At 37.9% G+C, this 67,866-nt stretch overlaps 3 non-coding genes across 3 annotated transcripts; all 3 read left to right on the top strand.

Moving 5' to 3' along the window:
- Positions 1 to 7,460: 7,460 nt before the first annotated feature.
- Positions 7,461 to 7,567, top strand: LOC112780557 (small nucleolar RNA R71). Its single transcript, XR_003191384.1, has one exon. It is a non-coding gene; the product is annotated as a small nucleolar RNA R71 (small nucleolar RNA).
- A 29,898-nt stretch (positions 7,568 to 37,465) lies between these two features.
- LOC112780847 (small nucleolar RNA R71) lies at positions 37,466 to 37,574 on the top strand. The gene has a single exon (XR_003191658.1). It is a non-coding gene; the product is annotated as a small nucleolar RNA R71 (small nucleolar RNA).
- Positions 37,575 to 66,484: 28,910 nt separating this feature from the next.
- Positions 66,485 to 66,592, top strand: LOC112780437 (small nucleolar RNA R71). Its single transcript, XR_003191274.1, has one exon. It is a non-coding gene; the product is annotated as a small nucleolar RNA R71 (small nucleolar RNA).
- Positions 66,593 to 67,866: the final 1,274 nt, after the last annotated feature.

Raw genomic sequence — 67,866 nt, 5'->3', positions numbered from 1 at the left:
TTTCTCTCTCTTTCCTCTTTTCTCTCTCTCTCCATTTTGTTTCTCTCTCTCTCTCTCTTCCTCTTTCTCTCTCTCTCTCTCTCCTTTTTTTCTTTTCTCTCTCCTATTTCTCTCCCCCCCTTTCCTTATTTCTCTCTCTCTTTCTCCTCTTTCTTTCCTTCCCTTCCTTTCTCTCTTTTCTCTTTCTCTCTCAACCTTCTCTCACTCTATATCCCTCTTCTCTCTCTCCCCCTCTTTTCTCCAAAATAAGAGAGAGAGAAGGTTGAGAGAGAAAGAAAAGAGGGGGAGAATAGAGAGAGAGAAGGAGAGAAAGAGAGAGAGAAGAGAGAAAGAGAGAGAGAGAGAGGGATATAGAGTGAGAGAAGGTTGAGAAAGAAAGAGAAAAGAGAGAAAGGAATGGAAGGAAAGAAAGAGGAGAAAGAGAGAGAGGAGGGCAAAGAAAGAGAGAGAAGAGGAGAGAGAAATAAGGGAAGGGGGAGAGAGAAATAGGAGAGAGAGAGAGAGAGAGAGAGAGAGAGAGAGAAAGAGGAAGAGAGAAGGGAGGGAGAGAGAGAAAGGAGGGAGAGGAGAGAGAAAGAAAATGGGAGAGGAAAAGAGGGAGAGAGAGAGAAACAAAATGGGAGAGAGAGAGAGAGAGAGAGAGAGAGAGAGAAGGGGGAAGGGAGGGAGAGCAAGGGAGAGGGGAGAAAAAGGAAAGACATGGAGAGAGAGCGAGAGGAAAAAGAGAGAGAGAGGAGGGTAAGAAAGAGGAGAAGGAGAGAGAGAGAGGAAGAAAGAGGGGGAGAGAGAGAGGAGGGAGAGGAGAGAGAGAGAGAGAGAGAGAAAAAATGGGAGAGAGCGAGAAAAATGAGGGAGGAAGGGAGAGAAAGAGAGAGAGAGAGAGAGAGAGAGAGAGAGAAGAAGAGAGAAGGGACGAGAGAGAGAGGAAAGAATTGGGAAAGAGTGGGAGAGGAGGGAAAGGAGAGAGAGAGAGAGAGAGAGAGAGAGAGAGAGAGAGAGACGAAGAGAGATGGGAGGGGGAGAGAGGGGAGGGAGAGGAGAGAGAGAAAGAAAGGGGAAGAGAGGGGGAGAGAGGAGAGGGAGAAAGAGGAGGAGAGAGAGAGAGGAAGAGAGACGGGAATAATTAAAAGATAAATAAACATAAAATAAAATAAAGTTACTTATGTAATTCATTGGTGAGAATTTCAGATAAGCGTTTGGAGATGCTTTGTTGCTTCTGAACCTCTGCTTTGCTATTGTCTTCTTCCAATCATGCATGCTCCCTTCCATGGCAAGCTATCGGATCTTCTCAGTGAAAATGGTCCTCTATGGTTTCTGCACGGCTAATCAACTATCGGATTTCTCGTCTCGGAGGAAAAATACCAGGCACAGCTACCGCATGGCTAATCATCTGTCGGTTCTTGCTAGCGTTGGAATAGGATTCATTGATCCTTTTACACACTGTCACTCCACCCAACATTCACAGGTTTGAAGCTCGTCACAGTCATTCCTTCCCAGATCCTACTCGGAATACCACAGACAAGGTTTAGACTTTTCGGATCTCAGGAATGGCTGCCAATGGTTCCAGCCTATACCACAAAGATACTAATCTCACGGACTTGGTCCGTGTATTAGATACCCAAGAGATACGCACTAAAGCTGTCGCCCAATGACTATGTTGAGCTCAGATAGAACGGGAGTGGTTGTCAGGCACGCATTCATAGAATTGAGAATAATGAAGAGTGTCACGGATCATATCATTCTCCAGATTGAAGTACGAGTGAGTATCTTAGAATAAAATCAAGCGTGATTGAATAGAAAAATAGTAGTAATTGCATTAATTCATGAAGAACAGCATAACTTCACACCTTAATCTATGGGTGTAGAAACTCCACCGTAGAAAATACATAAGTGAAAATAGTCTAGGCATGGCCGAATGGCCAGCCTCTCCAAACATGAAATATGGCATAAAGCTCCCTAAGTATAATAGTAAAAAGTGCAATTTATACTAAACTAGTAACATAGGTTTACAGAAAATGAGTAACTAAGTGCAGATAGTGCAGAAATCCACTTCCGGGGCCCACTTGGTGTGTGCTTGGGCTGAGCATTGAAGCTTTCACGTACATAGGCCATCCTTGGAGTTAAACGCCAGCTTGGGTGCCAATTTGGGCGTTCGACTCCAGTTTTGGTGCCAGTTATGGCGTTTTACTCCAGAAAGGGTTCTCAGGTGGGCGTTTGAATGCCAGTTTGGGCCATCAAATCTCGGACAAAGTATGGACTATTATATATATGCTGGAAATCCCAAGATGTCTACTTTCTAACGTAATTGAGAGCGCGCCAATTGGACTTCTGTAGCTCCAGTAAATCCATTTCGAGTGCAGGAGGGTCAGAATCCAACAGCATCTGCAGTCCTTTTCAGCCTCTGAATCAGATTTTTGTTCAGGTCCCTCAATTTCAGCCAGAAAACACCTGAAATTACAGAAAAACACACAAACTCATAGTAAAGTCCAGAAATGTGATTTTTGCATAAAAACTAATAAAAATATAATAAAAAATAACTAAAACATACTAAAACGTATGTAAAAATAATGCCAAAAAGGGTATAAATTATCCGCTCATCACAACACCAAACTTAAATTGTTGCTTGTCCCCAAGCAACTAAAGACAAAATAGGATAAAAAGAAGAAAAAATACAATAAATCTCAAAAATATCAATGAAGATTAGTTTTGATTAGATGAGCGAGACTTGTAGCCTTTTAGCTTCTGAACAGTTTTGGCATCTCATTTTATCCTTTGAAGTTCAGAATGGTTGGCATCCATAGGAACTTAGAATTCAGATAGTGTTATTGATTCTCCTAGTTCAGTATATTGATTCTTGAACACAGCTACTTTATGAGTCTTGGCCGTGACCCTAAGCATTTTGTTTCCAGTATTACAACCAGTATTACCAACGGATACATAAATGCCACAGACACATAATTGGGTGAACCTTTTCAAATTGTGACTCAACTTTGCTAGAGTCCCCAGTTAGAGGTGTCCATAGCTCTTAAGCACACTCTTTTTACTTTGGACCACGACTTTAACCGCTCAGTCTCAAGCTTTTCACTTGACACCTTCACGCCACAAGCACATTGTTAGGGACAGCTTGATTTAGCCGCTTAGGCCAGGATTTTATTCCTTTGGGCCCTCTTATCCATTAATGCTCAAAGCCTTGGATCCTCTTTACCCTTGCCTTTTGGTTTAAAGGGTTATTGGCTTTTTCTGCTTTCTTTTTCTTTTTCTTTTGTTCTTTACTTTTTGCCCCCTTTTTTTTCCGCAAGCTTTGCTTTTCACTGCTTTTTCTTGCTTCAAGAATCAATTTTATGATTTTTCAGATTATCAATAACATTTCTCCTTTTTCATTATTCTTTCAAGAGCCAACAATTTTAACATTCATGAACAACAAATTTAAAAATATGCATTGTTCAAGCATTCATTCAAAACATAAAAAGTATTACCACCACATTAAAATAATTAAACTAATTTCAAGATAAAATTCAAAATTCATGTACTTCTTGTACTTTTGCAAATAAAAGCATTTTTTATTTAAGAAAGGTGATGGATTCATAGGACATTCATAGCTTTAAGATATAGACACTTAAACACTAATGATCATGTAATAAAGACACAAACATAGACAAAATATAAATCATATAATTCAAAAAATAGAAAAATAAAAACAAGGAAATTAAAGAACGGGTCCACCTTAGTGATGGCGGCTAGTTCTTCCTCTTGAAGATCTTATTGAGTGCTTGAGCTCCTCTATGTCTCTTCCTTGCCTTTGTTTCTCATCTCTTATGGCCTTTTGGTCCTCTCTGATTTTATGTAGGATGATGGAGTGCTCTTGGTGCTCCATCCTTAGTTGCCCCATGTTGGAACTCAATTCTCCTAAGGAGGTGTCGATTTGCTCCCAATAGTTTTGTGAAGGAAAGTGCATCCCTGGAGGCATCTCAGGGATTTCTTGATGAGGAATTTCCTCATGCTCTTGTTGAGGTCCATGAGTGGGCTCTCTTGTTTGCTCCATCCTCTTCTTAGTGATGGGCTTGTCTCCTTCAATGATGATGTCTTCCTCTATGACAATTCCAACTGAATTGCATAGGTTACAGATGAGATGAGGGAAGGCTAACCTTGCCAAAGTAGAGGGCTTGTCTGCCACCTTATAGAGTTCTAGAGGTATGATCTCATGAACTTCTACTTTCTCTCCATTCATGATACTATGGATCATGATAGCCCGGTCTATTGTAACTTCAGACCGGTTGCTAGTAGGAATGAGAGAGCGTTGGATAAACTCCAACCATCCCCTAGCCACGGGTTTGAGGTCAAGCCTTCTTAGTTGAACCGGCTTGCCTCTTGAGTCTCTCTTCCATTGAGCTCCTTCCATACAGATGTCCATGAAGACTTGGTCCAACCTTTGATCAAAATTGACCCTTCTAGTGAAAGAATGAGGATCTCCTCTCATCATTGGTAAGTTAAATGCCAACTTCACATTTTCCGGACTGAAATCCAAGTAATTCTCCCGAACCATTGTGAGCCAATTCTTTGGGTTGGGGTTCATACTTTGATCATGGTTCTTAGTGATCCATGCATTGGCATAGAGCACTTGAACTATTAAGATTCTAACTTGTTGGATTGGGTTGGTGAGAGTTTTCCAACCTTTTCTTCGAATCTCACGTCGGATCTTCGGATATTCACTCTTTTTTAGCATGAAGGGGACCTCGGAGATCACCTTTTTCCTGGCCACAACTTCATAGAAGTGTTCTTGATGGACTTTTGAGATGAATCTCTCCATCTCTCATGACTCAAAGGTGGAAGCAATTGCCTTCCCTTTCCTCTTTCTAGAGGTTTCTCCGGTCTTAGGTGCCATTAATGGTTATGGAAAAACAAAAAAAACCAGAGCTTTTTCCACACCAAACTTAAAAGGTTTGCTCGTCCTCGAGCAAAAGAAGAAAGAAAGGAGTAGAAGAAGAAGAAATGGAGGAGATGGAGGGTAGTGTGGGTTTCGGCCAAGGGGGAAAGAATTGTTTGTGATGTGTGAAAGTGAAGGTAGTGAGGAGGGGTATTTATAGGGTAGGAGAGAGAGGGAATTCGATCATGAAGGGGTGGGTTTGGGAGGAAAATGGTTTGAATTTGAATGATGAGGTAGGTGGGGTTTATGATGGATGGATGTGAGTGATGAAGAGAATATGCGGAAGAGGGTAGGATATGATAGGTGAATGGTGTTTGGGAAAGAGGTATTGATGTGATTGGTCAAGAGTATTTGAGAAAGAGTGTTATGGAAAGGTGTGAAGAGGAGAGAAGAAGAGTTCGGGTAGGTGGGGATCCTGTGGAGTCCACAAATCCTGAGGTGTCAAGGAATTTTGCTCCCTACACCATTCTGGCGTTCAAACGCCCTCAGTGTGCCAATTCTGGCATTAAACGCCAGCTCTGCTACCTTTCCTGGCATTAAACGCCAGTCTGCTGCCCCTTTCTGGCATTTAACGCCAGCCAGACACCCTTTTCTGGCGTTAAACGCCTAGAGTGCTGCTCATTCTGGCATTTAACGCCCAGAATGCTGTCAGGCTGGGCGTTAAACGCCCATTCTGCTATCCTTACTGGCGTTTAAATGCCAGTAAGCCTGTCCTCCAGGGTGTGCTATTTTTGATTTTTTCTTTAGTTCTGCAGTTGTTTTTATGACTTCACATGATCATCAACCTAAAGAAAACATAAAATAGCAATGGAAAATAAATAAATATAATTAAATAACATTGGGTTGCCTCCCAATAAGCGCTTCTTTATTGTCAATAGCTTGACAGTGAGCTCTTAGAGAGCTTCACAGAGACTCAGAGCTTAATGGTGGACTTCCAACACCAAATATAGAAGTTGAGTGTGGGGGCTCTGTTTGACTCTGTATTGAGAGAAGCTTTTCATGCTTCCTCTCCATGGTTACAGAAGAAGATCCTTGAGCCTTAAACACAAGGTAGTCCTCATTCAGTTGCAGGACTAACTCTCCTCTGTCCACATAAATCACAGCTTTTGCTGTGGCTAGGAAGGGTCTTCCAAGGATAATGGATTCATCCTCTTCCTTCCCAGTGTCTAGGATTATGAAATCAGCAGGGATGTACAGGTCTTCAACCTTCACTAAGACATCCTCTACAACTCTATAAGCCTGTTTCCTTGATTTGTCTGCCAACTCTAATAAGAATTTAGCAGCTTGTACCTCAAAGATCCCTAGTTTCTCTATTACAGAGAGTGGCATGAGGTTTATACCTGACCCCAGGTCACGCAAAGCCTTCTTAATGGTCATGGTGCCTTTGGTACAAGGTATTAAGAACTTTCCGGGATCCGGTTTCTTTTGAGGTAATTTCTATTGAACCAAGGCATTCAGTTCATTGATGAGCAATGGAGGTTCATCCTCCCAAGTCTCATTACCAAATAACTTGGCATTAAGCTTCATGATTGCTCCTAGATATTGAGCAACTTGCTCTTCAATAATATCTTCATCCTCTTCAGAGGAAGAATACTCATCAGAGCTCATGAATGGCAACAGTAAGTTCAATGGAATCTCTATGGTCTCTATATGAGCCTCAGATTCCTTTGGTTCCTCATTAGGGAACTCCTTAGTGGTCAGTGGACATCCATGGAGGTCTTCCTCATTGGAAATCACTGCCTCTTCCTCCTCTACAGGTTCGGCCATGTTGGACATATTGATGACCTTGCACTCTCTTTTTGGATTCTCTTCTGTATTGCTTGGGAGAGCACTAGAAGGGATTTCAGTAACTCTTTTACTCAGCTGACCAACTTGTGCCTCCAAATTTCTGATGGAGGACCTTGTTTCAGTCATGAAACTGAGAGTGGTCTTAGATAGATCAGAGACTATGGTTGCTAAGTCAGAGAGGTTCTGATTAGAATTCTCTGTCTGTTGCTCAGAAGATGATGGAAAAGGCTTGCTATTGCCAAACCTATTTCTCCCACCATTATTATTATTGAAGCCTTGATTAGGATTTTACTGCTCTTTCCATGAGAAATTAGGATGATTCCTCCATGAAGGATTGTAAGTGTTTCCATATGATTCTCCTGTGTAATTCACCTCTTCCATTGCAGGATTCTCAGGGTCATAAGCTTCTTCTTCAGAGGAAGCTTCTTTAGTACTGCTGGATACAGCTTGCATTCCAGTCAGACTCTGAGAAATCATATTGACTTGCTGAGTCAATATTTTGTTCTGAGCCAATATGGCATTCAGAGTATCAATCTCAAGAATTTCTTTCTTCTGAGTCATCCCATTATTCACAGGATTTCTTTCAGAAGTATACATGAATTGGTTATTTCAACCATTTTCAATGAGTTCCTGGGCTTCTGCAGGCGTCTTCTTTAGATGAAGAGATCCACCAACAGAGTAATCCAATGACATCTTGGACAATTCAGACAGACCATCATAGAATATACATAGGATGCTCCATTCTGAAAGAATATCAAAAGGACACTTTCTGATCAATTGCTTGTATCTTTCCCAAGCTTCATAGAGGTATTCACCTTCCTTCTGTCTGAAGGTTTGGACTTCCACTCTAAGCTTGCTCAACTTTTGAGGTGGAAAGAATTTGGCCAAGAAAGTATTGACCAACTTTTCCCAAGAGTTCAGGCTTTCTTTAGGTTGTGAGTCCAACCATGTCCTAGCTCTGTCTCTTACAGCAAAGGGGAAAAGCATAAGTCTGTAGACCTCGGGATTAACCCCATTGGTCTTGACAGTGTCACAGATTTGCAAGAATTCAGCTAAGAACTGATGAGGATCTTCCAATGGAAGTCCATGAAAGTTGCAATTCTGCTGCATTAGAGAAACTAATTGAGGCTTAAGCTCAAAGTTGTTTGCCCTAATTGCAGGAATTGAGATGCTTCTTCCATAGAAGTCAGAAGTTGGTGCAGTAAAGTCACCAAGCACCTTCCTTGCATCTCTACCATTGTTATTGGGTTCGGCCATGTCTTCTTCTTTTTCGAAAATTTTTGGAAGGTCCTCTCCAGAGTGTTGTGTTTTAGCTTCTCTTAGCTTTCTCTTCAGAGTCCTTTCAGGTTCAGGATTAGCTTCAACAAGAATGTCCTTATCCCTATTTCTGCTCATAAAAAAAAGAAGAGAATAGAAAAGAAGAGAAATCCTCTATCTCACAGTATAGAGATTCCTTTATTTAAGCAGAAGAATGGAAGAATAGAAGAATGAGGTCGAGAGGGAATAAGAAGAAGTCAAACACAGAGAAAGGGAGAGGGTTCGAATTTAAAGAAGAGAGATGTTAGTGAATAAATAAAAGAAATAGAAAGAGATAAGAGAGAAGGAGAATTCGAAATTTAAAATAAAATAAAAATATTTTTGTTTTTATTTTAATTATTAGTTAGAATTCGAAATTATTAAAAGAAATAAAATAAAATTAAAATTTAAAACAATTAGTTAATTAAAAAGAATTTTGAAAAAGTGGTGAGGGGTTTTCGAAAATTAGAGAGAGAAAAGTAGATAGCTGGTTTTGAAAAAGATAAGAAATAGTAAACTTTTAAAATTAAAACAAACAAGTGAAAACAAACACTTGAAAAATCCCACTTGACTTGTTTGTTAATTGAAAAAGATTTGAAAATAAATTTTGAAAAGATGAGAGGTTAGAAAAAGATTTTGAAATTAAGTTTTGAAAAAGATATGATTGAAATTAATTTTGAAAAAGATTTGAAAAGGAAGTTAAAAAGATTTGATTTTTGAAATTAAAGTTGATTACTTGACTAACAAGAAACTAAAAGATATGATTCCAGAATTTAAAGATTGATCCTTTCTTAATAGGCAAGTAACAACTTGCAAATTTTTGACTCAAAACGTTAAATATTAGTAATAATTTCGAAAAATATGAAATACAAATAAGAGAAATATTTTGAAAATCAATTTTGGAGAATTTTCGAAAAACATGAAAGAAAAATGAAAAGGATTTGATTTTGAAAAAGATTTGAAAAGATAGAATTTTTAATTTGAAATTTTGACTTGACTAACAAGAAACAACTAAATTTAAAACTTTTGACTAAATCAACCCAAAATTTCGAAATTTATGAGTAAAATAAGGGAAAGATATTATTTTTTATTTTTAAATTTTTAATGAGGATAGAAAAAAATGACAAAATGACACAAAACATAAAAGTTTAAGATCAAAACAAAAAATGCATGCAAGAACACTTTGAATGTCAAGATGAACACCAAAAATACTTTGAAGATCATAATGAACATCAAGAACATATTTTTGAAAACTTTTCAAGAAAAGAAAGACATGCAAGACACCAAACTTAGAACTTTTTAATGTTTAGACACTAATAATTAAAAATTGCACAAGAAAAACAAGAAAAGACACAAAACAAGAAAAATTAAAGATCAAACAAGGAAAATCATCAAGAACAACTTGAAGATCAAAGAAGAACACAATGCATGAATTTTCGAATATTTAAGAAAATTAAAAAGATGCAATTGACACCAAACTTAAAATTTGACACTAGACTCAAACAAGAAACACAAAATTTTTGGTTTTTTGTGGTTTTATTAAGTTTTTTTTTTGTATATTTTCGAAATTATTTTGGCAAAAGAAAATAGAGATACAAAATTTTTAATAAGAATTCTGGGATTCATGCAATGTTAGTCTAAAGCTTCGGTCCAAAAGAATTAGACATGGCTAAATGGTCAGCCAAGCTTTAGCAGAGCATTACATACAACAGCCAAATTGATGGGAACCAAAAGGCTCCTGCAAAGATAAGTGAAAACCTCAGTCCAAAAGATTAGACATGGCTTAACAGCCAGCCAGGCTTCAACATATCTCATGAAATTCTAGAATTCATTCTTAAAAATTCTGAAGAACAATTTTTTTTTTGAATTTTTCGAAAACTGAAAAATTTTTTTGTATTTTTTTGAAAATAAAAAATAAAAAAATAAAAAGCTTAAACATAAAATAAAATTACCTAATCTAAGCAACAAGATGAACCGTTAGTTGTCCAAACTCGAACAATCCCCGGCAACGTCGCCAAAAACTTGGTGTGGGAAATTGTGATTCACACTTTTCACAACTCCGCACAACTAACCAGCAAGTGCACTGGGTCGTCCAAGTAATACTTTACGTGAGTAAGGGTCGATCCCACAGAGATTGTTGGCTTGAAGCAAGCTATGGTTATCTTGTAAACCTCAGTCAGGCGGATTCAAATGGTTATGAGTATTGATAATTAAAAGATAAATAAACATAAAATAAAATAAAGTTACTTATGTAATTCATTGGTGAGAATTTCAGATAAGCGTTTGGAGATGCTTTGTTGCTTCTGAACCTCTGCTTTCCTATTGTCTTCCAATTATGCATGCTCCCTTCCATGGCAAGTTGTAGGATCCTCTCAGTGAAAATGGTCCTCTACGGTTTCTGCACGGCTAATCAACTGTCGGATCCTGCTAGCATCGGAATAGGATCCATTGATCCTTTTGCACACTGTCACTTCACCCAACATTCACAGGTTTGAAGCTCGTCACAGTCATCCATTCCGAAATCCTACTCGGAATACCACAGACAAGGTTTAGACTTTTTGGATCTCAGGAATGACAGCCAATGGTTCTAGCCTATACCACAAAGATACTAATCTCACGGACTTGGTCCGTTTATTAGATACCCAAGAGATACGCACTCAAGCTGTCGCCCAATGACTATGTTAAGCTCAGATAGAACGGGAGTGGTTGTCAGGCACGCGTTCATAGAATTGAGAATAATGATGAGTGTCACGGATCATATCATTCTCCAGATTGAAGTACGAGTGAGTATCTTAGAATAGAATCAAGCGTGATTGAATAGAAAAACAGTAGTAATTGCATTAATTCATGAAGAACAGCAGAACTCCACACCTTAATCTATGGGGTGTAGAAACTCCACTGTAGAAAATACATAAGTGAAAATAGTCTAGGCATGGCCAAATGGCCAGCCACTCCAAATGTGAAATATGGCATAAAGCTCCCTAAGTATAATAGTAAAAAGTGCTATTTATACTAAACTAGTAACTTAGGTTTACAGAAAATGAATAACTAGGTGCAGATAGTGCAGAAATCCACTTCTGGGGCCCACTTGGTGTGTGCTTGGACTGAGCATTGAAGCTTTTATGTGCATAGGCCATCCTTGGAGTTAAACGCCAGCTTGGGTGCCAGTTTGGGCGTTTAACTCCAATTTTGGTGCCAGTTCTGGCGTTTTACTCCAGAAAATGGTCTCAAGTGGGCGTTTGAACGCCAGTTTGGGCCATCAAATCTCGGGCAAAGTATGGACTATTATATATTGCTGGAAAGCCCATGATGTCTACTTTCCAAAGCAATTAAGAGCACGCCAATTGGGTTTCTGTATCTCCAGAAAATCTATTTCGAGTGCAGGAGGGTCAGAATCCAACATCATCTTCAGTCCTTTTTCAGCCTCTGAATAAGATTTTTGCTCAGGTCTCTCAATTTCAGCCAAAAAATACCTAAAATTATAGAAAAGCACAAAAACTCATAGTAAAGTCCAAAAATGTGATTTTTGCATAAAAACTAATAAAAATATAATAAAAATTAACTAAAACATATTAAAAACTATGTAAAAACATTGCCAAAAAGGGTATAAATTATCCGCTCATCATGTACTGAGGATGGGTTTAGTGGATTGAGAAGAGCGAAAGATGTATGAATTGAGAAAGTGATGAACTAACGAGTTCGGAATGAAAATGTTGAATTGACAGTGGTTGAGATGAGTCGAGGACTCGGAAAGAGATGATGGATCCATGATATACTGAAAATGTTTTCTGAAAAACCACTGATGTATCATTTTATATTGAGATTGTTGACACGCGCGCCCGGCAGGGATGGTGGTTAATCCCGCCTGTCGAGGTAGCGGCGGCGGCATAAGGACGGTGGTTAATCCCGCTTACGTTGAGATGTGAGGTCTGTGGCAAGAGTATCCCGCTCGCATCCCTTCGGGTCAATAGAGTGTGCAGGCACAAAATCCTGGACGGTGATCCGAGCACCATATTTCGGGGGTTCCAATGATGACTCCGAAGGGCGACATCTCCATGGAGATGTGTTGGGTTGGCAGTTGAACTGACAATGTGATATTACAACCAATAGGACAGGCATTCATCATGTGCATCTTCTACCTGTTTGTTTGCTTTTCCGACTTGTAATTATATGCCTAAATTGTATAACATGTCTACTTGCTTACTTGAATTACCTGCCTTATATGCTTCTACTTGTGTTTTACTTGCATTGATTTTACTTGTGCTTTCTACTGGGATTGAGGAGGTTCGGAAGGCGGTGGCGATGGAATTGCATGGGGGATAGGTTGGTGAAGGCTGTGGGACAGCGGAGGACTGTTAGACTAGAAAATCCCTTAAGTTAGATTGCCCCTTAAGTATGTTAAGCTTTTAAGTTATGTTAAGGTTTTATATATGCTTTACTATTTCTAGTTATGTCTTAAGATTGAATCTTGTGATGGATATGAAGTCTAGGATTGCCTTTGGCATCCCAGGGCCTTATATCTTACATCACTGGGCATTGTTACCATACTGAGAACCTCCGGTTCTCATACCATATTTTTGTTGTATTTTTTAGATGCAGGTCGCAACCCACCTCGGTAAGTTGTTTGGATGGTGACAGAAGCGGAGGATCATGATACTTTTTGGAGTCTTTTTGATTATTTTGTTTACATTCTCTCACTTTTGTATCTCGCTTTTGCCTAGAGGCTTGTATTGAGAGAGAAAAACTTGTATAAGCTATTTTAAACTTCAGATTCTGTTTTGTCTTTACATATGGCTAGCCGGCTTAAACTCTACGAGCCGTGGCTAGATTTTTATGATATTATACTCTTATCTTTTGTTATATTATATTTATATCTTGTGCTTTAATTTAGTAGCTCCGTTAGTACGTTTTGCATTTTTCACATCCTGTTTTTGAGCTATGTCCTTCATCGGGCTTCTAGATTATATTAATTCCTTCTATATAGTATATGTATGAGCTTAGAACTATCGTAACCTTTGATTAACCTTTGCTTTACGGCGTGAATTAAGGCTTAGGCTAATTAGGGTGTTATATTTAGTGGTATCAGAGCAGTTCGTCCTCGTGAGCCCGAGGGATGGACCGATTGTACTTCATTGCATACTCTGTGTGTCTTTTCTTTGATGCTATTAGGTTATCTACTTGATATTGCGTAGCATGCTTGTTTGTGAGTGCCTGTTTGGGATAATTGAAGCACTAGGCTTTTGATATTGAGACTGATCACCTTGAGATCGATTGTTTGGTGTAGACAGGAACCCTAATGGCCACTCACGGACGAGGTCGTACACGTTCACGAGCCGAGAGTAGAAACACGCAACCGGCCGATAACCATGCCGAATTTATAGCGGCGATGGCGAATCTTGCAAACACCATGGAGGCTAATGCTGCTGCGACTCTGCAAGCTGTGCAGAGGTTAGGCCAACCGGCTGGGAATGGAAAGGGGAATGGCGAAGGAAACACGAATGATAATATTGAAGGGAACGGTGATAACATGGGAGGTGCTCCGATGACCTTGGCGACTTTCCTCAAGGTTTATCCGCCAAATTTCAGAGGATAGACTAACCCTACAGAAGTGGACAACTTGTTCCAAGCCATGGAGCGTGCTTTATAGGTGCAGCATGTTCCGAATAATCAATATGTGGAATTTGCTGCTTATTAGCTTCTGGGAGAAGCCCAACATTGGTGGCAAGCCGAGTGCCGCTTGCTACAGCTTCAAAATGCTGACGTTCCTTGGGATATATTCCAAACGGCCTTCTATAGAAAGTATTTTTCTGAGTCTGCAAGGGAAGCGAAGGAGATGAAACTTATGCAGCTGAAGCAAGGTTCCTTGTCTGTGGCAGATTATACTAGCAAATTTTAGGAGCTTTGTAGGTTTTCTAAGGTATGTTAGAGTTCCTTGTCTGTGGCAGATTATACTAGCAAATTTGAGATTGTTAGGTATTTGGAGTTTGAGACAAGTTTTGTAAGTAATTGAAAAAAGAGTTGAGTTAGTTTGGATTGATTTTTTCGAACAAAAAATAATAGCAGTAGAATTTGATTTCATAAACTTTGAAAGAAGATGTAGAAGAGTAGAAGAAAGTGTGAGAATAGAAGTGTATGTAAGTAGTATATATAGAGTAACAAAATATTAATTTATTAATAATAACGATAACATATTAAACGGCTAATTTTGCAACGGCTAGTTTTGTAATGTGGTTAGCATTTCAAATTTCATAAATAAAAATAAACAACTCACTAAAAATTTATTTTATAATGTGTAAAAAATTAAATTTTTTTATGTAAATAAATTTAATTAATTATAATTTAATATAATAATATAAATAATATTTAATATTTAATATAATTATTTATATTAATTATGATTTAAATTATTAATTAAAATAGAGATATAATTAATTATTATAATTATTAATAAATTAAATATGATTTAATTATTTTATATAATTATTATAATAATTATATAAAATAATTAAATCATATTTAATTTATTAATAATTAATTATATACATAAAGTATAATATATATAACGTTAATACATCTAACGGTCAGCTCATATATGTATATAAAGTATTAATTTTAATAACAAAATATTATTTATTTTTTTAATTTAATAAACCAATGTTTATAGCCAATGAATTATAGTTCAAATGGCATAGTCTCTCTATACTCATTTAAGAGGTTGAGGTTTGAATCTCCCTATCTTTAGTTAAAAAAAAAAACAAATGTCTATATATTATTGGTTAAATTAAAAAAAAGAGAGTCCCTTTAAAAGGGCTTCTATTGCTTTGAAACACGTGAAGAAACTTTCTTTCTGTTTATTTCAACGATAGGCCATCATCTTTTACTAACACATAGTGAATGAGGTTTCAAATTCTTTTACCATTGAAATTGCTCTAACGGTGCCAAACAGATAGCTCATCCTATTCCATCCGACCTATCCCGACTCGGTAAAGCCTGCTCAAAAAAGGATGGATCGACTCTCCTGCCGAAATAAAACAGACTGAAAATGCTAACCCGCCATACTTTATGACAAGTTGGCAAGTTAACTCTTTTTTAAAAATCAATTAAAATTAATTTAAAAATAATAATAATAATAAATCAAATAAAAAATACATTATAAAATATAAAATATCTCAAAAATGCATATGTTTATTTTTTTTTTGGTGACTAAAAATGCATATGTTTATAAATAATATATTAAGTTTATTTATTGAAAAAAAAGCCCAACAACATTAGCCTTATTATATATATAGAGTAATAGGATAAATAAATTTTAAGTATATAATTTTTTTAAATAAAACTAAATTATATTTTATATCTTTAATTAATTAACTTTTATATATAAAAAAGCATTAACTTTTTATGAATTGTAAATCTTAATTTTATTTTTATAATTATATATATTTATTTAATTATAACTAGATCAATATATATGTTAAACAAATAATCTACTGATTGAATTAGTGATCCAATGATTCAATATTTTAATTAGATTAATTATAGATTTAATTTTAATAAATAAAATTAAAATCCTATAACATACATTGAAAAGAAGGTTATTCCCATAGTGAAATTTCTACGTGTCATCTTCTAGGTTCATTCTCAATTTCTTGAAAAAAAGGTTATTCCCATAGTGAAATTTCTACGTGTCATCTTTCAGGTTCATTCTCAATTTCTAACATGTGTGTTTTCTGATATGTGTGTTTATCCATTAAAATTTCCATGCCTTCAGTCATTAATATCATGACTTTTATTACCATAATAACACCTGCATCAAACTATTTTCATTACACCATATTTTTTATGACTGCATCTGAGTTTTTTATCCTCCTTTTCCAGTTTGCTTTATAGTTTATATGTACATATAACCTGAAATTTTCAAATTTCAAAATTTGAATTCAAAATCAAAATTAAAAAAGTGATTCTCTCCATTCTTTTTTTTCAGTTTTATCTCTTCCTCCTCTTCTTTGGTTCTTCTCCTTCTTCACCTTCAGTTCCTCTTCCTTTTTTCTCCTACGTTCACTGATTCTATTTTTGTAAAATCTTCTTCTTTTTCTATCTTCCCTAATTTAAGTTGGAGGTGGAGATTATTGAGTTCATGTACGCACCAAGGCAAAGTTAAGGCAGTGGATGAGGTTGTGAAAGCTATGGTGGTGGATCATAATATGGCGGTGGTGTTGCAGTGAGTGCAGTGGAGTTTGTGGTGGTCATCGATGATGTGGTGATGGATACGAAGGAGGAAGCGGCGGAAGAGAGCAAATCGATAAAAAGTACTGAGTCACCCGGCCACAGAGAGCACAACAGCGATATGATATTTTTATATTTTTCTCTATCTTTCTATCCAAGTTATTTCTCGTATTCGTCTTCATTTTCAATACGTTCCTGATGTCTGTTCTTTTACATTTTTTCAAATTTTAATTCCAACTAAATCTGCATGTAATTTAAAATTAAAATTTGAATTTTAAATATGCACAACCTTATCAAGTATTCAATCTATCTCTCAGATAATTAATGAGCGGATAATTTATACGCTTTTTGGCATTATTTTTAGTATGTTTTTAGTAGAATCTAATTACTTTTAGGGGTGTTTTTAATAGATTTTATGTTAAATTCACATTTCTGGACTTTACTATGAGTTTGTGTGTTTTTCTGTGATTTCAGGTATTTTCTGGCTGAAATTGAGGGACTTGAGCAAAAATCAGATTCAGAGGTTGAAAAAGGACTGCTGATGCTGTTGGATTCTAACCTCCCTGCACTCAAAGTGGATTTTCTGGAGCTACAGAACTCGAAATGGCGCGCTTCCACTTGCGTTGGAAAGTAGACATCCAGGGCTTTCCAGCAATGTATGATAGTCCATACTTTGGCCAAGAATAGACGATGTAAACGGGGGTTCAACACCAGCTTTCTACCCAAATCTGGCGTCCAGCGCCAGAAAAGGAGCCAAAACCAGAGTTGAACGCCCAAACTGGCACAAAAGCTGGCGTTCAACTCCAAGGAGGACCTCTGCACGTGCAACACTTAAAGCCCAGCCTAAGCACACACCAAGTGGGCCCCAGAAGAGGATTTATGCATCAATTACTTACTTCTGTAAACCCTAGTGACTAGTTTATTATAAATAGGACCTCTTACTATTGTATTTGACATCTTTGGACGCCTGGTTCTTAGATCAGAGGGGCTGGCCATCTCGGCCATGCCTGGACCTTCACTTATGTATTTTCAAACGGTAGAGTTTCTACACTCCAGAGATTAAGGTGTGGAGCTCTGCTGTTCCTCAAAGATTAATGCAAAGTACTTCTGTTTTCTATTCAATTCATCTTATTTCGCTTCTAAGATATCCATTCGCACCCAAGAACGTGATGAAGGTGATGATTATGTGTGACGCTCATCATCCTTCTCCCTTATGAACGCGTGCCTGACAAACACTTCTGTTCTACATGAATTAAGCTAGAATGAATATCTCTTAGATCTCCTAACCAGAATCTTCGTGGCGTAAGCTAGAATGATGGCGGCATTCAAGAGAATCCGGAAAGTCTAAACCTTGTCTGTGGTATTCCGAGTAGGATTCAATGATTGAATGACTGTGACGAGCTTCAAACTCGCGATTGTTGGGCGTTAGTGACAGACGCAAAAGGAGGGTGAATCCTATTCCAGCATGATCGAGAACCGACAGATGAATAGCCGTGCCGTGACAGGGTGCGTGAGCATATTATTCATTGAGAGGAGGGGATGTAGCCACTGACAACGGTGATGCCCTTGCATAAAGCCAGCCATGGAAAGGAGTAAGACTGGTTGGATGAAGATAGCAGGAAAGCAGAGGTTCAGAGGAACGAAAGTATCTCCATTCGCTTATCTGAAATTCCTACCAATGATTTACATAAGTACCTCTATCCCTATCTTATTAATTATTATTCGAAAACACCATTATCCATTTATATCTGCCTGACTGAGATTTACAAGGTGACCATAGCTTGCTTCACACCAACAATCTCCGTGGGATTCGACCCTTACTCACGTAAGGTATTACTTGGACGACCCAGTGCACTTGCTGGTTAGTGGTACGAGTTGTGAAAAGTGTGATTCACAATTTGTGCACCAAGTTTTTGGCGCCGTTGCCGGGGATTGTTTGAGTTTGGACAACTGACGGTTCATCTTGTTGCTCAGATTAGGTAATTTTCTTTTTATTTTATTTTCAAAAATTTTTCAAAAATTTCTCATCTGTTTTCAAAAAAAAAAATGTGTTTTCAAAAATAAATTATTCTATGGCTTCAGAATTTTTAAGAATGAATTCTAGTGTTTCATGAAGCATGTTGAAGCCTGGCTGGCTGTAAAGCCATGTCTCAATTCTTATACTCAAGAGAAGAGCTTCTTTATCTTTCTTAGCCAATTGGCTGTTGAATGTAAGGAATGTCAGGCGTGTCATGTCTGAGTTACATACTAAAGCTTGGCTGGCTATTGAGCCAAGCCTGACCCTTTGATTGGAGCTTTAGAGCATAAGATTCCTGGAATTCATATTAAAAATTTTGAATCCTTATTTTTCTTTTTCTAAATAATTTTTCGAAAATATAAAATAAAAATCCAAAAAAATTTAGAAAATCACAAAAATCAAAAATATTTCATGTTTCTTGTTTTAGTCTTGAGTCATGTTATAAGTTTGGTGTCAATTGCATGTGCATCTTGCATTTTTCAAAAATTTCATGCATTCATAGTGTTCTTCATGATCTTCAAGTTGTTCTTTGTCAGTCTTCTTGTTTGATCTTGATGTTTTTCTTGTTTTGTGTCTTTTCTTGTTTTACATATACATTTTTTATTTATTAGAGTCTAAACATGAAAGATTTCTAAGTTTGGTGTCTTGCATGTTTTCTTTGCATATAAAATTTTTCAAAAATATGTTCTTGATGTTCATCATGATATTCACAGTGTTCTTGGTGTTCATCTTGACATTCATAGCATTCTTGCACACATTCATAGTTTTGATCTAAAATTGCCATGCATTGCATCATTTTTCTTGTTTCTCTGTTGCATAAAAAAAAAATCAAAAAAAATATATATATATATATCTTTCCCTTTTTCTCTCATCAAATTCAAAAATTTGATTGACCTTTTCAAAAATTTTTAAAATCAAATTGTTTCTTATGAGTCAAATCAAATTTTCAATTTGAAAATCTTATCTTTTTCAAAATCTTTTTCAAAAATCAAATCTTTTTCAAAATTCTTAGTTATTTTCGAAAATTCCAAAAAATATTTTTCAAAAACTTTTTTCTTATTTTTTTATCAAATTTTCGAAAATAACATAATCAATTAATGTTTTGATTCAAAAATTTGAAGTTTGTTACTTGCTTGTTAAGAAAGATCCAAATTTTAAGTTCTAGAATCATATCTTGTGATTTCTTGTGAATCAAGTTATTAATTGTGATTTTAAAAATTCAAATCTTTTTCAAAAACTAATTTCTATCATATCTTTTCAAAAATATCTTCTTATCTTCCCTTTTTCAAAATTTGATTTCAAAATATCTTCTCTAACTTCCCAACTTCTTATCTTTTCAAATTTGTTTCAACTAACTAACTAACTTTTTGTTTGTTTCTTAACTTTTTCAAAACTACCTAACTAACTCTCTCTCTCTCTAATTTTCGAAAATATCTTCCCTCTTTTTCAAAAATTTCTTTTTTATTAACTAATTATTTTTATTTTTGATTTTAAAAATTTTTCGAAAAAAAAATACTAACCTTTTTCAAAAACTATTTTCGAAAATCACTAACTCTTTTTCAAAAATTGTTTTCGAAAATTCACTTTCCCCTCTCATCTTATTCTATTTGTTTATTCATCCACTAACATCTCTCCCTCACTCAAAAAAAAAAAAAGAGGATCTCTATTATTATTTTTCTACGCCCTCTTCTTTGTCATATGAGCAGGAGCAAGGACAAGAATATTCTTGTTGAAGCAGATCCAGAACCTGAAAGGACTTTAAAGAGGAAACTAAGAGAAGCTGAATTACAACAAACTAGCAAGCACCTGTCAGAAATTATCAAACAAGAAAAGAAAATGGCAGCTGAAAATAATAATAATGCAAGGAGAATGCTTGGTGACTTTACTGCACCTAATTCCAATTTACATGGAAGAAGCATCTCCATTCCTGCCATTGGAGCAAACAACTTTGAGCTGAAACCTCAATTAGTTTCTCTGATGCAGCAGAACTGCAAGTTTTATGGACTTCCATCTGAAGACCCTTTTCAGTTCTTAACTGAATTCTTGCAGATATGTGATACTGTAAAGACTAATGGAGTAGATCCTAAAGTCTACAGGCTCATGTTTTTCCCTTTTGCTGTAAGAGACAGAGCTAGACTCTGGTTGGATTCTCAACCTAAGGATAGCCTGAACTCATGGGATAAGCTGAGTAAAAGGATCACTGAAATCCCTCATAGTACTCTCCCAAGCAATATAGAAGAGAATCCAAAAGGAGAGTGCAAGGCCATTGACATAAGCACCATGGCCGAACCTGTAAGGGAAGGAGAGGACGTGAATCCCAAGGAGGAAGACCTCCTGGGACGTCCAGTGATCATTAAGGAGCTTTCCTCTGAGGAACCAAAGGATTCTGAGGCTCATCTAGAGACCATAGAGATTCCATTGAACCTCCTTATGCCCTTCATGAGCTCTGATGAGTATCCCTCTTCTGAAGAGAATGAGGATGTTACTGAAGAGCAAGCTACCAAGTTCCTTGGTGCAATCATGAAGTTGAATGCCAAATTATTTGGTATTGAAACTTGGGAAGTTGAACCTCCCTTGTTCATCAATGAACTAAGTGATCTGGATCAACTGACATTGCCTCAGAAGAGACAGGATCCTGGAAAGTTCATAATACCCTGTACCATAGGCACCATGATCTTTAAGGCCCTGTGTGACCTTGGTTCAGGAATAAACCTCATGCCCCTCTCTGTAATAGAGAAACTGGGAATCTATGGGGTGCAAGCTGCTAAAATCTCATTAGAGATGGCAGACAGTTCAAGAAAACAGGCTTATGGACAAGTAGAGGACGTGTTAGTAAAGGTTGAAGGCCTTTACATCCCTACTGATTTCATAGTCCTGGATACTGGAAAGGAAGAGGATGAATCTATCATCCTAGGAAGACCTTTCCTGGCCACAGCAAGAGCTGTGATTGATGTTAACAGAGGAGAAATAGTCCTTCAATGGAATAAGGACTCCCTTGTGCTTAAAACTCAAGGATCTCCCTCTGCAACCATGGAGAGGAAGCATGAAAAGCTTCTCTCAAAGCAGAGTCAACCCAAGCCTCCACAGTCGAACTCTAAGTTTGGTGTTGGGAGGCCACAACCAAACTCTAAGTTTGGTGTTGAACTCCCATATCCAAACTCTAAGTTTGGTGTTGGAGAATCTCAACAAAGCTCTGCACATTTGTGAGGCTCCATGAGAGCCCACTGTCAAGCTATTGACATTAAAGAAGCGCTTGTTGGGAGGCAACCCAATGTTTATCTATCTAACTCTATTATTATTGTTTTTCATGTCTTCTTAGGTTAATGATCATGTGGAGTCACAAAATCAATAGAAAAATTGAAAACGGAATCAAAAACAGCAGAAGAAAAATCACACCCTGGAGGAGCATCTGCCTGGCGTTCAAACGCCAGAACAGAGCATGGTTCTGGCGCTGAACGCCCAAAATGGCAGCATCCTGGCGCTGAACGCCCAGAACAAGCATGGTTCTGGCGTTCAACGCCAGAAATGGCAGCAAATGGGCGTTGAACGCCCAAAATAGCCACCAACCTGGCGCTGAACGCCAGAGTTGTGTGCAAGGGCATTTTACATGCCTAAATTGGTGCAGGGATGTAAATACCTTGACACCTCAGGATCTGTGGACCCCACAGGATCCCCACCTACCTCATCATCTCTCTTTCCATTCATGATCATCCCTTCTGTTTTCCATTTACCACTCACATCCATACAACCACTACCTTCAAAATTCAACATCTCTCTCTCACCCAATCCCACCCATATGGCCGAATACACACCTCCATCCATCTCCTCCATATCCTCTTCTTCTTCTTCTATTCTTTCTTCTTTTGCTCGAGGGCGAGCAACATTCTAAGTTTGGTGTGGTAAAAGCATAGCTTTTTTGTTTTTTCCATAACCATTGATGGCACCTAAGGCCAGAGAAACCTCTAGAAAGAGGAAAGGGAAGACAAAAGCTTCCATCAAGGGTCTATAGCTCAGTGGTAGAACATTTGACTGCAAATCAAGAGATCCCTGAGACACCTCAGGGGATACATTTTCTTCCACACAATTATTGGAAGCAACTAAGGGTGGAACATCAAGAGCACTCCATCATCCTTCATGAAATCAGAGAAGATCTAAAAGCAATGAAGGAGGAGCAGCAAAGGCAAGGAAGAGGCATAGAAGAGCTCAATGACATCACTAAGGTGGACTCATTCCTTGTTCTTACTTTCTCTGTTTTTCGTTTTCTATGTTATGGTGCTTATCTATGTTTGTGTCTTCATTACATGATCATTAGTAGTTAGTAACTATGTCTTAAAGTTATGAATGTCCTATGAATCCATCACCTCTCTTAAAAGAAAAATGTTTTAATTCAAAAGAACAAGAAGTACATGAGTTTCGAATTCATCCTTGAACTTAGCTTAATTATATTGATGTGGTGACAATGCTTCTTGTTTTCTGAATGTATGCTTGAACAGTGCATATGTCTTTTGAAGTTGTTGTTTAAGAATGTTAAATATGTTGGCTCTTGAAAGAATGATGACTAGGAAACATGTTATTTGATAATCTGAAAAATCATAAAAATGAGTCTTGAAGAAAGAAAAAGCAGCAAAGAACAAAGCTTGCAGAAAAAAAAAAAAAAAAATAGGCGAAAAAAAATAGAAAGAAAAAGAAAAAGGCAAGAGCAAAAAGCCAATAACCCTTAAAACCAAAAGGCAAGGGCAAATAAAAAGGATCCCAAGGCTTTGAGCATCAGTGGATAGGAGGGCCTAAAGGAATAAAATCCTGGTCTAAGCGGCTAAACCAAGCTGTCCCTAACCATGTGCTTGTGGCGTGTAGGTGTCAAGTGAAAACTTGAGACTGAGCGGTTAAAGTCAAGGTCCAAAGCAAAGAAAAAGAGTGTGCTTAAGAACCCTGGACACCTCTAATTGGGGACTTTAGCAAAGCTGAGTCACAATCTGAAAAGGTTCACCCAATTATGTGTCTGTGGCATTTATGTATCCGGTGGTAATACTGGAAAACAAAGTGCTTAGGGCCACAGCCAAGACTCATAAAGAAGCTGTGTTCAAGAATCATCATACTGAACTAGGAGAGTCAATAACACTATTCGAAATCTGAAGTTCCTATAGATGCCAATCATTCTGAACCTCAATGGATAAAGTGAGATGCCAAAACTATTCAAAAGGCAAAAAGCTATAAGTCCCGCTCATGTGATTGGAGCTATGTTTCATTGATAGTTTGGAATTTATAGTATGTTCTATTCTTTTTATCCTATTTTGATTTTCAGTTGCTTGGGGACAAGCAACAATTTAAGTTTGGTGTTGTGATGAGCGGATAATTTATACGCTTTTTGGCATTGTTTTTAGTATGTTTTTAGTAGAATCTAGTTACTTTTAGGGATTTTTTTAATAGATTTTATGTTAAATTCACATTTCTGGACTTTACTATGAGTTTGTGTGTTTTTCTGTGATTTCAGGTATTTTCTGGCTGAAATTGAGGGACTTGAGTAAAAATCAGATTCAGAGGTTGAAAAAGGACTGCTGATGCTGTTGGATTCTGACCTCCCTGCACTCAAAGTGGATTTTCTGGAGCTACAGAACTCGAAATGGCGCGCTTCCAATTGCGTTGGAAAGTAGACATCCAGGGCTTTCCAGCAATGTATGATAGTCCATACTTTGGCCAAGAATAGACGACGTAAACGGGCGTTCAACGTCAGCTTTCTACCCAAATCTGGCATCCAGCGCCAGAAAAGGAGCCAAAACCAGAGTTGAACGCCCAAACTGGCACAAAAGCTGGCGTTCAACTCCAAGGAGGACCTCTGCACGTGCAACACTTAAAGCCCAGCCCAAGCACACACCAAGTGGGCCCCGGAAGAGGATTTATGCATCAATTACTTACTTCTGTAAACCCTAGTGACTAGTTTATTATAAATAGGACCTCTTACTATTGTATTTGACATCTTTGGACGCCTGGTTCTTAGATCAGAGGGGCTGGCCATCTCGGCCATGCCTGGACCTTCACTTATGTATTTTCAAACGGTAGAGTTTCTACACTCCATAGATTAAGGTGTGGAGCTCTGCTGTTCCTCAAAGATTAATGCAAAGTACTTCTGTTTTCTATTCAATTCATCTTATTTCGCTTCTAAGATATCCATTCGCACCCAAGAACGTGATGAAGGTGATGATTATGTGTGACGCTCATCATCCTTCTCCCTTATGAACGCGTGCCCGACAAACACTTCTGTTCTACATGAATTAAGCTAGAATGAATATCTCTTAGATCTCCTAACCAGAATCTTCGTGGCGTAAGCTAGAATGATGGCGGCATTCAAGAGTATCCGGAAAGTCTAAACCTTGTCTGTGGTATTCCGAGTAGGATTCAATGATTGAATGACTGTGACGAGCTTCAAACTCGCGATTGTTGGGCGTTAGTGACAGACGCAAAAGGAGGGTGAATCCTATTCCAGCATGATCGAGAACCGACAGATGAATAGCCGTGCCGTGACAGGGTGCGTGAGCATATTATTCACTGAGAGGAGGGGATGTAGCCACTGACAACGGTGATGCCCTTGCATAAAGCCAGCCATGGAAAGGAGTAAGACTGATTGGATGAAGATAGCAGGAAAGCAGAGGTTCAGAGGAACGAAAGTATCTCCATTCGCTTATCTGAAATTCCTACCAATGATTTACATAAGTACCTCTATCCCTATCTTATTAATTATTATTCGAAAACACCATTATCCATTTATATCTGCCTGACTGAGATTTACAAGGTGACCATAGCTTGCTTCACACCAACAATCTCCGTGGGATTCGACCCTTACTCACGTAAGGTATTACTTGGACGACCCAGTGCACTTGCTGGTTAGTGGTACGAGTTGTGAAAAGTGTGATTCACAATTTGTGCACCAATAATCAACTTTTGAAGATGGATAAGGTTGATTATCTGAGAGATAGATTGAATGCTTGATAAGGTTGTGCATATTTAAAATTCAAATTTTAATTTCAAATTACATGCAGATTTAGTTGGAATTAAAATTTGAAAAAAAAAATGTAAAAGAACAGACATCAGGAACGTATTGAAAATGAAAATGAATACGGAAAATAACCTGGATAGAAAGATAGAGAAAAATATAAAAATATCATATCGCTATTGTGCTCTCTGTGGCAGGGCGACTCAGTACTTTTCATCGATTCGCTCTCTTGCGCTACTGCCTCCTCTGTATCCATCACCACATCATCGATGACTACCACAAACTCCACTGCACCTACTGTAACACCACCGCCATATTATGATCCACCACCATAGCTGTCACAACCTTATCCACCGCCTTAACTTTGCTTTGGTGCGTACATGAACTCTATAATCTCCACTTCCAACTTAAATTAGGAAGAAGAAGAAGAAGATTATACAAAAATAGAATCAGTGAACGTAGGAGAGAAAAGGAAGAGGATATGAAGGTGAAAAAGGTGAATAAGGAGAAGAATCGAAGAAGAGGAAGAAGAGATAAAACTGAAAACAAAGAATGGAGAGAATCACTTTTTTAATTTTGAATTTGAATTCAAATTCTGAAATTTGAAAATTTCAGGTTATGTGTACATATAAACTATAAAGCAAACTGGAAAAGAAGGATAAAAAACTCAGATACAATCATAAAAAATGTGGTGTAATAAAAATAGTTTGATGCAAGTGTTATTATGGTAATAAAAGTCATGATATTGATGATCGAAGGTATGGAAATTTTAATGGATAAATACACATATCAGAAAATACACATATCAGAAATTGAGAATGAACCTGGAAGATGACATGTAGGAATTTCACTATGGGAATAACCTTCTTTTCAAGAAATTGAGAATGAACCTGGAAGATGACAGATAGGAATTTCACTATGGGAATAACCTTCTTTTCAATGTATGTTATAGGATTAAAGAAAATGATGAACAATTAATTCATATATAGTGTAATAGTTACCCTTTATGTACACATTGTTACAGAAATCACTATATAACAGAAAACTGTTGTAACTACTGTAACTTACCCCTACTCTTCTAACTCCTTATTCCTCTTTTCTACCTTGACTACTTCTCTGTTCTGTCCATTGTTGATTCTCACACGCACTGATTAACTTTGAATTAATTAATACTATTAGTTAATTTTTTAGATGAACTTAGATTTTAAGAATCTTACCTTACCTTACTATTAGTTAATTTTCTTATTTTCTTTTTCTTTTTGTTTCAATAGTTTTTATTATTTTTAACACATAGTTCAAGAAACTACATATATAGTCTCATTAAGAGCTTTACAAAAATAAAATAAAATAAAACTACATAAAACAATAACATAAAAGATAAAAAAGTGCCTCTAAAATTACATATATGCTCAACATATATATAAGCTCATGTTTGTATTAATTAATATTGGAGTAAAGGACAAATAGCTCCCTGACCTTTTTTTTCGCCGAAATTTTCGTCCTCAAGGAAAGGAAAATACATTTATGTCTCTGACCCCTTTAAAACATGGACATTTTAACCCTTCCGTTGAATTTAGGCCGTTGGACCGGACGAAAAACTCTGACCTGGCAAAGGTGGCGTTGACATGGCCGTTATGGAGTCCACATGGTAGTGAGCTTTTGGAAATAGGGCATATAAGTCCCCAGAGACAAAAACGATGCCGTTTCGTTATCTCTCCCAATCTTTCAAATTTTTCTGCCCTAATCCCTCGTCTACAAAGAACGGCGAAGTGGGTGTTGTGGGGAGTGAAGGAAGAAAGGAAATTCTTCATGCCATGGCATCTGAAGGAGTATCATCAAGCTAGAGAAGAAGTGAAGGTAGGGGTAGAGAAGCCCAATTCGGTGTGATCTCGCATCCTAACGGGAAGGATGGCAAAGATGGCGTCTTACCAAAGTGCTTCTGTGGAGAAAACACAATCCTTTTCATGTCGAAGACGCGAAGCAATCTGGACAGATTGTTTCTGGGCTGTCCTATTTACAAGTATGGTAACCAACTATGTGGAAGGTGTACTTGAAGTTGTGTTAGGAATACTAGATTTTTGTTTTTGACTTCTGTGGATTGATTTTCTGCAGGCAAGACAACCGTATTGTAAATTTTTTTTGTGGCTTGATGAGCATGTTGCTGGAGTTGGGTTGACAGAAACAAGGTATATGGGAGAGAAGGAATTTGTGGATGTTGAAGATTATCACGGAAAGCAGGACATAGAAATGAGGATCACATGCTTGGAGAAGAGGATAATAGCTCTAGAGATAAAAAAAAACCCAATAGGATGGTGTATTTGTGTTATTTTCATTGTCTTGAGTTTTGCTGTTCTAAGTTGTAAAAATTGATCAAGGAATGAAAAAGTGTGTTGTTTTGTTGCACCTAAAAAATATTTAATCTGTCATTTGTATAAATGATTCCATTACCCTGTATGTGTTTTGTAAGGTTTGTATGAAATTAAACTTAGTTAAGTAATAGATAATCTAGCATTGCATAACTGAGCAAAAAACTGTCATAGTTAACATCCATGTTCACCTGTTCCACAACCGGTGTTCAAAAAGCATGTAACAAAAAGGAAAATTGTATCTACTACTTGTCATAAACCATTACATCTTGAAAAAGTTATCAGAAAATCACATAATGACAGAAGTCTTCACTCTTTCGAGTCCCTTGATGTTGATGCAGTTGGCAAAGTTGGGGGTGGAGCCTCCTAATTCGGTGCTGCAGATAGTGTGCTAGATGGAGTTGGCTGTTGTGTGTTAGGTGGGATTGGGACGGTAGCAATTGGAGCTGGCGGCTAAAGATCTTCTGCTTTGGTCTGAACTTAAGACTGTTGTGGGCGAGTTGTGTCGTTGGCTTTCCCTGGAGTTTTAAATGGACGGCTTGAAGTCGGGGCCAGTGGCTTGGCTTGAGTAGCTGTTGGCCCTGGAGGTGAAATGACAAGTGTGGATCTTGTCACCCTTGTTGGAGCTGGTGGCATAGGTGGATTGCTTGGGGCAGGTGCATTCACAACAGTGGGGTTTAGAGTCAAGCTTGTAGAGCTGTCTAGTTAGCTACTGGATGCATCTTGGAAATATCCACGTAATATGTAAATAGTTTGATAATGGGACATAATAGCACCTGATGAATAGTTAACTAAGACATATATAACCCTGAAGTATTGTATACTAAGACAGAATAGTCCTTAACCATAATAGTACTTAGACGGAATAATCCCTGCATAACATATAAGTCACCTTGGTATAGTTGTAATGCACGTAACCTAAAAGACTATGATAATAGTAGGGATCTTACCTCTGGTGGGGGAGCGGATTGTGACAAAGGAAGCACAATCAGTGACTGGGAGGAGCTAGCCACTTTCTTCCTAGGGCGCCTTGTCTTCAGCTTCTAGTTTGGGTTGGATTGAGCTCCCTTACATGTTTTGTAGTTGTGGCCATTCTCACCACACTTTCTGTAGGATATAGTGAATGATTTCTTCAGTTTTCCCCCTTTCATGAGTGGCTCAACAGGATCTTTTTGCCTATTATGAACCTTTGGCCGTCCAATTGGCCTTTTGATAATGGGTGGGTCTGGCTTCGAGAACTCAGTTCTTGCCCAAAATTCTGGACTTGGAACAGGCTTAATGCAGTGTGCATATGTCCTCTTGATTGACTCCATGCACAGTCAAGGGTGAACATAGTCATGGGGTGTGCGCATGTCTCTTCCTAATGGTAGCAAGTGCATGTATGTAGGGCATGCCTGAGGTAATGCAGCAAAGGTGAGTAATGGTACCAAATAACAATAAAGGACATTCATTACAAAATAATAAAACAACTGACTCAAGTGAGAATAGTAGGTACCAGTCAATTGCCATCTGTTGCATGATCAACTATACCTAATGAGGTCCACATCCACCTTGGTTGCTTTGCGAGAAACCTCAAACCTCTTTCGTTCATTGTCACCAACCCATTCAGCCATCCACTTGGTGCTAAGATTTAATAACCTCTCCAGCCTTTTTTCCTGAACTGGTGCTAGTTTCCCAGAGTGATTGTCTAATACCTGCTTATGATTCACCATTCTCCTCATCAGGTAACACCTGATCTCTTCACACATGGTTAGGATAGGCTTGCAGTGGTAGTTTACTATTTTAACATTAAATACCTCGCACATGTTGTTTGTGAGGTTATCCACTTTTAGCCCATGGGAGAAGTAAGCCTTTACCCATGTCTCCAGATCAAATTTACTGAGGTACTCCAAAGAACCCTGGTTAACTTCCTTTAACTTCTCCGTACATTCCTTGAATTCAGCAACAGTCATGTATCTAGCACACTCCCACACAACCTCTCTAATGTACAAGTCCTTGTAGTGGTTTATGAAGTTTGACCACATGTTTATGACGCAATTGCGGAGCTTTGCATGTGGCATGACCTCCTTCAGCGCAGGCAGCAAACCCTGCAATTGAACAGTGGCAGGCAACATTTTCATGTGGCAATGAAAATAACCAAACAGATATCAATGAAAATAACCAAACAGTTAGCAATGAAATTAACCAAACAGATAGCAATGCAAATAACCATGAACTACTTTTATCTTCTGTTGGTCTTATATGAAGTTCCAGCCATGGTTTGCATGTTCTTCTATGTCCCATTGCAGATTGGTCACGAACCACTTCCAGGCATCCTTGGTCTTAGTCCTGATAACCCCATATGCAACAACATAAAACTGGTTGTTTGCATCTTGAGAAACTGCTGCTAGAAGCCAACCCCCGTAATATGTTTTCAGAAAGCAACCATCCAAATGCAACAAAGGACGGCATCCATCTTTGAAACCTTGTTTGTAGGCATCTAGGCAAATGTGCAGTTTATCAAAAACAAGGGGAGCCTCTGGAATTGGCATGAGCTCCAGCCTGGCTGATGAGCCTGGATTGCTACTCAGTATTTGCTCACAATAATCTCTCGTTCTCTTGCATTGTTCCCTTTCGTTTCCCATGATCTTGTCCCTGGCCTCCTTCACCTTTCTATAAACCATCTTAGGATGGGGACACAGGAAAAATTCCTCTTTAAGGAAATCGATTGCCTCCTTCGTATTCATGTGTGGTTGGGTTGACATCCGCTTCTCAATTTTCTTACTAAGCCAGTGCTAATCAGCTGCGTTATTGCCCAAATCCCTTGTACAAGTGTATTCTTGATGGTACGTCTTGACTTGATAAGACTGCAAAATTTTGTTCCATGACAAATAAACTAAGTAAGGACACTCCTGATCCCCACACCCTACTCTCACTCTCACTCTCTCCTTGTCATTTTTTATCCACTTCAATTCCCGTCCCTCAGCAATGAACGAATCTTTAACTACCTCCTTGAACCTATCTACAATGGCAAACCTAGTTCCTAACTCAAACCTGCCCTCACCATGAGCATAATCATCATCAAATTCTGGAAATTTATTACCTCTGCCTTCATCATCAGATGATATAGGAGTATGCAAGTCTTCAGACTCATACTCAAACATGATTTCCTCCACCTCTGTTGGAACTTCACTGACATAAAACCCACCCCCACTGTATTATCCAGCTGCACATCAAGCCCCTGATCCACAACTTCACCATGTCTTCCAGCATTCTCGTTCCCACTGCCTTCTCCTCTTTCATTAACCCTTCTGCCAAATTGTCTCTTCATCTTCCCTTGCTTCTTTGGAGTAACTACCTTCTTCTTTGGAGTAGCTACTGGTGTGGGAAATCATGATTCACACTTTTCACAACTCCGCACAACTAACCAGCAAGTGCACTGGGTCGTCTAAGTAATACCTTACGTGAGTAAGGGTCGATCCCACGGAGATTGTCGGCTTGAAGCAAGCTATGGTCATCTTGTAAATCTTAGTCAGGTGGATTCAAATGGTTATGAGGTTTTGATAATTAAAAGATAAATAAAACATAAAATAAGATAAAGATACTTATGTGATTCATTGGTGGGAATTTCAGATAAGCGTTTGGAGATGCTTTGTTGCTTCTGAACTCTACTTTCCTATTGCCTTCTTCCAATCATGCGTGCTCCCTTCCATGGCAAGCTGTAGGATCCTCTTAGTGAAAATGGTCCTCTACGGTTTCTGCACGGCTAATAAACTGTCTGATTTCTCGTCTTGGATGAAAAATACCAGGCACAGCTACCGCATGGCTAATCATCTGTCGGTTCCCGCTAGCGTCAGAATAGAATCCATTGATCTTTTTGCACACTGTCACTGCGCCCAACATTCGCAGGTTTGAAGGTCGTCACAGTCATCCCTTCTCAGATCCTACTCGGAATACCACAAACAAGGTTTAGACTTTCCGGATCCTAGGAATGTTGCCAATTGGTTCTAGCCTCTACCACGAAGATACTAATCTCACGGACTCGGTCCGTGTATTAGAGACCCAAGAGATACGCACTCAAGCTGTCGCCCAATGACTACGTTGAGCTCGGATAGAACGGAAGTGGTTGTCAGGCACACGTTCATAGAATTGAGAATAATGATGAGTGTCACGGATCATATCATTCTCTAGATTGAAGTACGAGTGAGTATCTTAGAATAGAATCTAGCGTGATTGAATAGAAAAATAGTAGTAATTACATTAATTCATGAAGAACAGCAGAGCTCCACACCTTAATCTATGGGGTGTAGAAACTCCACCGTAGAAAATACATAAGTGAAAATAGTCTAGGCATGGCCGAATGGCCAACCCCCAAAACGTGAGCAATGGTCTCAGCTCCAAAGTATGAGAACTGGATCCCAAAGATCCAAATACTAAACTAGTAACTTAGGTTTACAGAAAATGAGTAACTAAGTGCAGATAGTACAGAAATCCACTTTCGGGGCCCACTTGGTGTGTACTTGGGCTGAGCATTGAAGCTTTTTCGTGCATAGGCTGTTCTTGGAGTTAAACGCCAGCTTGGGTGCCAGTTTGGGCGTTTAACTCCAATTCTGGTGCCAGTTTGGGCGTTTTACGCCAGAAGGTTTTTGGCTGGCTTTGGACGCCAGTTTGGGCTATCAAATCTCAGGCAAAGTATGAACTATTATATATTGCTGAAAAGCCCAAGATGTCTAATTTTGAATGCAATTGAGAGCACGCCAATTGGGCTTTTGTGGCTCCAGAAAATCCACTTCGAGTGCAAGAGGGTCAGAATCCAACAGCATCTGCAGTCCTTTTTCAGCCTCTGGATCATATTTTTGCTCAGGTCCCTCAATTTCAGCCAGAAAATACCTGAAATCACAGAAAAACACACAAACTCATAGTAAAGTCTAGAAATGTGATTTTTGCATAAAAACTAATAAAAATATAATAAAAAGTAACTAAAACATACTAAAAACTATGTAAAAACAATGCCAAAAAAGGTATAAATTATCCGCTTATCACAACACCAAGCTTAAATTGTTGCTTGTGCCCAAACAACTAAAAACAACATAGGATTAAAATAAGAGAATATACAATGTATTCCAAACTTATCAATGAACTTAGTTAAAATTAGATGAGCGGGGCTAGTAGCCTTTTTGGTTCTAAACAGTTTTGGCATCACACTTTATCCTTTGAATTTCAGAATGATTGGCATCCATAGGAACTTAGAATTCAGATAGTGTTATTGATTTTCTTGGTTCAGTATGTTGATTCTTGAACATAGCTACTTTATGAGTCTTGGCTGTGACCCTAAGCATTTTGTTTTCCAGTATTACCACTGGATACATAAATGCTACAGACACATAACTAAGTGAACCTTTTCAGATTGTGACTCAGCTTTGCTAGAGTCCCCAGTTAGAGGTGCCCAGAGCTCTTAAGCACACTCTTTTTGCTTTGGACCAGACTTTAACTGCCCAGTCTCAAGTTTTTCACTTGACACCTTCATGCCATAAGCACATGGTTAGGGACAGCTTGGTTTAGCCGCTTAGGCCAGGATTTTATTCCTTTGGGCCCATCTATCCATTAATGCTCAAAGCCTTGGATCCTTTTTACCCTTGCCTTTTGGTTTAAAGGGCTATTGGCTTTTTCTACTTGCTTTTTATTTTTCTTTCTTTTTTTTCGCCATTTTTTTCTTTTCTTTTTTTTTCTGCAAGCATTTCACTATTTTTTCTTGCTTCAAGAATTAATTTTATGATTTTTCAGATTATCAATAACATTTCTCCTTTTTCATTTTTCTTTCAAGAGCCAATAATTTTAACATTCATAAACAACAAATTTAAAAATATGCACTGTTCAAGTATTCATTCAGAAAACAAAAAGTGTTGCCACCACATCAAAATAGTTAAACTAATTTCAAGATAGAATTCAAAATCATGCACTTCTTGTTCTTTTGCAATTAAAAACATTTTTCATTTAAGAAAGGTGAAGGATTCATAGGACATTCATAGCTTTAAGACATAGACACTAGACACTAATGATCATGTAATAAAGACATATAGTATAGAATTCGAAAAACAGGAAAATAAGATCAAGGAAATTAAAGAACGGGTCCACCTTAGTGATGGTGGCTAGTTCTTCCTCTTGAAGATCTTATGGAGTGCTTGAGCTCCTCTATGTCTCTTCCTTGCCTTTGTTGCTCCTCCCTCATGGCTCTTTGGTCATCTCTGATTTCATTGAGGATAATAGAGTGCTCTTGGTGCTCCATCCTTAGTTGCCCCATGTTGGAACTCAATTCTCCTAAGGAGGTGTTGATTTACTCCCAGTAGTTGTGTGGAGGAAAGTGCATCCCTTGAGGCATCTCAGGGATTTCTTGATGAGGAATTTCCTCATGCTTTTATTGTGGTCCATGAGTGGGCTCTCTTGTTTGCTCTATCCTTTTCTTAGTGATAGGCTTGTCTCCTTCAATGAGGATGTCTTCCTCTATAACAATTCCAGCTGAATTGCATAGGTTACAGATGAGATGAGGGAAGGCTAACCTTGCCAAAGTAGAGGGCTTGTCCGCCACCTTGTAGAGTTCTAGAGGTATGATCTCATGAACTTCTACTTCCTCTCCAATCATGATACTATGGATCATGATAGCCCGGTCTATTGTAACTTTAGACTGGTTGCTAGTAGGAATGATAGAGCGTTGGATGAACTCCAACCATCCCCTAGCCACAGGTTTGAGGTCAAGCCTTCTCAGTTGAACCGGCTTGCCTCTTGAGTCTCTCTTCCATTGAGCTCCTTCCACACAGATGTCCATGAGGACTTGGTCCAACCTTTGATCAAAATTGACCCTTCTAGTGAAAGGATGAAGATCTCCTCTCATTATTGGCAAGTTAATTGCCAACCTCACATTTTCCGGACTGAAATCCAAGTAATTCTCCCGAACCATTGTGAGCCAATTCTTTGGGTTCGGGTTCATACTTTGATCATGGTTCTTATTGATCCATGCATTGGCATAGAACTCTTGAACCATTAAGATTCTGACTTGTTGGATTGGGTTGGTGAGAGCTTCCCAACCTCTTCTTCGAATCTCACATCGGATCTCTGGATATTCACTCTTTTTTAGCATGAAGGGGACCTCGGAGATCACCTTTTTCTTGGCCACAACTTCATAGAAGTGGTCTTGATGGACCTTTGAGATGAATCTCTCCATCTCCCATGACTCGGAGGTGGAAGTAATTGCCTTCCCTTTCCTCTTTCTAGAGGTTTCTCCGGCCTTAGGTGCCTTTAGTGGTTATGGAAAAATAAAAAACAGAGCTTTTCCCACACCAAACTTAGAAGTTTTACTCGTCCTCGAGCAAAAGAAGAAAGAAAGGAGTAGAAGAAGAAGAAATGGAGGAGATGGAGGGGAGTAGTGGTTTTGGCCAAGAGGGGTTAAGTGTGTATGAAGTGTGAATTTGAAGGTTGTAAGGAGGGGTATTTATAGGATAAGAGAGAGAGAGGGGATTCGGTCATGAAGGGGTGGGTTTGGGAGGAAAATGTTTTGAATTTGAATGGTGAGGTAGGTGGGGTTTATGATGGATGGATGTGAGTGGTGAAGAGAATATGGGGAAGAGGATAGGATTTGATAGGTGAATGGTGTTTGGGGAAGAGGTATTGATGGGATTGGTCAAGGGTATTTGGGGAAGAGTGTTATGGAAAGGTGTAAAGAGGAGAGAAAAAGAGTGGGGTAGGTGGGGATCCTGTGGGGTCCACAGATCCTGAGGTGTCAAGGAATTCTGCTCCCTGCACCATTCTGGCATTCAAACGCCCTCAGTGTGCCAATTCTGGCATTAAACGCCAGCTCTGCTACCTTTCCTAGCGTTAAACGCCAGTCTGCTACCCCTTTCTGGCATTTAACGCTAGTCAAACACCCTTTTCTGGCGTTAAACGCCAGTCTGTCTGCCATTTCTGGCGTTTAACACCAGCCAGATACCAGACACCCTTTTCTGGCATTAAACGCCCAGAGTGCTGCCCATTCTGGCGTTTAACGCCCAGAATGCTGCCAGGCTGGGCGTTAAACGCCCATTCTGCTATCCTTACTGGCGTTTAAACTCCAGTAAGCCTGTCCTCCAAGGTGTGCTGTTTTTGATCCTGTTTTTTATTTTGCTTTAATTCTGTAGTTGTTTTTATGACTTCACATGATCATCAACCTAAAGAAAACCTAAAATGACAATGGAATATAAATAAATATAATTAAATAACATTGGGTTGCCTCCCAACAAGCGCTACTTTAATGTCAATAGCTTGACAGTGAGCTCTTAGAGAGCTTCACATAGACTCAGAGCTTAATGATGGCCTCCCAACACCAAACTTAGAAGTTGAGTGTGGGGGATCTGTTTGACAATGTACTAAGAGAAGTTTTTCATGCTTTTTTTCTATGGTTACAGAAGAAGATCCTTCAGCCTTAAACACAAGGTAGTCCGCATTCAATCAAAGGACTAACTCTCCTCTGTCCACATCAATCACAGCTCTTGCTGTGGCTAGGAAGGGTATTCCAAGGATGATGGATTCATCCTCTTCCTTTCCAGTGTCTAGGATTATAAAATCAGGAGGGATGTAAAAGCCTTCAACCTTCACTAAGACATCCTCTACAAGTTCATAAGCCTGTTTCCTTGAATTGTCTGCCATCTCTAGTGAGATTTTTGCAGCTTGTACCTTAAAGATCCCTAGTTTCTCCATTACAGAGAGTGGTATGAGGTTTATACTTGAACCAAGGTCACACAGAGCCTTCTTAAAGGTCATAGTGCCTATAATGCATGGTATTAAGAACTTTTCGGGATCCGGTTTCTTCTGAGGTAATTTCTATTGAACCAAGGCATTCAGTTTCATGATTGCTCCTAGATACTGAGCAACTTGATCTTCAATAATATCTTCATCCTCTTCAGAGGAAGAATACTCATCAGAGCTCATGAATGGCAACAGTAAGTTCAGTGGAATCTCTATGGTCTCTATATGAGCCTCAGATTCCTTTGGTTCCTCAATAGGGAACTCCTTAGTGGTCAGTGGATGTCCATTGAGGTCTTCCTAATTGGAAATCACTGCCTTCTGACTCTCTCCAGGTTCGGCCATGTTGGGTATATTGATGGCCTTGCACTCTCTTTTTGAATTCTCTTCTGTATTGCTTAGGAGAGTACAAGGTGGAGTTTCAGCCACTCTTTTACTCAGTTGACCCACCTGTGCCTCCAAATTTCTAATGGAGGACCTTGTTTCAGTTATGAAACTGAGAGTGGTATTAGATAGTTCAGAGACTTTGGTTGCTAAGTCAGAGAGGCTCTGCTTAGAATTCTCTGTCTGTTGCTCAGAAGAAGATGGAAAAGGCTTGCTATTGCTAAACCTATTTCTTCCACCATTATTATTATTGAAGCCTTGATTAGGCTTCTATTGATCCTTCTATGAGAAATTTGGATGATTTCTCTATGAAGGATTATAGGTGTTTCCATAGAATTCTCCCATGTAATTTACCTCTTCCATTGCAGGATTCTCAGGGTCATAAGCTTCTCCTTCAGACGAGGCTTCTTTAGCACTGCCGGATGCAGCTTGCATTCCAGTCAGATTCTGAGAAATCATATTGACTTACTGAGTCAATATTTTATTTTGAGCCAATATGGCATTCAGAGTATCAATCTCAAGAACTCCTTTCTTTTGAGTCACCCCATTATTCATAGGATTTATTTCAGAAGTATACATGAACTGGTTATTTGCAACCATTTCAATGAGTTCCTGGGCTTCTACAGGCGTCTTCTTCAGATGAAGAGATCCACCAGCAGAGTGGTCCAATAACATCTTGGACAATTCAGACAGACCATCATAGAATATACATAAGATGCTCCATTCTGAAAGCATGTTAGAAGGACACCTTCTGATCAATTGCTTGTATCTTTCCCAAGCTTCATAGAGGGATTCACCTTCCTTCTGTCTGAAGGTTTGGACTTCCACTCTAACCTTGCTCAACTTTTGAGGTGGAAAAAATTTGGCCAAGAAAGCATTGACCAAATTTTCCCAAGAGTTCAGGCTTTCTTTAGGTTGTGAGTGCAACCATATTCTAGCTCTGTCTCTTACAGCAAAGGGGAAAAGCATAAGTCTGTAGACCTCAAGATTATCCCCATTGGTCTTAACAGTGTCACAGATTTGCAAGAATTCAGCTAAGAACTGATGAGGATCTTCTAATGAAAGTCCATGAAACTTGCAATTCTGTTGCATTAGAGAAACTAATTGAGCCTTAAGCTCAAAGTTGTTTGCTCCAATTGCAGGAATTGAGATGCTTCTTCCATAGAAGTCAGAAGTTGGTGCAGTAAAGTCACCAAGCATCTTCCTTGCATCTCCACCATTGTTGTTATTTTCGGCTACCATGTCTTCTTCTTTTTCGAAAATTTCTGTTAGGTCCTGTTGATGAGTATTTTGGTGAAAAATAAATTTCCTCCAAAACACACAAATCTAACCGGCAAGTGTACCGGGTCGTATCAAGTAATAAAAACTCACGGGAGTGAGGTCGATCCCACAGGGATTGAAGGATTGAGCAATTTTAGCTTAGTGGTTAATTTAGTCAAGCGAATCAAGATTTGGTTGAGTGTTTTGTGATTTGCAGAAATTAAATTTCATGGAAGTAAAGAGAACAGGGAATTAAAATGCTGAATCTTAAAGAACACGAAATTAAATAGCAGAAACTTAGAATGCAAGAAATGTAAATAGCGGAATCTTAAAGTGCAAGAAATGTAAACGGCTGGAATTGAAAAGGGAATTGGGGATTGGATTTGCAGAATTTAAACAAGGAAAAGTAAATTGCATCAAGCAGAGAAGTAGAAGAAGGTTTGGGTTAGATTGGATCTTGAAGCAGAAAAGTAAATGAACATGAAAACAGTAAACAGAAAATGTAAAATTGGGAAATTAGATCTCAGGACCCAGAGACTAGAAAACCAAGTCTAGATCTCAATGCTTTCCTAGATCCAATAAGAAATTGTAATTGAAATTCAAAGAAAGTGGATGAAGAGCAATTAACAGAAATTGAAATCCAATCAAGCAGTAAATAAAGCAGTGAGATCCAATGTTGAGATTGAAACAGAATCTCTTCAATTCTCCAACCCAAAATCCAAGACAATTGTAATTGAAGTTGAAAGCAATAAAACTGAGAGGAAGAGAAGTGAATTCTCCTTCTCCAAGACAAAGAAATTAAAGATCACTCAATATCAAAAGCTCTCCGAAAACTATTATGAAAATTTCCCAAAAGAAAGCTTTCCGAAGAACTTAAACTCTATCCTATTTATACACTTTCTTCAAATGATCTTCAAGCTTTGAGTTGGGCCTTTGCTCTTGGTGGAATTGGGTTGAAAGAGGCCTTGGTTGATTGCTCTTGAAGTTTGGAGAAGAACCAAAGTGAACCAATTGAACCGGGTTGGAGTTTTGCAAAAGTTGGACCAAAAGTTTGAGCAAAAGTTAGGGGGCTAACTTTTGCCCAAACTTTTCATATCAGCAGCTATATCCATCTGATACCAACGTTGGTGCCAAAGTTAGGGGTCTAACTTTGGCCCTAACGTTGGCCTTACCTTGTGCACTTGTGGCGCCAACGTTAGCCACCAAGTTAGGGGCTAACGTTGGCGCAAACTTTTGCTCCTCCCCTTGTGATTTTCATGTGCCAACGTTAGCCACCAAGTTAGGGGGCTAACGTTGGCGCAAACTTTTGGTGCCCAGGGAGGTTTTCTTCATGCCAACGTTAGCCTCAAAGTTAGGGGGCTAACGTTGGCGCAAACTTTTGGTGCCCAGGGAGGTTTTCTTCATGCCAACGTTAGCCTCAAAGTTAGGGGGCTAACTTTTCAACCAAAAGTTTGTGCAAAAGTTTGATGCTAACTTTAGGTCCAGCTTTTTGCTTCCTGGTTCAATTTCACTTATTCCATTGTCTTCTCTTTACTCCTAGCTATTCCTTCTCGCTTCAACCTTTCTCTAAGCTTTCTTCACCTATCATTAATCAACCAAACACATCAAAGCTATGCTTAAAATCATGAGATATTCATTCTTTCATAATATGTGACAATTATAGTATAAAATCTCATGAAATAGCATGAATTCATACATGGTTGATTAAATCAAAGGAAACATGAAAATCTACCCAATTAGCTTGCTTATGGTTCAAGAAAGTGCATAATTCTAATGAAAACAAAAGAAAAAGACTAGTTAAAATAGGCTAAGATGACTTGTCATCACAACACCAAACTTAAAGCTTGCTTGTCCTCAAGCAAGAAATAAATTTATGCTCCAAGGTTCTTTCAATTAAGATGGATTGAAGAATAACTTGTAGAGTCCTGTGAGTGAAGTGATCAAGTGTCAGTGGGGTGAACTCTAAATCATGTGCTCATGCAAGGGCTTCAGTGCTCACTAGTCCTCACATATTGGGAGTCTTAGGTCTTAGGATTTTCATCCAAACGGTATCGTCGAGATCTTTTTATATGTAATCACTTTGAAGCAGCTTATAGTTTCTGTGCTTTGGCCTCGACTCTAAGTATCATGTCTCAAAGCGGCTCTTTAGATAAACTTTCAATCAATACTCCTAAACCAGTTGGTTTTAAGGTATTAGGTGTTAAAGCACCCCTAAGGATTTACTTGCTCAAGCCTCTTTCTTTGACACAACTCAACCACAAGCATTTACTAGGCTAACAACTCTTTGAGTTTTGTTTCTTTTTTTTCTTTTTCTGCCTAGTAATTGATGCTCAGAGCCTTGGGCCATATTCTTTTTGTTTTTGTATTTTCTTTCTTTTGTTTTGTTTGCTGCTTCTTGGATCAATAGATTTTTGAGAATCTCCACAATACTTCTTTGGACTTCATGTCCTGCCTATGAGCTCCCATGCAAGTTTTCACAAGCATGCAACCTCAATACAAAATCATACAACTAGAACCACCACTTCTCCTAATCTTTTGCTTGCCTCAAATTTGATTTATTCCTCAATCCTTCTTCTCAAAGAACTTTCATGTGATGTATTTCTTGAAAATTGAGTGCAAACAAGTTTTGAAGATAAGAATGTTGTGATTGATCAGACATCTTGCTTATTGAATTATAAGAAAAAAAACTATGCTATGCAGGCAGGCAGGGCAATTAAGGATACAATCCAACTTTCAATCACAGCAATATTTGATGTAGAATAATCACTTAACAATACAACCTGTTGGAGTTCAATTGCTTTCCTTTTTCTCATCATCATTGTTGCTGACCTTCATGTTCATCTTTCTCCTTTTTGATGATGTTCAAAACCTCCAAAAGCTTGTATGACATTCTGTAATGATATTGAAAGTTGCTTGTTCCCCAAGCACTTGGAAACAATGGTTAGTCTGGCTGATTTATTAATGGGCTTTTGAACTTACTTTGGTGTGAGAACACCAAACTTAGTACCTTGCCAATGGGTTTCATGCATCAAATTAACCATGTGTAATAACTTTTTTTCTTTTCTTCTTCTTTTTCAAAAGCAATAAAACTGAAAACTAGGAAACAGCAGAATAGTTAACTAGTTCATCCAACATGCTTGAAACCAGCATTATGCAGAGAGTGAGAATGTGTTTTATAATGGGATTTTGGTGAAACACCAAACTTAGAATCCTGCATTCTCCTTTAGATTGTTTTGGTGTGCAACACCAAACTTAGCTTCTTGCATTATAGATAGAACTAATTAACCTTTTATTGAAATAGATATGAAAAGATAGTTACCTCCGGTTGGGTTGCCTCCCAACAAGCGCTCTTTTATTGTCACTAGCTTGACATCCTTCACTCTGTGCTCATGGAAGTTGAGGCTTCTGTTGCCTTAGGTTTCCTCCTGCTGCTATGGGCTTCCTTCCCTCTGTTTCTCTTTCCATAGCCCTCTTACTTTCCTCCATGACTCCCTTCTCTTTCAACACAGCATCCTTTTCATGGCTTTTTGGGTTCAGAGTCCCCTCCTTCTCACTCAATTCAGCAAGGTTTTGAACCAGTTGTTCCATCTGCCTTTCAAGTCTTCTGAGTGAAGCCTCCTGGTTCTTGCTTATCATCTCTTGATGTTTCTTTATTTCTTCCCGCTCTATTACCATCATTTCTTGAATTTTTATGGACCTCTCCATCAGCATTTCTAGAATATAGATTCTTTGAAAGGTTGGAAGTGGTTGTGGCTGTGTCAATTGTGGTGGTTGACGAAGGTCATTTTGAACGAATGGTGAGGTAGGACGGGGTTGGAAGTGTATGTGATTGTTGTTGTGGGGGTGTGTTTTAAGTTGGTTTTTAAAGCTGGGATTGTTGCAGTTGAAGTCCCTTGGTTTTTGGTTTTGGTTCTCAACCCCCCTCCCATTAGAATGAGTTCTCCAAGGTGGATTGTACACATCATTCTGAGGCCTGTGTTGGAGCATGCTAGAGTGAGTGCTTGGAGATTGTAGTTGCTCATAACTCTGTTGCTCATGGTTAATGACCCCAAAACTGTGTTCAGCTTGATTACTCCCATATGAGCTTTGAGTCAGGTTGTATGTATGTATTACAGCATGTCTCAACTCAGTGATTTTCCTAGCCATCGTGTCCAGTTGTTGTAGAGTCTGCTGATGTATCTGCTTGTTTTGGCTTATTACTGCACTAGCACCTTCAATTTCTTTCTCTTGTGTGAATGGATGCACTTCTGCCTCTGACTTAACAATTCTTTGTGATGGGTTCAATTTGACTAGGAGCCCATTCACCAGTTCTTCCCATCCGATAATGCTTCCTTGTGGAAAAGCTTCAAACCATTGGGCAACATCATTCATGGCTATGGATAGTTGCTTCGAACTATGGGTTACATTATCATCCAAGGTGAGGATATTACTCTCATGAATGCTAGAATTTGTTGAGTTCCCCTCCATGATCTGCACAGTCACAAAAATTCAAGTGATGATTGAATATTTTCAAGCTCAGAATGTGATTCAGAAGGTTAGCTGGCACAAAGCATCAAACAGTTGATGGACTTGGGAGATTAGTGGCCAAAAATTGCTTCTCTTGTGTAAGCAGGAGCATTGCATAGAGCCAGAAATTTCCCGGAAAACTTCACTTGGTTGCTAAAGCGAAGTTTCAGTCATCTCAGGCAAAAATTCAAACAGTTAGTGGGTCAGTCGAAAATTAAAGAAAAAATGCTTGATTTAGATCACCACTTCACTTAATCATTGTCAATCTAATCAATCCCCGGCAACGGCGCCAAAAACTTGATGAGTATTTTGGTGAAAAATAAATTTCCTCCAAAACACACAAATCTAACCGGCAAGTGTACCGGGTCGTATCAAGTAATAAAAACTCACGGGAGTGAGGTCGATCCCACAGGGATTGAAGGATTGAGCAATTTTAGCTTAGTGGTTAATTTAGTCAAGCGAATCAAGATTTGGTTGAGTGTTTTGTGATTTGCAGAAATTAAATTTCATGGAAGTAAAGAGAACAGGGAATTAAAATGCTGAATCTTAAAGAACACGAAATTAAATAGCAGAAACTTAGAATGCAAGAAATGTAAATAGCGGAATCTTAAAGTGCAAGAAATGTAAACGGCTGGAATTGAAAAGGGAATTGGGGATTGGATTTGCAGAATTTAAACAAGGAAAAGTAAATTGCATCAAGCAGAGAAGTAGAAGAAGGTTTGGGTTAGATTGGATCTTGAAGCAGAAAAGTAAATGAACATGAAAACAGTAAACAGAAAATGTAAAATTGGGAAATTAGATCTCAGGACCCAGAGACTAGAAAACCAAGTCTAGATCTCAATGCCTTCCTAGATCCAACAAGAAATTGTAATTGAAATTCAAAGAAAGTGGATGAAGAGCAATTAACAGAAATTGAAATCCAATCAAGCAGTAAATAAAGCAGTGAGATCCAAGGTTGAGATTGAAACAGAATTTCTTCAATTCTCCAACCCAAAATCCAAGACAATTGTAATTGAAATTGAAAGCAATAAAACTGAGAGGAGGAGAAGTGAATTCTCCTTCCCCAAGACAAAGAAATTAAAGATCACTCAATATCCAAAGCTCTCCGAAAACTATTATGAAAATTCCAAAAGAAAGCTCCCTTTCTTCTTGTGCTTGTTGGTTTTTCATGTACAGAGAATGGTATTCCTCATGCCTTTCTTGGATTCTCGTGTACTGTTGTGACAATCTTCCTATTGCTTCTTGCAATTGAGTCATATCCATATTACCATGTGGGAAAAAGTGTGGCTGTTCCTCCTCCTCTTGTGGCTCTTCTTCTATGTGTGGCTCATCTTCTTCCATTGGTTCTTCTCTTTCCCTTCTTTCATGTGGTCTTCGGCCTTGATGTGCTTCAAGGGGCATCATCATTCATTCAATGGTTATGGGCATGCCTTGGCTTAACCACATTGGATTCTCCTCTTCCATTGGAACTTTAGCCTTTGCACATAACCTCCAAATGGTACTCGGATAGTACAACCAAGATCCGGCCGAATTCTTTTCAGCCAGCTTTTGAATGTCTTTTGCAAGGATTTCATGAACTCTTATCTCTCCTCCCACAATGATGCAATGCAGCATCACGGCTCTCTCCCTGTTAACTTCTGAGGTGTTCACTGTGCCCAGAATTGATCTTTTCATTAACTCATACCATCTTTTTGCTTCTGGGGTGAGGTTACATCTCTTCAGGTACTTATATCTGTTCTTGTTATCTCCTTCCCACTCTGAGTTCTCCATACAAATGTCTCTCGCAATCTCCTCATAATCCTGATCCTCATTCAATCTTTGTTGGTATCCCGGTTCACTAAAGCGGACTGACTTTAGTTTCAAGACTTTCTTGATTGCATCCGGGCTAAAGTCTACTTCCACCCCCGCACATAGCTCTTGTACGTTGGGGGCTCACGCATGTCAAGCCTTGGGACATTTGCATAGAACTCTCTTATGATATTGGCATTGATTCGGATGGCTGGTGATGCAAGTTCCTCCCACCTCCTCTTTCGAATTTTGTCCTTCATTTCTTGACATCCATCATCCGGCAACAAGAATGGAATTTTAGGATAGATTCTTTTCTCGTTCATCCATTGAATTTGCATTTGATGAAACCAAGACTTGAATCTCCGTTGGTCATATTCATGTGTGTCTTCCTCCACCATGGAATCTTTCCCTTTTCTTCGTTTGGTTCTTGAGGAGGAGGTCATGATCACTTGGTTGGTTGAGTCTTGTGAGGTTAGAAGGAGTGTGAAGAATGTTGGAGAGTTTGATGTGTGTTTGGAGCAAGAGGAAATTGAGACCGAACTTCCTATGACAAGAAATGATGAAGAGAAGTTTAAATGGTTGGAGTTTAAAGTAAGAGAAATGTTGCACAGAGCTTGTTATGTTGAGGAGTGATGAAGGGAGTGAAGTTTCCAAGGTTGGAGTGATTCGGTCATGTGCATGGCTTGAAGGTGGTATGCTTTTAAATGAGCAATGAAGGGCTGGGATGCAATTAGACTTATGGAGATCAAAGGTATGCATGTAAGGATAAATGAAGACAAAGTTTGCTCCTTCCCTTGCCTTTGCCGTGATCATTCTCAAGGAGTGGCAGATTTCTTTTTCGAGGCATGTGATGGGATTTTGTCCTCATGCTATGCTTTCCTTTGTCTTGTCTTTTTCTTTGAAGATTCTTTGACCTCCTAGTCACCACAACAAGACAACATACATTAGTTTTATCCAACCGTAGCAAGGGTGTTCTTTTTATTAATACTATGTGAACCATCAATTCTTATATCATTTAAACCGTGACACTCTCCTTTGAGGACACCAAACTTAATATTTGGTCATGTATAAAGAAAATGAGTATCTTCCTCCAATTAGTGAGATTCAAATGTTAAATGTTCATAAGAATTGTTTTCATCATACTTTCTTTTTCTCCCCTTTTTTTTTCATGAAGGATCAATTGTATCCCTAAATCGGTGCATCAAGGTTTGATGAACACCAAACTTGTTTCTTGTCAAAGGGTACATCACAATTAATGCCTTCATTACCGGAAAAGAATTTTTCCATTTATAAAATTTTGGAAAACAACAATTGTATGATTATTGATGCATGAGTTTCTACTTTTCATGAAGCTATGTGGACACCAAACTTAGTGTTTGGCCATATGCTTTGTCAAGATACTCCAAACATGCAAAATGGAATTATTTGTAACATTGGTTTAGTGTGCTTGAAGGCACACCAAACTTAGCATATGTTTCAAAATAGTGCATGCAGTCAATGGACATGTTCATGAAAAGAGAAAAGAATTCATGCTCAATTGCTCATAACTTATTGAATTTAAAATGACATGAATCTTAAAGCATGGGTTGCCTCCCATGGAGCGCTCTTTTATTGTCATTAGCTTGACATTGAGGCTTTCTTTTATGGTGGTTGGTGCTTGTAGGGCCTCAATTTGTCTCCTCTGACGTGATCCTCTTCTTTGTTCTCTGGTGTTCAATTTCAGCATGCTCTAATGAGAGTATGTTGCTGACAGTGTAGTAATCCTCAGTTTGTTGAGTTGCCCCCAGCTGTTGATATATCAGTTGCACTTTGTCACCTTTGGAAAGCCCCTCTGTTGGAGTCTTTCTATTCTTCCAACCCCTTTTTGCTTTGTTTCTGCGTTTCATCTTTCCTTTTGTTGATCTTTCTTTTCTGGCCGTAGGCTTTGCTTGGGGGCCTCTCTTTTCAGTGGCTAATACTCTAATATCCTCTTGGGTTTCTTCATCAGTCTGCACAATCCTTAGCATTGGGATGTTGCTGTGACCTTCCTGGTCATTTTTCATATAGTCTTTCTTCTCCTTGCTAAATTGTGCCTCTGGTAATACTTTTAGAGTGACACTCTGGTCATGCATCCTGAGAGTTAATTCTCCTTCCTCTACATCTATGATAGCTCTAGCAGTGGCCAAGAATGGCCTTCCCAGTATAACAGAGTCACCATCATCATCGTTTGATTCTAGAACCACAAAATCAGCAGGGTATATAAAACTGTCCACCTTGACCAAAAGATTTTCAATTACACTCCTGGGGTATACCATTGACTTGTCTACCAGCTCCAGAGACATTTGTACTGGTTTGACCTCCTCTATATGCAGCTTTTTCACCAAGGAGGATGGTATTAAGTTAATACTTGCTCCAAGATCGCACATTGCTTTAGTGATGGTCAATTCCCTAATGGTGCAAGGCAACAGGAAGCTCCCTGGGTCCTCAAGCTTGGGAGGAAGCCCCTTTTGAATCAAGGCCCTGCATTCCTCAGTAATCATTATGGTTTCTTTCTCATCCCAGCTTCTTTTCTTGTTGACAAGCTCCTTCAAGAATTTGGCATACAGGGGCATTTGCTCAAGTGCTTCAGCCAAGGGGATATTGATTTCCAGCTTCTTAAAAATCTCAAGGAATTTGTGAAAATGCTGGTCTTTAACCTCTTTGTTAAACCTCTGGGGATATGGCAGTGGAGGTGTGATGCTCTTTCCTATTTGCTGCTGTCCCTGGATTACTTTCTTTGAGCTATGTAGCTGGTTGTCCTTCTCTTTAAGTTTCTCAGTGCTTTTGTTTGGCATCACAACTTGCTCCTTAGCTTCATCGTCCTTTGCTTGCTTCTCATCCTCTGTTGGTTCTTTGACGCTCTCTGCTTGCTTCTGTGTAGTGTCATTGTTGCTTATCAATGTTCTCCCGCTCCTTAATTGTATTGCCTTGCATTCCTCCTTGGGATTTGGGATTGTGTCACTGGGCAGTGAGTTTGAAGATCTCTCAACAGATACTTGCTTGGAGAGTTGCCCAATCTGCCTCTCTAGGCTCTTTAATGATGCTTCATGGTTTTTGTTTGTTATTTCTTGGTGTTTCATCATTTTTTCTATCAAGGTCTCTAAGTTGGTGAGTCTTTGAGGTTCAGGTGGTGCTTGTGGTGGGTTGTGAGATGTGGGTGGTGGATGATAGGCATTTTGGTTGGTGGGTTGGTTATTGGATTGGTACTGGTTGAGATTAGGGTAGTTGTTTTGAGGTTTTCTGTATGTGTTTTGGTTAGTCTGCTGATGGTTGTAGTTTTGGTTATTTCTTGGGTTGTTTTGATTTGAATTCCTCTGCCATGGGTGTTGGTTTTAGTTGTGAGTGTCTTCCCATCTGAGGTTGGGGTGATTTTTCCATGAGGGGTTGTAGGTATCACCATAGAATTCATTTGGATTTGAATGCATGTACTGGACTTGTTCCTGCTGTTGCTCCTCTTGGATTTCTTCATTTTGCCCCCATGTGACTGATGGTTGGCTAGTGTTAACTGCTGCAACTTGGAGGCCATCAATCTTCTTGGTCATTTGCTCAAATTGTTGTTGAATTTGCTGCTGCATTAATTTGTTTTGAGCCAGGATTGAATCCACTCCTTCTAGTTCCATTACTCCTCTGCTTTGTGATGGTTGGCGGCTTCTTTGATGAGCAAAGAAATATTGGTTGTTGGCCACCATATCAATGAGTTCTTGAGCCTCCTCTGCAGTTTTCATGAGTTGCAAGGAACCTCCAGCTGAATGATCCAAAGCTTCCTGGGATTTCAGTGTTAAGCCTTCATAGAAGTTCTGCAGCTTCTCCCACTCATTAAACATGGCAGGGGGACATTTCCTGATTAGAGCCTTGTACCTCTCCCATGCCTCATAGATGGGTTCAGCCTCCATTTGTGTAAATGTTTGTACCTCAGCCTTCAACCTTATAATCCTCTGAGGTGGGTAAAACTTGGCGAGAAACTTGGTTAGCAAATCATCCCAGTTGTTGATGCTGTCCCTTGGAAAAGATTCCAACCATTGAGTGGCCTTGTCCCTGAGAGAAAATGGGAATAGCATCAGCTTGTAACTGTCAGGAGGCACACCATTAGTTTTGACAGTGTTGCATATCCTCAAGAAAGTGGATAAGTGTTGGTGTGGGTCTTCAAGTGGTCCTCCACCAAAAGAGCAATTGTTCTGAACCAAAGTGATGAGTTGTGGCTTGAGTTCAAAATTGTTAGCATTGACATTTGGAGCCAAGATGCTGCTCCCACAATGTCTAGGATTTGCAAAGGTATAGGACGCCAAAACTCTCCTCTGGGGTGGGTTGTCATTGTTGTTGCCTGCTCCACCTGGTGGATTGGTTGAATGTTCCTCCATCTCTTGGAATTCTTCGTTTGATTCCTCTTCTCCAACAATATTTTTCCCTCTTTCAGCTCTTCTTATCCTCCTGAGAGTTCTTTCGTCTTGTTCATGAAAATTGGGTATGGTTCTTCTTGTACCTGACATACAAGCAGAGCATGAGAAATGCACAAAACCAGTGACACTTCAATCTACTGCTAGATTGAAGTGTTAGTTAGTTTAAGCAAAAAATCAAATAGTTAGTGGGTTAATCAAAATTAAAGAGAAAGTTCTTGATCTAGATCACCACCTCACTTAATCATTGTCAATCTAATCAATTCCCCGGCAACGGCGCCAAAAACTTGATGAGTATTTTGGTGAAAAATAAATTTCCTCCAAAACACACAAATCTAACCGGCAAGTGTACCGGGTCGTATCAAGTAATAAAAACTCACGGGAGTGAGGTCGATCCCACAGGGATTGAAGGATTGAGCAATTTTAGCTTAGTGGTTAATTTAGTCAAGCGAATCAAGATTTGGTTGAGTGTTTTGTGATTTGCAGAAATTAAATTTCATGGAAGTAAAGAGAACAGGGAATTAAAATGCTGAATCTTAAAGAACACGAAATTAAATAGCAGAAACTTCGAATGCAAGAAATGTAAATAGCGGAATCTTAAAGTGCAAGAAATGTAAACGGCTGGAATTGAAAAGGGAATTGGGGATTGGATTTGCAGAATTTAACTTTGGCCCTAACGTTGGCCTTACCTTGTGCACTTGTGGCGCCAACGTTAGCCACCAAGTTAGGGGCTAACGTTGGCGCAAACTTTTGCTCCTCCCCTTGTGATTTTCATGTGCCAACGTTAGCCACCAAGTTAGGGGGCTAACGTTGGCGCAAACTTTTGGTGCCCAGGGAGGTTTTCTTCATGCCAACGTTAGCCTCAAAGTTAGGGGGCTAACGTTGGCGCAAACTTTTGGTGCCCAGGGAGGTTTTCTTCATGCCAATGTTAGCCTCAAAGTTAGGGGGCTAACGTTGGCGCAAACTTTTGGTGCCCAGGGAGGTTTTCTTCATGCCAACGTTAGCCTCAAAGTTAGGGGGCTAACGTTGGGGCTAACTTTTCAACCAAAAGTTTGTGCAAAAGTTTGATGCTAACTTTAGGTCCAGCTTTTTGCTTCCTGGTTCAATTTCACTTATTCCATTGTCTTCTCTTTACTCCTAGCTATTCCTTCTTGCTTCAACCTTTCTCTAAGCTTTCTTCACCTATCATTAATCAACCAAACACATCAAAGCTATGCTTAAAATCATGAGATATTCATTCTTTCATAATATGTGACAATTATAGTATAAAACCTCATGAAATAGCATGAATTCATACATGGTTGATTAAATCAAAGGAAACATGAAAATCTACCCAATTAGCTTGCTTATGGTTCAAGAAAGTGCATAATTCTAATGAAAACAAAAGAAAAAGACTAGTTAAAATAGGCTAAGATGACTTGTCATCACCTGTCTAGAGTGTTGTGCTTTAGCTTCTCTTAGCTTCCTCTTCAGAGTCCTTTCAGGTTCAGGATCAGCTTCAACAAGAATGTTCTTATCCTTGTTCCTGCTCATATGAAAAAGAAGAGAACAGAAAAGAAGAGGAATCCTCTATGTCACAGTATAGAGATTCCTTTATATGAGTAGAAGAAGAGAAGAATAAAATGAAGAAGGGAGAAGAATAAGAATTCGAACACAGAGAGAGGGGGAGGGTTCGAATTTTAAGAAGAATAGTGTTAGTAAATAAATAAAATAAATAGAAAGAGATGAGAGAGAGAGAGAGAGAGTATTCAAATTTTAATTTAAAAGAAAAGAAAAATATTTTTGTTTTTATTTTAATTATTAGTTAGAATTCAAATTTATTAAAAGAAATAAAATTAAATTAAAATTTAAAATAATTAGTTAATTAAAAAGAATTTTGAAAAAATAGTTAGTGATTTTCGAAAATTAGAGAGAGAAAAGTAGTTAGGTGGTTTTGAAAAAGATAAGAAATAGTAAACTTTTAAAATTAAAACAAAAAGTCAAGTAGTTAATTGAAAACGATTTGAAAATCAATTTCAAAAAGATAAGAAGTTAGAAAAAGATTTGAAATTAAGTTTTGAAAAAGATATGATTGAAATCTATTTTGGAAAAGATTTGAAAAGGAAATTAAAAAGTTTTGATTTTTGAAATTAAAGTTGATTACTTGACTAACAAGAAACTAAAAGATATGATTCTAGAATTTAAAGATTGATCCTTTCTTAATAGGCAAGTAACAACTTAAAAATTTTTTGAATGCAAACATTAATTGTTAGCATTAATTTCGAAAATTATAAAATAAAAATAAGAAAAAGATTTTGAAAAGTTATTTTGAAGAATTTTCGAAAAACAGGAAAGAAAAATGAAAAAGATTTGATTTTTGAAAAAGATTTGAAAAGATAGGATTTTTAAATTGAAATTTTGACTTGACTAACAAGAAACAATCAAATTTTGAAAATTTTTGACTAAGTCAATCCCAAAATTTCGAAATTTATTAGAAGAATAAGGGAAAGATATTTTTTTTCTTTTTGAATTTTTAATGAGGAGAGAGAAAAATAACAAAATGTAACAAGACATAAGAAATTAAGATCAAAACAAATAATGCATGCAAGAACACTTTGAATGTCAAGATGAACACCCAGAACATATTTTTGAAAATTTTTAAGAAAAGAAACACATGCAAGACACCAAGGAAAGACACAAAACAAGAAAAATCAAAGATCAAACAAGGAAAATCATCAAGAACAATTTGAAGATCAAAGAAGAACACATGATGAATTTTTGAAAATTAAATAAAAATTAAAAACATGCAATTGACACCAAACTTAAAATTTGACACTAGACTCAAACAAGAAACATAAAAATTTTTTGGTTTTTATGATTTATTAATTTTTTTTGTAATTTTTTGAAAGTTATTTGGAAAAAGAGAATAAAGAAATTCAAAATTTTTAATAAGAATTCCAGGATTCGTGCAATGCTAGTCTAAAGCTTCAGTCCAAAAGAATTAGACATGGCCAAATGGCCAGCCAAGCTTTAGCAGAGCATTACATATAACAGCCAAATTGATGGAAACCAAAAGGCTCTTGCAAAGATAAGTGGAAACATCGGTCCAACAGATTAGACATGACTTAACAGCCAGCCAGGATTCAACATATCTCATGAAACTCTAGAATTCGTTCTTAAAAACTCTGAAGAACATATTTATTTATTTTTTTTCGAAAATAAAAATAAAAAGGTTAAACATAAAATAAAATTACCTAATCTAAGAAACAAGATGAACCGTCAGTTGTCCAAACTCGAACAATCCCCGGCAACGGCACCAAAAACTTGGTGTGGGAAATCGTGATTCACACTTTTCACAACTCCGCACAACTAACCAGCAAGTGTACTGGGTCGTCCAAGTAATACCTTACGTGAGTAAGGGTCGATCCCACGGAGATTGTCGGCTTGAAGCAAGCTATGGTCATCTTGTAAATATCAGTCAGGCGGATTCAAATGGTTATGAGGTTTTGATAATTAAAAGATAAATAAAACATAAAATAAGATAAAGATACCTATGTGATTCATTGGTGGGAATTTCAGATAAGCGTTTGGAGATGCTTTGTTGCTTCTGAACCTCTGCTTTCCTATTGCCTTCTTCCAATCATGCGTGCTCCCTTCCATGGCAAGCTGTAGGATCCTTTCAGTGAAAATGGTCCTCTACGGTTTCTGCACGGCTAATCAACTGTCGAATTTCTCGTCTTGGATGAAAAATACCAGGCACAGCTACGCATGGCTAATCATCTGTCGGTTTCCGCTAGTGTCGGAATAGAATCCATTGATCCTTTTGCACATTGTCACTGCGCCCAACATTCGTTGGTTTGAAGCTCGTCACAGTCATCCCTTCCCAGATCCTATTCAGAATACCACAGACAAGGTTTAGACTTTTCGGATCCCAGGAATGCTGCCAATTAGTTCTAGCCTCTACCACGAAGATACTAATCTCACGAACTCGGTCCGTGTATTAGAGACCCAAGAGATACGCACTCAAGCTGTCACCCAATGACTACGTTGAGCTCAGATAGAACGGAAGCGGTTGTCAGGCACGCGTTCATAGAATTGAGAATAATGATGAGTGTCACAGATCATATCATTCTCCAAATTGAAGTACGAGTGAGTATCTTAGAATAGAATCAAGCGTGAATGAATAGAAAAATAGTAGTAATTGCATTAATTCATGAAGAACAGCAGAGCTCCACACCTTAATCTATGGGGTGTAGAAACTCCATCGTAGAAAATACATAAGTGAAAATAGTCTAGGCATGGCCAAATGGCCCGCCCCCAAAATGTGAACAATGGTCTCAGCTCCAAAGTATGAGAACTGGATCCCAAAGATCCAAATACAATAGTAAAAAGTGCTATTTATACTAAACTAGTAACTTAGGTTTACAGAAAATGAGTAACTAAGTGCAGATAGTGCAGAAATCTACTTTCGGGGCCCACTTGGTGTGTGCTTGGGCTGAGCATTGAAGCTTTTTCGTGCATAGGCTGTTCTTGGAGTTAAACGCCAGCTTGGGTGCCAGTTTGGGCGTTTAACTCCAATTTTGGTGCCAGTTTGGGCGTTTTACGCCAGAAGGTTTTTGGCTGGCTTTAGAGGCCAGTTTGGGCCATCAAATCTCGGGCAAAGTATAGACTATTATATATTGCTGGAAAACCCAAGATGTCTAATTTCAAACGCAACTGAGAGCGCGCCAATTGGGCTTCTGTAACTCCAGAAAATCCGCTTTGAGTGTAGGAGGGTCAGAATTCAACAGCATCTACAGTCCTTTTTCAGCCTCTAGATCAGATTTTTGCTCAGGTCCCTCAATTTTAGCCAGAAAATACCTGAAATCACAGAAAAACACACAAACTCATAGTAAAGTCTAGAAATGTGATTTTTTCATAAAAACTAATAAAAATATAATAAAAAGTAACTAAAACATACTAAAAACTATGTAAAAACAATGCCAAAAAGGGTATAAATTATCCGCTCATCAACTACCTTCTTTTTACCCTTCACATATCTTTTTCTCTTGCCAGCAGTAATCCCACCATTGCTGTCAGTTTTAGTACTGTCACCCTCAATTCCAGCCAGTGGAGGTTTGTACAACACGTCCTCTATGCTCTCGTACCCGTCATCAGATGAAGAGGATGCATTCAGTTCCTCTGTAGTTTCATCAACCTTCCCTGCAGTATCTCTGTCCTGAACAGCATCCTCAAGAACCTCCGGATGATCAACAGGGTGGTCAAAGTATATATGAAACTCACTTAGCCCTGGGTTCTTCATTAAGTCCTCTCACATTGCATTGATCCCTGCATCCCCAGTCAATATGTTCATTCCAGATTCAATGTCAGTGCTTGTTGGATCATACCAGTATACTACCTTGTATGACTGGTATCCCAAGCCCTTAAACAATGTCATAAGGTCTCTGAAATTAACAAAGTCCAGGTCTATCTCAGGGAACTTCTCTTCCTTTTCATTCTGATAAACCATTTTTTTACATCACTTTCTCTGACAAAGTTCCCTCCATGGTGAATAACCGGCACCACAAAAACATCAACCATCTGAAATTAACCCGTGCACAACTAGGATTAAAATAAAAAACACATAAACACAAAATATGAATGAAACCACATTGCCCTAACACAATCCCTCCCCCTAATCCTACATAGGACGCTATACACCCCTTTTTCATATTCTATCCCACACTGTAAACATGCACACACAGTGCCTTCATAGCTAAGCATCGCAATCTTACCTTCTGATGAAGACAGCAACCACGACCTCAACGCAAGCTTCTTCTCAGCTTCTGGCACCAACTCTAACCCCGCACCGATTGCTCTTCTACGTGTTGTAATTTTTGAAGGGAGAAACAGAGACGAAGGAGTTTGATCGTCTTTGGTTTAGGGTTTTCTATAATTCTCTCACTCAAGTATGGGTCTTCTGGGTATTGTATACGGGGATTAAACTGTGTTTGGAGGGGAGGTAACGAAACGGCGTCGTTTTCATTTCTGGGGACTTATATGTCCTGTTTCCAAAAGCTCACTGCCACGTGGACTCCGTAAAAGCCATGTCAGTGCCACCTTTACCAGGTCAGAGTTTTCCGTCTGATCCAACGGCCTGAATTCAATAGAAGGTTTAAAATGTCCACATTTTAAAGGGGTCAGGGACATGAAGGTATTTTCCTTTCCTTGAGGACGAAAATATCCGCGAAAAAAAAGGTCAGGGACCTATTTGTCCTTTACTCTTAATATTGTGATGGCTTTATGACTTTTATTGATCGGCTAATTTATTAATGTTGACTACTTTTATTATAAGCCTCTAAAATCTTGCTTTGAAATGTTTGCACACCGCCACTTCTCTTGACTGAAAGATGTTTCTTTCTATGGCTACACTTTTCTTTTATGCACTACAAATTATGAATTTTTTACCATTATCCTCTGTGTAGAATAAACATGATAAGATTTTAGAATAAATATAAAAAATAGATTTTCATTATTAAATATTTTTTTATATTATAAATTTACTTTTGTAATCTCATTTTTTAGAGTATTTTGGATTTAGGATTAAAGTTTAAAAAAATAGAATTTAAGATTTACGATTTAGAATTTAAGACTCAAGATTTAAAACTTAAATTTACGATAAAAAATAGTTAATATTAATTAAAAATAATTAGCTTTCTAGTTAAACTAAAAAATTTATTGTTGGGGTGTCTACCAATAATTAATATTGTTAAATAATGTTAATTATCTTATATTAAACTCAGAAAAAAATATTAGAACCCAATATTAATCAACAATTAAACATTAAAAAAATCAAAACTAAAAATAATAAAAACATTTAAAATTTAAATAAAAATAAAAAATAAAATAAAATAAAATAAAACTAATTTAGAGTATAAAATACCAATAACTAGTTTTTTTTTTCTAAATTTATCCCTTATTTATTCATGATCTTTTTGCTACTGTTATATTATAGAAAAATTGTATATTTTTTCTCTCTTATTTGTTTTCTGAATGGGGTGTCAAACTACCCCACCTCGACCCACTAGCTAAATGAGATGTAATTGATTTTCTTCCTCGGGCGAGCTGGCCGCCAGCTCGCCAACAATATTTCAAATACATCATCTTCATCATCATTAACAAAATTAGTGCACGCAAGACTTTGGTCTAATGCTGTGTGTATGGTCTGGATAAATTTATAATGGCTAAAGTTGAAGATTGTCCAAAGTAGTTGATTAACCATCTTCAAATCAAAAAGTCACATGATTAGATCTAGCTCAAGATGATCGGTTGGGGTCTTCTAATAAGAGATTAAGGCAAAGATTTCAATCAAAATTTAATTAAATAAAATTATTAAAACAATTAAAAAAGTAACAAAAAATTAAAGAAAATTTATTAAATAAAAAGAATCGTGTTCTGTGCTGCTTTCAGGGTGTAGGGAGGTGATGACAAGTCATCTTAGTCTATTTTAACTAGTCTTTTTCTTTTGTTTTCATTAGAATTATGCACTTTCTTGAGCTACAAGCAAGCCAATTAGCTAGATTTTCATGTTTCCTTTGATTTAATCAACCATGTATGAATTCATGCTATTTCATGAGGTTTTATACTATAATTGTCACATATTATGAAAGAATGAATATCTCATGATTTTAAGCATAGCTTTGATGTGTTTGGTTGATTAATGATAGGTGAGGAAAGCTTGGAGAAAGGTTGAAGCAAGAAGGAACAGCTAGGAGTAAAGAGAAGACAATGGAATAAGTGAAATTGAACCAGGAAGCAAAAAGCTGGACCTAAAGTTAGCCTCAAACTTTTGCACAAACTTTTGGGTGAAAAGTTAGCCCCAACGTTAGCCCCTAACTTGGAGGCTAACGTTGGCATGATGAAAATCACCCCTGGGCACCAAAAGTTTGCGCCAACGTTAGCCCCCTAACTTTGAGGCTAACGTTGGCATGAAGAAAACCTCCCTGGGCACCAAAAGTTTGCGCCAACGTTAGCCCCCTAACTTTGAGGCTAACGTTGGCATGAAGAAAACCTCCCTGGGCACCAAAAGTTTGTGCCAACGTTAGCCCCCTAACTTGGTGGCTAACGTTGGCACATGAAAATCACAAGGGGAGGAGCAAAAGTTTGCGCCAATGTTAGCCCCCTAACTTGGTGGCTAACGTTGGCGCCACAAGTGCACAAGGTAAGGCCAACGTTAGGGCCAAAGTTAGACCCTAACTTTGGCACCAACGTTGGTATCAGATGGATATAGCTGCTGATATGAAAAGTTTGGGCAAAAGTTAGCCCCCTAACTTTTGCTCAAACTTTTGGTCCAACTTTTGCAAAACTCCAAACCGGTTCAATTGGTTCACTTTGGTTCTTCTCCAAACTTCAAGAGCAATCAACCAAGGCCTCTTTCAACCTAATTCCACCAAGAGCAAAGGCCCAACTCAAGGCTTGAAGATCATTTGAAGAAAGTGTATAAATAGGATAGAATTCAAGTTCTTCGAGGAGCTTTCTTTTGGGAAATTTTCATAATAGTTTTCGGAGAGCTTTTGATATTGAGTGATCTTTAATTTCTTTGTCTTGGGGAAGGAGAATTCACTTCTCTTCCTCTCAGTTTTATTGCTTTCAATTTCAATTACAATTGTCTTGGATTTTGGGTTAGAGAATTGAAGAAATTCTGTTTCAATCTCAACCTTGGATCTCACTGCTTTATTTACTGCTTGATTGGATTTCAATTTCTGTTAATTGCTCTTCATCCACTTTCTTTGAATTTCAATTACAATTTCTTGTTGGATCTAGGAAGGCATTGAGATCTAGACTTGGTTTTCTAGTCTCTGGGTCCTGAGATCTAATTTCCCAATTTTACATTTTCTGTTTACTGTTTTCATGTTCATTTACTTTTCTGCTTCAAGATCCAATCTAACCCAAACCTTCTTCTACTTCTCTGCTTGATGCAATTTACTTTTCCTTGTTTAAATTCTGCAAATCCAATCCCCAATTCCCTTTTCAATTCCAGCCGTTTACATTTCTTGCACTTTAAGATTCCGCTATTTACATTTCTTGCATTCTAAGTTTCTGCTATTTAATTTCGTGTTCTTTAAGATTCAGCATTTTAATTCCCTGTTCTCTTTACTTCCATGAAATTTAATTTCTGCAAATCACAAAACACTCAACCAAATCTTGATTCGCTTGACTAAATTAACCACTAAGCTAAAATTGCTCAATCCTTCAATTCCTGTGGGATCGACCTCACTTCCGTGAGTTTTTATTACTTGATACGACCCGGTACACTTGCCGGTTAGATTTGTGTGTTTTGGAGGAAATTTATTTTTCACCAAAATACTCATCAGGAGGAGCTGCTCGTTGTTCAATTGTTGCTTGTTGTTGACTGCGTCTATTCAACAAATGCGGGAGGAGCTGTTGAACAAAGTGCTGAGTAGAACATTGGAGAATGATGCTGACGCCGACGATGGCGGCAAATTTTCTCGTTGAAGCATTGTTGTTGCCTGCGTCTATTTGATGGATGTTGGAACAAAAATAGAAGCTTCAACACACCGAAAGAAACAAAGCACCAAAATTTAAGCAGAACACGGGGACAAACGCCGATGGTGGAGGGTAGGAGAAGAGAACCAAGAGATGCTTAGGTTGGTTTGCATTTTTATTTTCTATTTTTATTTTTAATATTTTTTATTTTTAGAATTTTGTAAAAGAAAAAGAAAAACAAGACGTAAAAATAGAAAAAAATTATTATTTTTATTAATTTTTTATAAAATCTAAAAAATAAAAAAAATACTAAAAATAAAAATAAAAAATAAAAATACAAATCAAATGCACTTTTATTTTGTTATTGATGCATCTATTTGATGGATGCTGGAACTAAGGCAGAAGCTTCAGCACGTCGAAGAAGCAAAGCACCCAAATTGAAGTAGAACGTGTGTAACACTTTTACTATCAGAATGTTAGGCTTCCGGTTGTACCACTCTGATAGCGAGAAGTGTTACGACGACTTCATATATTTAATAATAAAATAGGAGCCTTTGACTTAAAACTCTTTCGCTGTTTTTTTAAAAAAAAATGGAATATATTTTATTAAAAACAAACAAGCATATACATATATACAAAACTTCTTACTCAAGTAACTTACAAATATTATATAAATACATGTCATTACAATCACGACTCTTACAAGAATATAATAATGAAGGCGAGGAAAATCTATAACATATGTATACAAACAGAAATAACATATCTAAGAACTTAACAAAATCTCTGCAAGCTTCCTTGTTAGTCCTGAAAAGGAAAAATCGGTGGGGTCAATGTCGTCCTCCCAAGTTCCCAGTAGAGGATTTTTTAAGAATTGTCATAAGAAGATATTTTAAATAAAAATATTTTCAATTTCAGTGATCGTCAGTTCATTATCCAAATTTTAAACTCATATTTTTATTATAAAGAATTTCACGCAAAATAACATTCTATATATTTCACCGCTTACTAAGAAACCATTTTAACCAAAACTTACCACTGATCCAACCAACCACGGCCTCTAGCCCAAATCAAATCAACTTGGCCTCCAGCCTTAATTAAATCAGTTTGGCCTTCGACTCAAATTAAATCAAATCACCACCAAAACTCAGTCTCAAAACAGAATCAATCACATGCCCAAATAATACAAGGAAAACATAATCAGAGAGCAATTACATCAAGTACGACAAATAATAGTTAGACAGAACTCATCAGATAGGCAAATCAAAACACCTAAGCACACCGAGACAAAGCAAACAAATGTAGTATGATGCATGCCTGTCCTACTGGTCGTAAGCTCACTTGTTGGTTAAACTACCAGAACCCGACACATCCGGTAGCTAATCCAAACATTGTCTCTAGGTTGGGCATCCCAAGAGGAACACAAATAAAGGAGAGTGTCTTTCCACCTTCTCCCAGAGGAATTACGAAGGAGAGTTCCTTTCCACATCGAAGGAGTGTGCCTTTTTACCTTTCAACTAAAGAAAGATGTGGGAGAAAACAATACAAAGGAAAGTGCCTTTTCCACCTTTGCCACATCCATATCACAACAAGAGAGGAAATCCTTCATTCTCAACTTGTCAAATTCATGAGCAGGACAAAACCACTGTCCTCACAACATCCATCATAATCTCATTCAATTCACATTCACCATCAAACATAATCGAATTAAAATCCAAAGTAAATCATGTAAACCAAAACTAAATCATTTAAACCAAAACCAATTTTAGTTTCATTCTTATTAAAACATTCCCAAGAGGCTCGAAAATCATTCTATTTCTCTAAATCAAATTCAAATACTTCATCTTCTCTAAAACGGCTCAAAAACTTTTTTCAAAGACTCGAAAACTCCTCCATTCTTAAATAAAAATTTACATCACTTTATTTCTTTCATTAAAAATCCTCAAAATATCATTCTTGAATTTATATCAATTTAATAAGCTCATTTCCAATCAATCGAATATCCAAAACATAATTCTTCCATCAATAAACCGAAATAAAATCTCCAATTTCTTATAAAAATTTCAGTAGCATCTCCTTTAAAACTCGGAATTTTGCCACCCTTCAAGGATTCCAAAAAAACCATTTCCAAATCTCAAATCCTTTTCCAAAATCAAACAAAATTCAAAATTCTAAATATCAAATAATTGCTAATTCTCAAAACCATTTCTAATAAATCAACAAAACAAATTCCAATATCAAAATATTTACCAATCTCAAATTATTTTAGCAACCACCAATTTAACAAAATAAATTAATAAATCAGAATTCTTAATGACTCTAACGCAATCAAGAAACCAATATAACCATCAAGCGACCACTTCAACAACAACCAACCAGGCAAGCAATTACATTTATTCAAAGCAACTCAGTTCAGTCCACAAGACTTATGAAAATCATAAACATATATTTTTCGTATTAATATCAACTTGTAACAATTCTTGAAAGTAAAATAAGTTTAAGAAATTTCTCCTACCTCGAATAGTCGAAACTCGATAGCTATAAAATGTGCAAAACACCTTTTTACCGGCCCGCAACAGTGACAGTGGTGTGGAAAATTGTGATTCACACTTTTCACATCTCCGCACAACTAACCAGCAAGTGCACTAGGTCGTCCAAGTAATAAACCTTACGTGAGTAAGGGTCGATCCCAAGGAGATTGTCGGCTTGAAGCAATCTATGGTCATCTTGTAAATCTCAGTCAGGCGGATTCAAATGGTTATGAGGTTTTCATAATTAAAAGATAAACAAAACATAAAATAAAATAAAGTTACTTATGTAATTCATTGGTGGGAATTTCAGATAAGCGTCTGAAGATGCTTTATTGCTTCTGAACCTTTGCTTTCCTATTGCCTTCTTCCAACCATGCGTGCTCCCTTCCATGGCAAGCTGTAGGATCCTCTCAGTGAAAATGGTCCTCTACAGTTTTTGCACGGCTAATCAACTGTCGGATTTCTCTCTCGGATGAAAAATACCAGGCACAGCTACCGAATGGCTAATCATCTGTCGGTTCTCGCTACCATCGGAATAGAATCCATTGATCCTTTTGCACACTGTCACTGCACCCAACATTCACAGGTTTGAAGCTCGTCACAGTCATCCCTTCCCGGATCCTACTCGGAATACCACAGACAAGGTTTAGACTTTTCGGATCCTAGGAATGGCTGCCAATTGGTTCTAGCCTATACCATGAAGATACTAATCTCACAGACTCGGTCCATGTATTAGATACCCAAGAGAATATACTCCGGCTGTCGTCCAATGACTACGTTAAATATCATGTAGACCGCTTTGTGGTTGTCAGGAACGCGGATCTTGGCTAAGCGAGTAACGAAGATTGGGTGATTGTCACGAGTCACCCCTTCATTCTGACTTAACTGAATTAAGTACGAGAGTATATCTTGGAGAAGAAGTAGGCGTGAATTGAAAGAAAAACAATAGTACTTGCATTAATTCATGAAGAACAGCAGAGCTCCACACCTTAATCTATGAGGTGTAGAAACTCCATCGTAGAAAATACATAAGTGAAAAAGGTCTAGGCATGACTGAATGGCCAGCCTCCCCAAATGTGAACAATGGTCAAAAGATGATCCAAAGTCTCTAAAATATTCCAAAGATGTAAAATAAATCTCTAAAAGTAGTTTTTATACTAAACTAGTAACCTAGGTTTACAGAAAATGAGTAACTAAGTGCAGATAGTGCAAAAATCCACTTCCGAGGCCCACTTGGTGTGTGCTTGGGCTGAGCATTGAGCTTTACACGTGCATAGGCTGTTCGTGGAGTTAAACGCCAGCTTGGGTGCCAGTTTGGGCGTTTAACTCCAATTCTGGTGCCAGTTTGGGCATTTTACGCCAGAAAGTTTTAGGCTGACTTTGGACGCCAGTTTGGGCCATCAAATCTCGGGCAAAGTATAGACTATTATATATTGATGGAAAGCCCAGGATGTTTACTTTTTAACTCAATTGATAGCATGCCAATTGGGCTTCTGAAGCTCCAGAAAATCCACTTCGAGTGCAGGAGGGTCAGAATCCAACAACATCTGCAGTCCTTTTCTCAGCCTCTGAATCAGATTTTTGCTCAGGTCCCTCAATTTCAGCCAGAAAATACCTGAAATCATAGAAAAATACACAAACTCATAGTAAAGTCCAGAAATGTGATTTTTGCATAAAAACTAATAAAAACATAATAAAAAGTAACTAAAACATACTAAAAACTATGTAAAAATAATGCCAAAAAGGGTATAAATTATCCGCTCATCACAACACCAAACTTAAATTGTTGCTTGTCCCCAAGCAACTAAAAAAAATAGGATAAAAAGAATAGAAAATACAATAAATCTCAAAAATATCAATGAAGATTAGCTTCAATTAGATGAGCAGGACTTGTAGCCTTTTTGCTTCTGAACAGTTTTGGCATCTCACTTTTTTCTTTGAAGTTCAGAATGATTGGCATCCATAGGAACTTAGAATTTAGATAGTGTTATTGATTCTCATAGTTCAGTATGTTGATTCTTGAACACAGCTACTTTATGAGTCTTGGCCGTGACCTTAAGCATTTTGTTTTCCAGTATTACCACCGGATACATAAATGCCACAGACACATAACTGGGTGAACCTTTTCAGATTGTGACTCAACTTTGCTAAAGTCCCCAGTTAGAGGTTCCCAGAGCTCTTAAGCACACTCTTTTTGCTTTGGACCACGACTTTAACCGCTCAGTCTCAAGCTTTTCACTTGACACCTTCACGCCACAAGCACATGGTTAGGGACAGCTTGGTTTAGCCGCTTAGGCCAGGATTTTATTCCCTTGGGCCCTCCTATCCATTAATGCTCAAAGCCTTGGATCTTTTTTACCCTTGCCTTTTGGTTTAAAGGGCTGTTGGCTTTTTCTGCTTGCTTTTTCTTTCTCTTTCTCTTTTTTTTCGCCTCTTTTTTTTCCGCAAGCTTTGTTTTTCACTGCTTTTTCTTGCTTCAAGAATCCATTTTTTGATTTTTCAGATTATCAATAACATTTCTTCTTTTTCATTATTCTTTCAAGAGCCAATAATTTTAACATTCATGAACAACAAATTCAAAAATATGCACTGTTCAAGCATTCATTCAGAAAATAAAAAGTATTGCCACCACATCAAAATAATTAAACTAATTTCAAGATAAAATTCAAAATTCATGTACTTCTTGTTCTTTTGCAAAAAAAGCATTTTTTTTATTTTAAGAAAGGTGAAGGATTCAAAGTACATTCATAACTTTAAGACATAGACACTAGACACTAATGATCATGTAATAAAGACACAAACATAGACAAAACATAAAGCATAGAATTCAAAAAACAGAAAAATAAGAACAAGGAAATTAAAGAACGGGTCCACCTTTGTGATGGCGGCTAGTTATTCTTTTTGAAGATCCCATGGAGTGCTTTAGCTCCTCAATATCTCTTCCTTGCCTTTGTTGCTCCTCTTTCATGGCCTTTTGGTCCTCTCTAATTTTATGGAGGATAACAGAGTGCTCTTGTTGAGGTCCATGAGTGGGCTCTCTTATTTGCTCCATCCTCTTTCTAGTGATGGGCTTTTGAGATGAATTTCTCCATCTCTCATGACTCGAAGTTGGAAGCAACTGCCTTTCCTTTCCTCTTTCTAGAGGTTTCTCCGGCCTTAGGTGCCATTAATGGTTATGGAAAAATAGAAATGTAGAGCTTTTTCCACACCAAACTTAAAAAGTTTGCTCGTCCTTGAACAAAAGAAGAAAGAAAGGAGTAGAAGAAGAAGAAATGGAGGAGATGGAGGGTAGTAGTGGTTTCGGCCAAGGGGGGATAGTAGTGTGTATGATGTGTGAAATGGAATGTGGTAAGGAGGGGTATTTATAGGGTAGGAGAGAGAGGGAATCTGTGTGAGAATGGGTGGGTTTGGGAGGGAAATGGTTTGAATTTGAATGGTGAGGTAGGTGGGGTTTATGATGGATGGATGTGCGTGGTGAAGAGAATATGGGGAAGAGGGTAGGATTTGATAGGTGAATGGTGTTTGGGGAAGAGTATTGATGTGATTGGTCAAGGGTATTTGAGGAAGAGTGTTATGGAAAGGTGTAAAGAGGAGAAAAGAAGAAGTGGAGTAGGTGGAGATCCTGTAGGGTCCACAGATCCTGAGGTGTCAAGGAATTCTGCTCCCTGCACCATTCTGGCGTTCAAACGCCCTCTGTGTGCCAATTTTGGTGTTAAACACCAGCTCTGCTACCTTTCTTGGTATTAAACGCCAGTCTGCTGCCCCTTTCTGGCATTTAACGCCAGCCAGACACCCTTTTCTGGCGTTAAACGCCTAGAGTGTTGCCCATTCTGGTGTTTAATGCCCAGAATGCTGCCAGCCTGGGAGTTAAACGCCCATTCTGCTATCCTTACTGGCGTTTAAACGCCAGTAAGCCTGTCCTCCAGAGTGTGCTGTTTTTTATGCTGTTTTTTATTTTGCTTTAATTCTGCAGTTGTTTTTATGACTTCACATGATCATCAACATAAAGAAAACATAAAATGACAATGGAATATAAATAAATATAATTAAATAACATTGGGTTGCCTCCCAACAAGCGCTTCTTTAATGTCAATAGCTTGACAGTGAGCTCTTGGAGAGCTTTACAGAGACTCAGAGCTTGATGGTAGCCTCCCAACACCAAACTTAGAAGTTGAGTGTGGGGGCTCTGTTTTACTCTGTATTAAGAGAAGCTTTAAACTTAGAAGTTGAGTGTGGGGGCTCTCTTTTCATGATTCCTCTCCATGGTTACAAAAGAAGATCCTTGAGCCTTAAACACAAGGTAGTCCTCATTCAATTGAAGGACTAACTTTTCTCTATCCACATCAATCACAGCTCTTGCTGTGGCTAGAAAGGGTCTTCCAAGGATGATGGATTCATCTTCATCCTTCCCAGTGTCTAGGATTATAAATTCAGCAGGGATGTAAAAGCCTTCAACCTTCACTACGACATCCTCTACAAGTCTATAAGCCTGTTTTCTTGAATTTTCTGCCATCTCTAGTGAGATTCTTGCAGCTTGTACCTCAAAGATTCCTAGTTTCTCCATTACAGAGAGTGGCATGAGCTTTATACTTGAACCAAGGTCACACAGACCCTTCTCAAAGGTCATGGTACCTATGATGCAAGGTATTAAGAACTTTTCGGGATCCAGTTTCTTCTGAGGTAATTTCTACTGAACCAAGGTATTTAGTTCATTGATGAGTAATGGAGGTTCATCCTCCCAAGTTTCATTACCAAATAACTTGGCATTCAGCTTCATGATTGCTCCTAGATACTGAGCAACTTGCTCTTCAATAATATCTTCATCTTCTTCAGAGGATGAATACTCATCAGAGCTCATAAATGGCAACAGTAAGTTCAGTGGAATCTCTATGGTCTCTATATGAGCCTCAGATTCCTTTGGTTCCTCATTGGGGAACTCCTTAATGGTCAGTAGACGTCCATTGAGGTCTTCCTCACTGGAAATCACTACATTATGACTCTCTCTAGGTTCGGCCATGTTGGGTGTATTAATGGCTTTGCACTCTCTTTTGGGATTCTCTTCTGTATTGCTTGGGAGAGTACTAGGAGGAGTTTCAGTAACTCTTTTACTCAGCTGACCCACTTGTGCCTCCAAATTTCTGATGGAGGACCTTGTTTCAGTCATGAAACTGAGAGTGGTCTTAGATAGATCAGAGACTATGGTTGCTAAGTCAGAGAGACTCTGCTTAGAATTCTCTGTCTGTTGCTCAGAAGATGATGGAAAAGGTTTGCTATTGCCAAACCTATTTCTCCCACCATTATTATTATTGAAGCCTTGATTAGGCTTCTACTGATCCTTCCATGAGAAATTAGGATGATTCCTCCATGAAGGCTTATAGGTGTTTCCATAGGATTCTCTCATGTAATTCACCTCTTCCATTGCAGGATTCTCAGGGTCATAAGCTTCTTCTTTAGAGGAAGCTTCTTTAATATTGCCGGATGCAGCTTGCATTCCAGTCAGATTCTGAGAAATCATATTGACTTGCTGAGTCAATATTTTATTCTGAGCTAATATTGCATTCAGAGTATCAATCTCAAGAACTTTTTTCTTCTGAGTCATCCCATTATTCATAGGATTTCTTTCAGAAGTATACATGAATTGGTTATTTGCAACCATTTCAATGAGTTCCTGGGCTTCTGTAGGCGTCTTCTTCAGATGAAGAGATCCACCAGCAGAGTGATCCAATGACATCTTGGATAATTCAAACAGACCATCATAGAATATACATAGGATGCTCCATTCTGAAAGCATGTAAGAAGGACACCTTCTGATCAATTGCTTGTATCTTTCCCAAGCTTCATAGAGGGATTCACCTTCCTTCTGTCTAAAGGTTTGGACTTCCACTCTAAGCTTGCTCAACTTTTGAGGTGGAAATAATTTGGCCAAGAAGGCATTGACCAACTTTTCCCAAGAGTTCAGGCTTTCTTTAGGTTGTGAGTCCAACCATATCCTAGCTTTGTCTCTTACATCAAAAGAGAAAAGCATAAGTCTATAGACCTCAGGATTAACCCCATTGGTCTTAACAGTGTCACAGATTTGCAAGAATTCAGCTAAGAACTGATGAGGATCTTCCAATGGAAGTCCATGAAACTTTCAATTCTATTGCATTAGAGAAACTAATTGAGACTTAAGCTCAAAGTTGTTTGCTCCTATTGCAGGAATTGAGATGCTTCTTCCATAGAAGTTAGAAGTTGGTGCAGTAAAGTCACCAAGCATCTTCCTTGCATCTCCACCATTGTTGTTATTTTCAACTGCCATGTCTTCTTCTTTTTCGAAAATTTCTGTTAGGTCCCCTCCAGAGTGTTGTGCTTTAGCTTCTCTTAGCTTCCTCTTCAGAGTCCTTTCAGGTTCAGGATCAGCTTCAACAAGAATGTTCTTATCCTTGCTCCTGCTCATATGAAAAAGAAGAGAACAGAAAAAAAGAGGAATCCTCTATGTCACAGTATAGAGATTCTTTTATGTAAGTAGAAGAATAGAAGAATAGAATGAAGAAGGGAGAAGAAGAAGAATTCGAACACAGAGAGAGGGAGAGGGTTCGAATTATAAAAAGAAGAGAAGTGTTAGTAAATAAATAAAATAAATAGAATGAGATGAGAGGGAGAGAGTATTCGAATATTAATTAAAATAAAAGAAAAATATTTTTGTTTTTATTTTAATTATTAGTTAGAATTCGAAATTTAAGAAGGAAAATAAAATAAAATTAGAATTTAAAACAATTAGCTAATGAAAAATAATTTTGAAAAAGTTGTTAGTGGTTTTCGAAAATTGGAGAGAGAGAAGTAGTTAAGTGGTTTTGAAAAACATAAGAAATAGTAAACTTTTAAAATCAAACAAAAAGTCAAGTAGTTAATTGAAAAAGATTTGAAAATCAATTTTGAAAAGATAAGAAGTTAGAAAAAGATTTTGAAATTAAGTTTGAAAAAGATATGATTGAAACTTATTTTGAAAAAGATTTGAAAAGGAAATTAAAAAGATTTGATTTTTGAAATTAAAGTTGATTACTTGACTAACAAGAAACTAAAAGATATGATTCTAGAATTTAAAGATTGATCCTTTCTTAATAGGCAAGTAATAACTTGAAAATTTTTTACTCAAAACATTAAATGTTAGCAATAATTTAAAAAATA

This window comes from Arachis hypogaea, chromosome 19, assembly GCF_003086295.3.
Source record: "Arachis hypogaea cultivar Tifrunner chromosome 19, arahy.Tifrunner.gnm2.J5K5, whole genome shotgun sequence".
In the NCBI taxonomy this organism is placed as follows: Eukaryota; Viridiplantae; Streptophyta; class Magnoliopsida; order Fabales; family Fabaceae; genus Arachis; species Arachis hypogaea.
This window is presented reverse-complemented; position numbering and strand designations above follow the sequence as displayed.